The sequence below is a fragment of the Empidonax traillii genome, unplaced genomic scaffold (genome assembly GCF_003031625.1).
Source record: "Empidonax traillii isolate 1590-97213 ecotype Southwest subspecies unplaced genomic scaffold, ASM303162v1 scaffold505:size591145, whole genome shotgun sequence".
Classification (NCBI taxonomy): Eukaryota; Metazoa; Chordata; class Aves; order Passeriformes; family Tyrannidae; genus Empidonax; species Empidonax traillii.
This window is the reverse complement of record NW_020955698.1, coordinates 17,119-86,582: the sequence shown is the minus strand read 5'-3', so window position 1 is coordinate 86,582 and position 69,464 is coordinate 17,119. Positions and strand designations below refer to the sequence as shown.

Sequence of the window (69,464 nt, the reverse complement as noted above, 5' to 3'; positions counted from 1 at the left end):
TACGATTTTGCTACAATACACATGTACTCCCCATTTTGCTGATTGCTCCCAGTTTGTGAACCACCCCTACCTATATTTGGTCAAGAAAACATTTCTTTACTGCCAATCCTCCCAAATTCACTTTGGAAGGGGTGAAGGTGGGCTTGGCAGGTTCAGTCCATGCCAGGCTGTTAAACCAGCTACTGTGAGACCTTTCTGTTTTCAACAGCAGAGGAAGGAACATCGTTTGTGAAAGCTCAGACACTTCCAAAAACCTCATCTGGGATCAAGCAGAGAGAGGAATCACTCAGCTGTGACTTGTCCTTCGCTGCCCTGGTCAGTGAGTGGCACAAGGAAATGGCCTCAGATGGTTTAATTTGATGGTCACAGTCTGGGTACAGACCCCAAATGTTTTTCTGTTTCTCAAACAGTCACCACCACAGAAGCACCAACACCATAGTGTTAAGGAACTCAGTGAGCATTCTCAATACACAATACAAGCTACCAGCGACCTGCTGCTCAACACCATCTCAGATGGCTCATGGGCCAGCGAGAACAGCTGACACACCCTTGCAACTCAGGGAAATTCTGAATACCTGCTGTTTCCAACCTCCAGGCACTCCTGACTGCAGGTCTGCAGAGCCTGGGCACTCACAGAGCCCCCTGACGACCTCAAACCAGCTCAAACACTGGTTTCAGACGCTGCTGGTGACCTTGACTGAAGGCATCCATGGCACGGCACTGGTTGGGAAGCAATGCCACGTTCCGCAGCACGGAACCCAAGCCAGGCCTGTCACACACCCACCCAGGCACAACATGCCACTCCCTGCCAAGCCCTGAGCCACTTCCCTCTTTTCTACAACTAAAGGGAAGCACCACGGCCTCCTTCCTCAAATCTGCTCGTTGGCAGCAGAAAGAGAGCGTTTCTGAGGCAAATCTTTGTTAAGCCATGTTACTACTGCCAATGATGATGATCCAAAGGAATTCAGCATTACTAATTCATTAATACTGAGAAAATACTTACTTCTAAACATTCCTACCAGAGTTTATTAGCAAAAATACAACCATAACCATTCTGCAGACACAACATTTGAAAATAATGATACAATGCCTCTCAGCAGTCTCAGATAAGAGCACTTGGTTGCTAGAAAGGCATGACTTCTATTACTACCACTATTTCTAATATAAACAGGACATACAATTCCTAATACAAGTGCAAATATTCACTCCACAATGAACAGGACGGACTGGCATTTTTTATTTTATTGTGATTATTTACCTGCACTGTGCAGACAGTTCAGGATCTCAGGGACTACACATTTACCTGCTCTGTATGTGCACAGGGCACCTCAGCCAGGCATCAAGACAAAGCTCGGCGCCCCTTCATGCAAAAAGCTGACAAAGATTGACACAAACAAACTGGTTTGATACATTCCCTAATCCAGCTGCTCTTGAGGTTGATTGGAGTTTAACACACACACTGGAGAGCTCTAAACCCAAATTCTACCAGCAGAGACATTAACAGAGCTCTGAGGTAAGGCCTCAACTCTTCCTGTCCCTTCCAAAACTATCCCCCATGTCAGGCACAGTTCATGAGTAACCAGCGCAGACACACAAAGGAAAGCCTGCAAATTCCCTCGGGATAAATTAAAAAAAGCTGGAAGGGCAGGTCATACAAACTGTCCAGGGGATGCAGACACAAAGCTCAAGCAGAAGAGTCCGGTCTTCTCATCACTGCACCCCTGAAGAGTTCTGCTGGACCAGTTTGCAAATGTTACAAGCACAAATGGGAAAAGCATTCCTAAAATGCTGCACACAGGACATCTTGCATGAATAAAACACAACCAGCTTGCAAAGATTCGTTAATTCAGAGGAAACATCAGCGCTCAAAATGCGATTAACGTCGTGCATGAGCCCACGTGTATGCACAAGCACGTTCCCACACAGCCACATCTTACTCCCCTTCCACCACAAATGGAGAAACAGCAATTCATAAATTACAGGTAAAAGAGAGCAAGTATCTCAAATGACATAATGGGAAGAATGAAGAGCGTGTGCAAGATCTGTTTGTATGGATATCCCAGGTACTGCTGTAGGTGTGTGAATTGAGATCCTGCCAGTAGTGTTAACAAAAATATCTGCCTTCTTATTGGTTACTTTATAAATAGTCCTCCCTCTAAATTTTGGAATAAAATATGAGAAATCAATTTCTGTTAGTGCTATAATCTACCTAAGTTCTCAATTTTAGCAGTAGCTACGGGAAAGCAGCTGACACAGCAGCTTTTCAAGGATAATCCTTAGAAGGGCCCACTGGCAGGGAATTTCCCACAATTTAAAAACAAAACTCTTTAAATTATTTGAGGGTTTAGGGTATTTCTTAGCTCACTGAGGGATAATCTGCTTCCACGTGTCCCACGCGGTTGCTTTCTTGGCGAGTCAGTGAAGGTTCCTGTATCAACCCTGTCACAAGGTATTTCCTTAAAAAAGGAACACCTGGAACACCTGATTGCAACCGAGCAACTGCACCCACCGATGCATCCTGTGCCTACAGAAAACAAGGAGTTTGATGGGAACTAATCTTAGCTTTCACTGCTGCATTGCAGAGGCAGCAATGGAGGCTAATTTCTGTCACTCAGCATCCTTAATGAACAAAAAGCCAGAAGAGTGGAGGTATTTTCAGGATAATTCATCAGAAATAGGAACAATTTTTTTCGATGTACCAAATGTGGTCGGTAAGCAACAATTTAAACCCGTTTGAATAGATGTTTTAAGTCGTATTTACCTCCACGCTTTTTGGGAACTTCAGGTTTCATTTTAACGGTATTTCTGCTTCTAAATTCAGGCCCTTTAAAATCATCTTTGTCTTCATTCAGCACTGGCTCAGGCTGTACAACCACTGTACCTAGAATAATTTTATTTAGAAATTGGAAACCATTACACATCCAGATGAAGCGCAAAAAGTTCTGTTTAAATAAAGCCAACAACAAAAAAAAAAATGCAATCTGTCGCCTAAAACTCGACAAAGTTTTTGAACGCACAGATGTTCACAGAAAAAAAAAAAAAAAAAAAAGAAAACAAACCAAAAGAAAACCCAAAACCAAACCACCACACACTTCAAAGTACATCTGTGTTGCATCTGCAGGACAAAAAGCTGAGGACTGGATGGGCTGAGGAGCAAATTGTGCTCCCTCTGCCCTGATGTGGCACGTGCAGGACAGGACTGTCACACTGTGGGGGTGTGGACAGGTATCTGCAGTGCAATCTGCAAATGAAGGACTTGGGTTACAGCACTCAGACCCCTCCAAGCCCCTACAGTAACTGTGCATTGCTCTCTCTTTGCCCCCTTCTATCCGGTTTCCCCTCGCCTGCATTTATTTCAGCGTGAAAGCAAATGGAAAAGCAATGCAATAAAAGCTGCTTTGTCTTGAAGAAAATTCAGGAACTCACATTTTCAGTTCAATGAAAGGAACTACTCAAAATCGTGTGGATGAAAAAACACATCTTTCCTACTTAAGAGCCCAGTTTTTTATACTTTTGTTGTGAGGACACTGAAAATAATCTCATACTCTGAAAAAAGTAATTTTAAAGTGACTGCTCTTAAATTCTGCTGCTCATGCAGTAAAGAGCAGCAATTTTTCCTGTAACTCCCCTAGGTGAGAAATGGAGGAGATAATCAAACTCACACCATAGTTAAGAGCAGAGGGATGTAAAATTTATAGAATTAACTGTTCCTAAAAGGTGCTTAAAAATACATTGAATAATGACACCTCCCTCCCAGAGTTGGGTTTGCTTTTTTTTTTTTTTGATCTAATTGCTAATAAATAACCTCAGGGAGAACTGTAAAATAAGACCACCAGGTGATAGAGCTTGAGACTCCCACAGAACAACAGAAGGAATGGTTTTCTGTGTTCTGGGATGGTTTGGCACAGATGGCTGCACAAAAAGCCACCAGCACATCCTGGTGCACCCATGGACTGACCCTGCTAGGTCCCAACACAAAGGTGCTTGGGTTCCTCTGTGCTCACACCCACGGGTGCGTCCAGCCCAACAGCACCTCAGCCAGGCACTTTAAACATCTGCATTCCCGGGAATTATTTACTCTGCCTCATCACCTTGGCTAATTTCCCGAATTCAGCAGCGAAAAAAGACACGACCTACCTTTAGGCAAGCTTTTCATATCTACATCGTTCTCTGAGTTCTCGTTTGAAACATCTTCATTTACAGTTTCATCTACAACTTGTTCCTCGTCTGACCCAACGTATTTTGTTACAACTGTAGGTTTCCTGCAAAGACAGAAAAGAAAAACATGCTCTGACCAACAGTACACACAGCAATTCAGGTAAGCCTGGAGCTTTGCAAATATGGTATTAATGGGGAAAACTACATTATTTCTAAATTCATTTAAGACTTTATGAGGTGGGAAACTTCAAATTATCACTATATATAAACTGTAGGTTAATTTTCTTGTTAGGAACAGGAATTCTCCCCCTCTATGTGAAATAAAAATATATACTAATATTTTGTTTCAGGGGCTTGCTGCATTTCTTTGTAAAATCAAGGTCTGATGTGGTTTTAAGGAAGCCTATGAGAAAAACCCCTAAATGAAACACAAGTGAACGCCTGCTCAGAAATTTTATCCATCATTCCAGGTTTAACAGGCAGCACAAAGAGAGCACACAGATATTACCAAATTACAAAAAGCAGCTTGGCTGAAGAGATGTTTGCAAGGAAATAAAGGAAATGAGGAGAGAAATGAAAAGGCTGACTGTTGAATAAAAGGAACAGCTGCCAGAATTCCACACAAACATGATTTCAAACTGAATCCACGAAAATTAATTAATTTACTATGTCAGGATAGGGAAAAGAAAATACTGAATATGGAGCATAATTTTCACCGTCTGAAGGCAACACATGAACTACTGCAGGATACTGGTTGTGTATCAGGCACAGGATGTCACATGTGCAAGTGAAAACACCTTTACTGAAAAGACAGGATGCAAAAAAACCAGGACTAAAAGCAATATAAATGAAAGAGTTCAGCAGGACACTGTCTTCAGAAGATGAGGGAGAAATCAAAGCCAAATATAAAACCACACTTGCAAATATGGCATCAAGACCAACAAGGAGGAGACTGAAGAATATTAATGCCAGCAGACGTGACAGAACAAACTCAACTTGGATACAAAGGAGAGAGAAAAGAGACACAGGCTTGTAAAGAGCAGTTCTAAGGCAGCTGATGAAAGTGGGCATGGAAAATCACGAATGACAGAACTTGAACGAGCATCAGCAGCACAGTTTGATGCTACAGCCTCCCAGCAGTAAGGTACATAAAGCCCTTTTTTCCACACAACCCAATTTACATTTTTCGGAAGAATCCTACATGTAGAAATAGCAAGAGTGAAGGAGCTCTTGTACAAACTCCTTTGCCCTGAAGATGTGGGATAATCTTGTCTTTGTTTATAAAAATCAGGCTTTGTGATCTTTACCTTCGACCCTGAGAAACGGTTCCAATTTTAAGTGTATTATTTGTTTTACCAGCACTCTGCTACTTTATGGATTTACACGGGTGTATACCAAAAATATTTGGCATAGTGCATCGACTTTTCTGTAGTTTCACGTACCAAAAAGTAATTTATTTGTTTTTATCTTCCAAACTAACCTTTTGGAACGGGATAATCCTAAGGATTTGGTTCTTTCTGAAGAACTACTGCCCTGAAAACAAAACAAAACAAAATGTAAAGGTCAACACATTTGTATCCAAGGGACCTGACAAAAAAACCCGAGTTTCTTGCTTTAACTAGAACACATCTCAGAAGTCACCAGTGCTCTTATTAAAAATAAATAAATAAATAAAAATTTTAAAAAGCAGCAGGGAAAGCATTAACAAGTGACACACAATTGACACACGATTTCAACAGTCACGCCAGTTCAGTTCAGCCAAATCTCTGGAGTTTCAGATCCGAAGGAAGCAGTTTCCTGTGGATGCCCCCGGGGATGCTCTTCAGGCTGCACGAAGGAACCACGGCCTCTTCCAACATTCCAAAACCCAGAGGGTCCTGCAGGGCTGGCACTGGGCACTCTTGGCCAGTTCCACCCAGGAGCTGCCAGCAGAACATCGGGAATTGTTACCTGGCTCACGGGCCAGAAAGCACCGGCTGCCTTTACGGGAAAATTGATTTGTCTGAGGTTTTGGCATTCAAATCATAACCAGGGCTGGGCAGTTGAAAACATCTGAGTTTGCAGCAGGAAAGGCAAATTAAGGCAGGATTTGTTCTGGCACTTGTGTTCTCTACATATGAAGGTGCTGTCAAGCAGAATGTTTCCAGCAGGAGAACAGTTAGCAGTAGCATGGACCACATGAAAAATCTCTCTGATGTGCATGACACATCATACAGAAGAAATCTGCTCATGTTTAACAGAGATCCTGTGTGTCCATACCTCTTTCTGTTTTAAAAAAGGAAGCGTATTTGCCTCAAAGGACAATTAAATACCTACTCTTATCTGAGTATCACACTGTAAGTGTAAATAGAGATCGATTTTTTTAAACCAAAAACAGTAAGAGCCTGGTAACCTATAATCCAAAGAACAGAATAAGGATTAAAGAATATTAATCAAATTTCTTTTTATAAAGAAAACCTCACTCTGCAGTATTCTCAATATGAATCAATTAACAGCACTCATTTCTTAACAAAAATGCAACTGCACACCTCAGGTAAGCAAAGCCTAACTCTGTTAGAGACATCATTCTCAGGAATTATTGTGCACCAGAAAGACAGTGAAGCTGCCCAAGTAAATTCATGTATTTCAGTAATTTAGAAATAAAAAAGAAGCAACTGCTTGCACGTGCCTAAATCTAAGTGAGTTTAAGTCAAACTATAAGTTTTAATTTTATATTTCTTTTTCTATATTTTACAGCAATGCTTCTATTCAGCAGACACGATGACGTTTACTGGGTGGTTCTGACAGGATTATTGAAGTATTTATTGTCAAAGCAACACAGTGAGCTCAGCCATTCTGCACTGGACATGCAACTGGAATTCAGAAGTGCTTTTTATTCCTACCTCATCTCTATTGTTCTCCATTGAAGCTGGAGTTCCTTTAGGTTCTCTTCTTTTACCTACGGAGAGAAATTAAAGGAATCCACTGAACTGCAAGAAACACTCCAAGTTCTTCACATTGCACATCACATCGTTTCTGTTTCACCGGCCTGAATAAAGGTGACTGTGTGGCTTTCGGAGACAAACTGCTGCACGATGAAACACACTCCACTGTAAGGCATAAATTATACAGAAATAATCTGGGAATCCCTTTCAGTCCAGTCCCACACAGGCTGAGGAACAGCCTTCCTGTTGGTGCAGAAATCCTGAGGCAATGCAAGTGCAGCTGCACGCAGAGATAAGACAGCAGTGCATTTCTGTTGATCTCTAAGCAGTCACTTCAAGTTTTTTCTCTTACACATCTTGACATCAGAAATAAAGTATTAAATGCGGGATCACAAAACCAAAGGTAAAAAACCTCTTTGATACAGGATATGACTGTGAATTCCCATCTCTCTGGCTCAGGAACTGTGGAATATAAAGCCTAAAGACCTGCAATATATTAGCACCTGTTCCCATCCACCAGTCCTGGGAATGGAAGGGAATGTTTCAAGTTCAGTGATTCAACAACACCTGGAAGAAGATGCTCCAAAGGCTTAGGAACAGCAGGATTTCAACAGACGCACTACAGAGAAGGGAGTATAATTACAATCCTGGATTATCCTGTAAATATCAGGATCATTTGTGATTTTAGCATAAGGCTACTAGCACTGCAACTTATTCAGTTTTGGGAAAACCAAACAATTTTCTTCTACACTTTAAAATAGTTAAATGACTTTGATTTGAAAACTCAATGCTGGGTATTCGACCTGGGCAGAATTGCTTCAGTAAATTGCAGCAAGAATTATCCAGTCATTTCTGCATGTGAAGGAGGGAATAACAAAAAATGGAAGCAAATGGTTTTGGCTCTTTTAAATACCTAAAATTTCTTCTCTAGAATATTACAGGTATTTCTGCATTCTGAGGAAAAAAACCTGAGATTTAGAAGGAGGGTGACATTTCCTCTGGAGATTACATGCTGCCCACCTTCTACTCTTGACCAACTGATAAATCCATGGAAAATGCCAGCTTGTACATCTTGGCAGAGCTTCCTCTGCTCTGGCAGCTCCAATCCCTGCAGACTCTGCACTTGGAGCTGGTGCACACAGGCTGTTCCAAAAGCAGCTGGATGTGCTGACTGTGTGTTCCCACAGAACCATCATCCTCACAGCTCCCAGTGCTGACCCATCGCTCCTGCTCCAGCCCTGCAGGCTCTCCAGGGCAGGGGCTGCACTCACAGCAGGGACAGCAGGGACACCTCCAGTTCCAGCACAGAGGGGAGAAGGGAACATCAGAAAGGCTGGAAAATCAAGGATTGCTTCCTATTTTAATTGACTCTGTGTGGGGCAGGGACGTGTTCCAACTCTCCCGAGCCACACGAAACCTTCACCATCATCTCCCTCCTCACAACACTCGACCCAATAACTCACATATCTCCCAAAAGCTGCAACAACCCAAGATCCACTACTGCATAAACCTGATTTGGCCCAAATCACATCCATAACTTGAGCTTGTCACGAGCATCCTGCGCAGTACAACAAAAGCAAGCACAGTTGCTAAAGACACTCATTATCCACACACTGGGAGGGGAAGGAAATCTGCACAGTTAATTCTGTCATTTTCTAACATTTAAGTGTTTAGTCTTGACTTTTCTACTTCAATACATTCTTTTAGGTCTCAAAACCAACACTGAAACACGCCTGCTATGAATTTGCAAGTGTATCCATTTCAAAGACAATCTGTATTTTCCAGCAAGGAACCAAATTCTACCTTTTAAATACACAGGATAAAGGAAAAGATTTCTTTTTCCCAGTGTGCTCCCTCAGCAAAATTTCACTCTGAGGTGCACCTACAGCACAGTTTATTTTACTATTCTGCTGAGGTATCACAGGAGTAATTTCTTTTTCCTATGTTAGCAGTTCAGTTTGATGCTGGTGAGCATCAAAGTTGAGACTCCCTCAAAACAAATCATTAAAAGAGAAAAACAGCATGCCAGAAAACCCATGGAAGACACTACTGAGGACAAGAGGAGTTTGAAAATAAACTCCAGCACACTCTCGCTCTCCTGGACTCCACCACTTCAGCACAACTTTTAGTTCATTAAACAGCAGAGACTGAAAGGGTTTGCACCTGTCTCCAGTCCAAGCTGAACTAAGAAAAGAGTTTAATCAGTTAAATTTGGAAACTGATTTTATTCAGGACTGATGTGAAGTTATTTCACTTTTAATCACTGTAATCAAAGCAGTGTTTGAAATTTGTTACCTATTTCTAACTTGCATGTAAAAATTCTAATAACCCATTCTGACCTAGTGTAGGACTCAAGGTTTTTCAGAAAACTTACTTCCTTTTCAAATGTTTCCAGATTACATGTAGAAATCTTTTTCAAATAACTATAAAAGCATAATCTCCAGAACCTCTTCCACAAGTACAAGGACTGCAAAAGCTTTACTTCAGCAGAAGAACCAAGAAACTGCATTTATAAATTCAGGAACACTGAACAAGGAATTCTTAGCACAGCAAATACATGTGTGTTTGCCATCTCCTGTTCCACAGCAGGTGAATTACCAGAAGGTCAGATTTTTTTTCCCATTTACAAAGATTCAGAACTGAAATAAATATTTCATCAAAGGTCTATTGTGCCTTTTTAAGATGTCACCACTTGACCCACATTAGGACTTTGTGTAATTGCTCCAGCCAAGCGTGATAAAATGAAATAATAACAGCAAGTTAGTTGACTTTAGAATCATATACACACTGAAAGTAAAAAAAAAACCAACCCAGAAGGTGTGGTTTTACCTATGCTTTTGTTTATAGACAATGCTGGAGGAGAGTTTGCGTCCTCAGATTCTTCTGACGAGTGAGCCAAGAAGTCATGGAGTTTCTGCACCAATGTGTTCAACTTGCTTTCACTGTCAAAACACAAGTAAAGCTTCAAATTACTTACATGTCTCACTCTAATTTACCAAGCTGGAAGGAAATTGTCTTAAATCTCAATTAATACACGCCTACAAGAGATTTAAACATTTGTTTCTGCAGAAGTATAATGAAGTAAATAAAATAGAAATACAACACGTATGAGTTTTTTAAAGCCTGAGCAAAGTGGTAGGTGCACCCTTACTGACAAAAAAACACTAAGGACTTTGTTAATAATAACAAGGCTATTTGAAGTCATTTTTACTGTTTACACTTACTGGAAGAATTCAAGAAAATCTGGGTGGTGATGCTGCTATGCCATGAAGACAGCGAAAAATTAATTTAGGATTCTACTTTGCCAGAGATCAGACAGGTAAAAACAATAAAATCATGATTTTATTACCACAAACGTAACCTCTGGGGATATAAAACACTGGAACTGGCAGCAGTTTCACATACAAAACCAGGTATGTTGAATGTGGCAGATGAACACGCTCATGCCAAACTTTCCTTAAAAACCAACCATCTACACAAACCTGCTGCGTCACGTGTTCATTCTGTCAAAAAAAACCCCCAACCCTGCAGGACCAGAGCATTCCTTGATCTGTTTGTACGAGCACTGGTAACTCGTTTGTAGAGTTGGGAACCTTCCCTTGGCATTCCCAGAGCCCAGGAGTTGTGTCAGTCTGGGGTGTACCTGCCCTCATCCCAAGCTCTCCTGCCAGAGCTGCCCCCGTCATAACCCACAGGTTATTTCCCTTTGGTGCAGATCTCCTCCTCCCAAAGCTTCTGCAGTTCCCTGGGACAAGACTTTTCCAGCTGCAGGTGCAGTGGCTGAGGCCAAGGGCTTTGGGACCCCCCGAGGGAAGTTGCCACTCAGCTGTTTGCCCACTATCAGCGCTCTGGAATCTGCCAGCCCTGTGTGTCTGACTCATCCTGCCTTATCAGCTGCTCCACACGGCTTTTCCAACCGCTGCCCTGCCCTGCCCCCTGCAGAAGGGAGCCCGTGAATTCCAAAATAGTCTTCTAATAGCAAGAAGAAATAACCTTTTCTGTGCCTGCTTTACAGGTCATAGGAACTTGGATTTCTCAGGGGCTCAATCCACTCACCTTTCCCATCTCCACTGTTCCTCTGAACGCATCAATTTATTAACTTCTGCCTTTCAATTTAACTGTTATTGCTGCAGCAATCCCCTTTCAGAAGAAGGACGGGCAGGTGAAGGATGAGTGAAAGGGCAGCATCACATCAATGCAAATGACTATTTCAACCAATGAAGAGAGTCACACGTGAAACAGCATAAAACATCCATTTAAAAGAGTAATGCTCAATTTCTTTACATCTTCTAAAGTACTCAAAATAAAACAAAATAGCACCTTGCAATACAAAGATCTGCATGAGCGAAGGGCACTTTTCTTTCAGGACTACATGGGTGCCATCAATCACTCAAGTGACTTCGAAAGACTGTAACAAAGCTGTTTAACTCCCCACTGTATCTTCAAATTTTCCTCTCAATCTGTCCACAAGTCTTTCCCTCTCATTACTGGGCTCACGCTGCTACACAACTGCCAGTCCCCAAATTTGGGCTTCCCCTTTTTCTCAAGGATGGAGGGCACACTCGGAAAACATTATGGGAGATGATAATGATACACTGCAGTTTTAACAGCTTGCATGCTCTCCTTTAGAAAGGAGATTTAATGACAATTTACTCACATTAGGTTAGGAAAAAAACTAGGGTTGTTCAGAATTATTTGATAGTAAAAGGATATAAAGAGATTTTATATCCACTCCAGATGGTCTGAAGAAATAAAGCACATTTAGAAAGGCCACAAGAAAGTACATTTTTGGTAGTAAAAACAAAAAAAACCAAACAACAAAAAAGGACCACATGTGGAATTCTGTTCATTTAGTTTATAAATAACTTGTTTTGGTAACAGCATTTCAGAAAGAAAATGGGAACTACAGATGAGTTTAGTATTATTGTTCTCAATACAAAACAAATTCAGTATAGTAGGCACATGTCTTTGCGACTAACACTTGGAACATTATCTACTATCCTTTATCAACTCTTACCCCAACTAGACTAAAATTATCGCTTTCAGGGCAAAACGTTCTTGCTGACAAACAAGCAAAAAAGAAAATATATAAAATAATACTAAAAAGTTTTCTTAAACTTGCTTTTCCTCTCGATTAATCATCATTTTGTACCATAAGCCTGTACTAAGGAATACCAGGTCAACCCTAAGAAAAGGTGTTACACTTACCATACTTCACCAGAGAGAAACGTTAATTTAGGGCAATGCTGTACTCAGTTTTGTACAGAAGTGATTTCTATGTCACGCATTTATACTTGAGAATAATAATCTATCTTTTTTAAAGCTTCTACTGCAAAATCCTTATTCTTTGCAATACAGACCCATTCACTACTAAATTGATCACAACCTGTAAATGTGTATTTAAAAAAAAAAAAAACAAAACCAGAGAAACCTAAAAATGTCAAAGCATCTCAGAAGCACCACTGAGGCAAGCGGGCTCCTCGACGTGGAACAACTCTCACTCCTGTTTTCAGACCTGTGTGCACCAAGTAAATGGCTTCACCACCAGTCCAGAGCTATTTCAACACTGCTCAGCCTAATTAAACCAGCAATGAAAGGGAAGGTGCCCTGCTATTATTGGCTTGGCCATGAACCTGATTTGTGACCTTGGGAAACTTATCTTGTAAGAATAGCATTTCTTCCCCACCTTCAGAGCAAGCACTGCAAAAATCAAACAATAAACTCCCGGCCTTTAACAGGGGGACAGAAAGGTCCCAGAGCAGGCAAATCACCTCCGAGGTGAGCCCACAAATATTTAGAATAAACAAAGAACTAGACGGGCGGTTTCCTAATCTAGACACAACATAATTCAGTCAGTCTGGCTGTGATCACTGTCCCCTTGGATGTTCTTACCTATGCTGGGTTTGTGTGGCAGAACCCAGGGGTGACAAACCTTGGGTTTTGGCGACAGAACGGGGGTGACAAACTTCTGTGGCTGGGACTCCATAGGAAGCTCGTGCTGGAGCAGGTGGTTCCTGAACCCCCACCACGAGGCTCCGTGAACCTCTCCCGGGTGGGTTCTTCCCATGGGCTGCAGTTCTGGGACAGAACTGCAGCCCATGGGAAGAACCCACCCGGGAGAGGTTCTCGGAGCGCTGTCTCCCGTGGGATGAGCCCCACGCTGGAGGTGAGGAGGAAGGGAGGGGTGGAAGGGAAGGTGTTTGAACATTAGGGGTTTATTTCTCATTACCCTACCCTGATTTGATTGGTAATGAATTCAGCTGATTTCCCCCACACGTGGGGTCTGTTCTGCCTGCGATGGTAATTGCTGAGTGGTCTCCCCGTCCTTATTTCCAAACGAGCTTTCCAGAGGATTTCCTCTCCCCTGCCCAGCAGAGGAGGGGCAGTGTTGGAGTGGCTCTGGTGGGCACCCAGCGCCCAGCACATCACCTCTGTTAGCTGTTGATCCTGCCTCCCCCCCCGCCAAAGCAAGTCACATCACCTTGGACAAACGCAATTTTAAGGAACAGTTTTCATCTGGATCCAACTTGCCACATGTTCACATGGTCACTGCCTGTGGAGGCAGCTGAAAATTCACAGCCAGGAAGAAACAGGATTGGCCACTTCAGCAGCAAACTCAGAGCCATTGGATTTTAACATGAAACTGCACTAAAAACCTTGTTGTTGCAATCAGTCTCTATCTACTTCCTTCAAAAATGTATGTGGAGAACGTCAGTTACTGTCAAACACCTGGAAGAACAGTTGGAAAACCACCTTTTCTGTAAACAAACAAATCTGTCACTCTTCCACAGGATCCTACCAACTTTTAGTCTAAACAAGTGCCCCTCGTCTGAACTTCAAGTGGCTCCTGGGAGTCAGTGAAACAGCAGTGCTTTCCAGCTTTTATCCCAGTGCTGACAAGGCTTTTCTTAAGTACCTGCCTTCCTTACGTCCAATATTTGTCTAAAACTTCAGGCTGTTCAAACTTTTAAAGTAGTTCAAGGGCACAAGTTTTATAAATTCATGTTTACAGTTACTGCAAGTTAAACCCCAGCCATTTTTCACTTTTGAAGTTGAATTGAAATACTGCAGAATAACTGTTAAGCAGGCACAATTAAACAATCCTTAGGAAAAATAATTAAAGAAAAATAAAAGCAGATGTGCTTTTCAACTGCTGGACTGCCATCCTCTGCTTCAGTTTGTATCCCTGGGTGAACAGCACAAGTCTAACAACCCACAGCAAAAGTCTGACTATTTCAATTAATATGCTGGGAAGGCATAATATCTGTGCCTTCATATAATCAGTACTGTGACACCTGAAAATCTTCATAAATGTTTTCCTGGTGAGAAGGAAATTCAAAGATTTCAGTTATGAGGGCAGAGCCTCCATAGTACAGTTGTTTCATATAAAACATGTCAATGTTGTGGCTGAACACACATGAATGAAATAGCTTAAAGATACTGGAAAGAGTGACAGAGGATAAAATCTACAACAGAAATTGTTTATTTTCTCATCCCAATAAAAAACCAGGAGTGAACACACCTGCAATATCCGAAGAAGCCTACTTGTCTCAGAATAAATACAAAAGCAGAAAATAAAATCAGTCTACCGTTGCATCAGTTGAAAAAGCGAAATATGGTTTTATGAAGGTGGGGAAACAGAGCACTTGATCCCAGTGGTTGCTTTTTAACTCAGTAATAGTTTTCCAAGGGCAAAGCAACATGATGCTGTAAAGCCCAGATCAAATTCAAATTTTGGACTAAATTACACCAAAACAAGTGAGGTTTTACAATCAGGATTCACACAACCTGTGTTGGCATCAACCAGCTCTACTGCCAAAGGACACAAACCCTTATGCCTCGCTCACACCTGATGCCCCCACACCCTCAGTTCTCTCCCTTCTCCTCCTCTCCATAAAAGTGTTTGCTTTGATTTATGCACAGAAGCTGATCCACACGGGAAGCAGCCATTTCTTCTCCTGAATCTGGGAATTTCCCCAATGCAGGTCCCTGTGTAGGAATTTCCCTAACACAGCTCCCAGCTCACTGCTGTGAATGTTCCTGCAAGCACAGGCAGAGTCAGCCCGGGCTGGGCAGGAAGGGACTGGACCTTCAGCAGCAGCCAAGTTAGAGATGGTCAAGAAGAGACACTGAGAATCACAGAATCCTTCAGGCTGGAAGGGACCCCTGGGGATCTCAGTCCAACACCCCAGCACAAGCAGACAGGAAAATGTCCAGGCAGTTTCTGAGCGCCTCCACAGACAGAGGTTCCACCATCTCCCTGCTCCAGTGTTTGACCATTGCCACAGTAAAACACTTCTCTGGTGTTTAGAGGGAATTGTACCACACTGAACTTACTAAATCAGGTTCATCAGCAAACACCTGAATGTCAAACCCCTGACTGGAAAGAGATGGAGGCATCCAGCACTTCATCAGAGACTCTGTGCTAAGGACTTTGTTAACACACACTCACTCTTTTGCTTTGTTTAGAACTGACCCCAAATCCACAGGGGCTTAATCAAGAGATACCTGGTACAGTTGGAGACACTCAGTGATGTGGATGAAGTAACTTTGGAGCTTAAATACAGCACAGCAGGTTCAGACAAGTAAACAGAACGATCTTCCTCCAGACACACAAGGGGAATGAGAAAGCAGCGGTTCAAAGCCACTAAGAGACCCTTTATCCTGCTCAAGGAAGATTACACAATTCCTGTCTGTTGACAGGGTAGGAGTTGTTGTGCTTCACTAAGAAGTGAGAATAAACTTTCACTTTTAACCTGCTTCTTTAATGGGATCTTCAACCCAGACAAACAGCATCATCACAAACACAAAACCAAGACCAACAGTCTCACTGTTAGGCTGGCTTTGATGCCACGCAGAAGTGTAACTTCAGCAGAGAAATAATCTGCAAGCTGAAAAAGACTGAAGTCACCACTTGAAAATCTATATTTTCACCCTTACAAAATCATGACAAACTGCACACCTGACCATATTAATCCATGAAAGGAAGCTGAAACTAGCATATATAACATACAAACCAGACAGCTGCGTTTAAAATGCTTAAAACACTCTGTGGAAAGGGAATGTCCAACAGCATCAGGCCCCTCAACCCTGAAACTGCCTTTTGCTTCATTTGCCTTCTGCTCCTGGAGTTGATCACAGGTTGTCAACGAGGCATCCTTCAGCACAAACTCTCCCTGAGAATTAAAGCCTGTCCCTTCAGCTCTCCCAGATATTCCCAACCACGCTTGCCACAGGCTTGAAGGGTTGCAGCCCACCTGAAGCTTAGTTTTTTATTTTACAAGATAAAAGCCATCTCAGTTTGCCCCACTGTCAGTCCTGAATTTATTGCCTATTTTTCAGTTCTGCTTTACATGATAGATGTGTTTGCCCAACGAGGCCTCTGGGCTAAACCTATTAAAAAAACCTCCAGTTGGACCTACTCAGACAGAAATTTCTACAACTGTGCAGCTTTCAGATTTGCAAATAAACTGCTTGAACAGCACTAAAGCTGACAGTGGTTAGCAACCTGTGTGATCAAGTTCTTGATTTTTTTCAAGGTTTCACTCCTTTTCTAGAGAAAAAAAATCACCAATCAATCCATTGTCCATCTTGAATGATAACTAGATTTTATCATAGAATATGAAAGTTTTATTCTTCTCCCTTAGTAAATCAAGGCACTTTACCTCTTTTAAAGTCATTATAAAACCTTCCATTATATTTGCCTCTGAATTTCTACCACTTCTTCTTTCTCCTCTTGCCACACCACTGGAACAACCTGTCAGTGACCTGTCACTGACCTAACTCACATTTCCAAATCACCTGCAGGCATAAGCTGAGCTCCAATGATACCATAAGTGATTCCATGAGGTTCAGCACTATCCTCAGGCTCTTCCTTTATAAAAGACACCCCTAGTGATCCAATTTAAGAGACACAGACCACAGACATTTGTTTCATGGTGAACACAGCACATTTTAGCATTGTTTTGACTTCCTCTTTTGGTGAGGTATAGCCATGTTAAAAAGCATTCCCTTTTCCATCCTTTAAGCAGAGGGTGCAAGAATTCATCTATAAGAGAACTGGGAATTTCAAGCTTCCACGATGTTAAGGTCACCTTGTTGCAGAATTTGTATTATACGTCCCTCTGTTACGTTGAATTAATTCACAGAAAATAAAGATACCTTCAGTGAAGCCCTCCAGAAATCCTGACACAAAGCTTACAAAGCCCTAACAAACAGCACTGTACAAAGCCAGGAATAACAAAGTCACTGCAGTAAGATCCTCTCAGAGAGTTTAAGAAGTGCAAACATCAATTCTGGGGCACATCTGGCACAGAAGATGACCCAGATTTGCTCTTCTTGGGGGAAGAGTCAAAGAATCCACCTATGCCCGTTCTGGGACAGCGTGAAAGATGGGAACTTGTGCTGTCCCTGCAGGGAATGTGGAAGATTGGTATTGATTTACTTCCAATTATATTGTTGTGGCATCACATAACACGCCTCAGACAACCCTGTAATATCACTCAGAACAGTCAACTGACTGAAAAATGCAGACAATTTAACTAAAACCTTAGAACCAAATGGGCAATGTCACACTGAGTGTTGAAAAGTCTGGACAAAAAAAAAAAAAAGAAAAAAGCGCCAAGTTTATTTTGCCAGCTTAAAAAAATCTGCCCTGATTACCAGAAGGTTCAGGTAAGATTCCAAAGTTGTCGTCTTTTTCTATGGCCATGCTTATTCTGTACAATGTATGAACTTGCAGGAATGAGGTAAGTCACTATGACAAACCTTCCTCCACTTAAAAAAAAAAAAAAAAAAAAGTAGTATTTTGGGACAAAAGTTGGAGAGAAATCTTTATAAACATTAACAGGGGCAGCATTATTTTTTAAAGTTTCTTAGTAAATTAGTCCACTTTTCATCATTCTAAACCTCTCACCCTGGACACAAGAGACTCCTAAGATCTTAACATTATATAAAAGTACTCCTTATAACCAAAGCTTAAAACTTCATCCACAGCACACCCATTACTGACTGATCATTCTTCTTTTAAACACTGTAAGTTTATCTTCCACAAGTACTGGGAACAGATTTCTCCATCCAAATCTGATTTTCTGCACACCTTCCAAGAGAATGGTAACAACAATCCCCTGGCATTTTATTTTTGCACACCTGTGACTGGAGCAGGGGATGTAGTGACCATGTGGGGGACAGAAGTGCAGGCAGCTGACAGCCAAAGGACTTGTGGGAAATGGGAATTAGAGAGAGAGAGAGAGTGCCTGATTCGCTTTTTCACCTTGCTCTCTCCAACTTTTAGGACAACTTAAATGGACAGAAATAAGGAAAAGCAACATGTTCATCATAACCCTGAAATCCTGGGACCCTGCAGCCCATCCCAGCTCCTGGCACGGATCTGTTCCGGTAAAACACAGACAAACTGTTCAGGATGAGCTCTGGGAGGGATGAGAATTATAACAAACACTTAGACTCAATGAGAACTGAGGTCATGAACACAGGGAAAGCCTGGGGCGCAAAAAATATTATCCTATCCATCTTAAAAGCAGTTTGTCACAGGGCTGCTTATTCTGTGGACAGATCCCCCCCCCCAAAGACTACATACAACTTCAGATCTGTTTCTGATCTTCCAGATTACAAATAACCTGAAATAATCCAATTCTGTCTACAGGTAATCTAAAAACAGCATGGAAAATGTATGACTTCTGCATCTCCTTCCTCTGAAGCACCAACTAAAGCAGCCCCTTGGTAGAAAGAATAATTGCTGCAATAATGACAACATAAGAAAGTGGAACTGGTTAAGTGTAAACCCCTCATCCTCTAGACCAGGAACAAGTAGTTAAAAAAAAAGACAAAGCAGGATATAGGAGAACAGGGAACAAAATACAACCATCACAATAAAATAAAAAGCAAAGTGGTCCAAATGGAAGAGCATATGTAATGATGACTGTATACCAGGCCATAAATATTGATAACCTAGATCTTTGTGTTATACACAAATCAAACTCTACCCTTGGTTTTCAAGGACTGGAGAAGAAAAAAAAAAAAAGAGAAAGCCCCTTAATTAGTATTTCAGTTTACACCCAAAACAATCAATCCAACAAAAAAGTTGTTTTAAGCTCTCAAAGTACTTTAAGAACACAGAGAGGAGAAAGTGGGAGCGAAGAGAAAGAAGGAAAGATGGACAATCCCTGTCTTACAAAGTTACACATGCAGAAGACACTGCTGGGAAGTCATGCACCAAATAATGTGCATTTGCAATACCCATGACCTACATCAGCATGTGATCAACATCAACAACCATGACCATCTTCGAAAATCTGATTTTTGCAGACTCTTCCTCAGAAGCATCAAGGCTTTAAAACCAAGAAACACGCAAGAGGAGAAACCCCCCCCCGTCCCTTTAACTTTTGGCCAAAACGACACAGCAGTTACGAACTACTGGAAATAAGTGTAAAAGGCGGGAGGTGAAGACACTTAGACATGACCACAGGAAGAACTTGGCCCAAGGCTCAGCGCTAGAGACAGAGCGATGCCTGCCCCTCAGGACACTCTGATCCTGAAGATCCGTGCAGCGCTTGCGAGGGTCAAGCGCCAGCCCCTGGAGGCTCGCACAGTGCCCGGGGCACGCGTGGCGCCCGCGGGTGACGGGCTGGGGGGCCAGCGCCGCCGAAAACCCGAGAGCACACAAAGACAACTATTTGCGAGCAGCTGAACATGGCGCCTCGCTCAGCCCCGGCCCCGCCGGGCTCTGCCCGTGCCCCGCTCCCCGTGCCCGGCGGGACGGCCCGGCCCGCTGTCCGCGCCCGGCGGGGCTCGGCGCGGCTTCCCCGCCGCGCTCGCACGTGGGGCGGGGGCGGCCCCGGGGCCTTCCCGCGGCCCCGCGCGGCCCCTCCTGGTCCCTCCCGCGCCCGGCTCGGCCCGGCCCCGCCGCCCCGCGGCTTCGAGCGCGGCGCTGCCCTCCCGCCTCCCGCCCTCGGCCCGCCCGGGCCGCGCCGGGCCCGGCCCCGCCCCACCCCGCGGCCGCCGCGGCGCCGCCCGGCCCGGCCGTACCTCACGGGCTCTGCGGTCATGACTCCGCCGCCGCTGCTCGGAGCGGAGCGGCCGCCCGGGCCGGGGCCGCGCTCAGGCGCTGGGCGCAGACAAAGCCGCGGCCGCCGCCATCGCCAGCGCCGCCGCCATCTTATCGGAGCGAGCCTCGCGGGCCGGCCTCCGCCGCCGGCCTCCGCCGACAGCGCCCATTGGCTCACGGCCGCCCACTGCTATTTTCTGATTGGGTGGCGCCGCGCCGACTGTTGCTAGGGTAGTTCACGTCACCGTCCCAACCTTTCCTGCGCTGATTGGCTGGGATAATGCTGACGTCACGCTGGCGTCACGCACCTGTGCCCGTGACGTCATTTCGCACCAAAGTGCATTGCCCTCTGTGCCCAGCAGGGGGCCCGGCCCGGCCCTGGATGGGATGGACACACGGACGGAGCTGCTGGCACCACCTGGCCAGGATGGACACAGGGACGGAGCTGCTGGCACCGCCTGGCCAGGATGGACATGGGTACAGAGCTGCTGGCACTGCCCAGCCCTAGATGGGATGGACACACGGGGACAGAGCTGGTGACATCAGGAGTCACTGCAGCACAGGGGCCACCGCCTGGGCCACTCTGCGACACCAACTCAGCTGCAGCAAGTGGAGCACAGCGGTTAAATACAGCACCCTCGCAAAGAGTGACACAGTTACTCAAGGTTAGAGCCTCCACTCCAGTAACAGCCCCAGAGCCACCCTCCTCCTCCACAGGGATCACCCTCAGCCCTTCAGGGATCAGCTGAATGACCCGCAGCTTCTACACCCCTGTCAGGTGTTCCGTGGGAAAGGAGGGGGACTGGAATACAGCCCTGTTCCAAGGGAAAGCAGTCACAGACTTTTGTGACAAGGTGACCAGACTCCACTGCTGAGGTTTTGTGCAAACTTCCATCTCCCCACGAGACCAAAACAGAACCGACCACCAGAGCCACGTCCAGTATCCCACAGAATCTCAAAGAGGTGACGAGTGTTATTCACTTATTATAAAGAAAACCAGTTTTGAAAATTGTGGTTTTTTTCAGAAACGAAAGAAAAAATAAAATGCACCCACTCACCTGTGTTCGTAAAGCAATGTATGAAACATGAGAAAACATCCAAGCAAACCATCCTTAAACACCCTTTCCATTTGCAGAGGCAACAATATCAGAATCAATAGCACCTTCACACCTCAGCACGTACAAGCTCACACATCCCAGGGAGATTCTTCTACAAGTGGGTCTAAACACAATTTCTTTTAGAAATGTAACGTTTTACCCAAGAGCTGCATCCTGTAATTGCTGAATTTAGTAATACCAGAGGTTTAACTGCAGCTTTTTACCAGATTTATCTCGTGGCCAATGCCAGACCTGGAGAAGACCAAAGGTTACCTGCATTCTCGCTCCATTTCAGAAGGGAAAAACTGAATCCCTCTTAACTCACTGCTACAGATTCCATAAAAAACTGCAAAAAGCCGTTCAGCGTTTTTGCCACCAGTCAGATGAAGGAAACCAGAAGCATTACCTGCTCTTAGCTCTGCATTAGGATTCCAACTGTGTGATTAAAGTAAGAACACACAACATTCATTTTCCTCCTCAAGGGATTTAGTCCTTAATGCTGACAAATATCTGACTGATTTAGCATAACAACACAGCTTCATTACTATTACTCTGGGATATTTTATTCTTCTATCATTATTTCCTTGGGAGAGGGAAGAAGGTATTTGAAAGCAGTTTAAAACTCCAATTTAATTGTCTCCAATTCATACCTTCCATCCGAAGTCACACGTGAAAAAGGGATCCTAACACGAGAAAAGGTCTGAGATAGAAGTGGAAATGCTTCCATCTCCCAGCAATTACTCCAGGAGACAAACCCTGACATTATCACGAGGTTGTCAGAAACCAGATGGTGGGAGCACACTGAAATCTGTGTGACAGATACCAAGAGCATCTACAGGGAAACACTTCGCCCACCCACCAGCCCTCCACCCAGCAAAGCTTGCCCAGACCCCCCTCCCCCAGCACTGCCACACCCCTGCCTGCCCCAGCACACCTTGGACAAGCAGGATTCACAGCTCAGCTCGCAGGACAAACCAAGGGCCACTGGAAAGTCTCATCACACCGATCATTTCTTTTCATAATGACAGTAATTAGTTTGCTTAAGTACATTTTAGCCTACTTTTAAGGAAAATGGCTGAAAGACGTGTAGCTATAACCTGACAAAAGAATATTTTAATAACTTCATGTGCTTCTGACCTAGAAATGCAAACTACATATATACCTTTTTCACATTGTGATAAAAGCAGCACAATTAATCCGGACCAATAAAACAACATGCCCAAAGTAATTCTGTGGGAATGGACAAGATCTGAGCTGTTAAATGGAACAGGTTATGTGCAATGAAACTCCTTCTCTATTCATCAGGCGAAAAGCATGACAAAGCTGAAAGCAGATGATGCTCCCTCTTTGTTTTGCTGTTGCTCTATTCCCCTTGGTGAAGTTCAAAGTGATGTCATGGAATCACCTGAGCACTGGGTTGTAGGTGAGAACTGAACCTTTTCAGCACAAGAAAGCAGCAAACATCAAGGCCCAGCACAGAAACCAAGTGCCAGTGCTTTTCCAAATCCTCTGTGGCAATTGTTTCTTGCAGTAGATGAAAGCACTTGTAAATTTTTACTTCTTAAAAAACCTGATTTAAGCCTAAGTGGTTTTCTGTTATCAAGTGGTTATTTTTAAAACCAGACTACCACGAGCCACTGCCAGTGAACCTTGAGGGAATGCTACAGATCATTCTCTCCTCCCAACAAAGTTTAGCTACAAAATGCCACGAGATTTGGCATAAGCTGATGTCCTGGGCAGCACATCCAAACAAGCACAAGCCATTCAGGCATCTGATTTTCTTTGCACGTTCCAAATGCTTAGAAAGTCTACCAGTTGACTTTCTTCAGTACTTCTAAAACTCCTACTTGGATTTGCCAGCAATACAGACTAGGAATCAAAAAAAATCCCTGCTACACTTACTTTTACACATTTTTCATGAGGCTCAGATAAAGCTTTGCTGTAAAATCATTGACTAGTTGTGACCATAAAAGCACCTCCTGAAGCCTCCAGCCAGCCATCATCTCCCCAAGACATGGATGGGCCTCCCAAAAAGCATAACTTGCTCTTGCCCTCATGGCTGGCTGTGAATGTGAATGCAGTGACTGTGTCTGTACCCTCGGCCACAGACACCACCAGCCAGGCGGGTAATTAAGGTTAATTGCCCGAGCACCAAGAAGGCACCGACGCAGAGCTGAGCACATCGTCCATCTTGCTGCAGGACTAAGCAGTTCTGCCCCTCAAGAGCTCAAGGAGCACGTTCAAGGCTTAAACGCAGCAGTGACCACCGGGCACCACCATCATGGAATCATGGGATGGTTTGGCTGCAAGGGAACTGAAAGCCCATCATGTTCCAGCCCCTGCCGTGGGCAGGGACACCTCCCACTGGTCCAGGTTGCTCCAAGCCCCGTCCAACCTGGCCTTGGACACTGCCAGGGATGGGGCAGCCACAGCTTCTCTGGGCAACCTGTGCCAGGGCTCATGAAGCAGCACATTCTGTGCTGAACACTGGAATGGTCTGAGGACAGGAGCTTACAGCAAATTGTACATAATGCAAACCATTACACAGATTAATCCAATTAAATTTACTACCTTTCCTTGCACTTAGTTCAGAGAACTCCCTGAATTATTTCTAGCCAGTATTCCAAAATGTCTTGTGAGTACACCACAGTTCCACCTCAAAAGCAGAAGAAAGCAGCAATTTCTGGGGCCAACCACATTAACAAAACCACACAGTCCATTTTCAGCTACAGAATACACCATTTCCTCCCTTAAAGTGTTCTCTCTCAAGGAGAGCTTTTAGGGCACTTCTGAGCTGTTTAATGACTCACCCTGGGAGGAGATGGCCTCAGCAATACCCAGCTTCCCCCCACCAGATCTCAGATTCATCCCCTCATCCACCTTTGTTCTGCTGGTCCAGGCTGTGTCCCACCAACCAGTGAGCTGTGCCAGTGTCCCAGAGAGTCCCTCTGGTCAGTTAGAGCTGCCCATTACCTGTCAACTGCTGCACAAGTCAAATTTTTTTAGAATTCATCCTCTCTAAACCTGCTACAGGTCCTGCACTTGGATCTTCTGCTCCACTACCACCCTTGTTCCTTCCTCCACGCACTTCAGTTCCGGCCTAGAGAGCAGAAAAATTGTTGGGAAAAGGAAACATTATTTTCATCTCCTATGTCAGCATGGAAAAAGAGGAAAATCCCAAACACTCAGTGTCTTGACCACCTTTAAGTGGAAGGCCAACATGACTTCACCACCCACCTGCATGATGTCAATCAGATGGTTTTGGAGGGAGGGAATAAATTACGCACCTTGTCAGAAGAATTAGAAACAATTCTGAAAGTTTTAGAGAAACTATTACTTCCTTAGAAAGAGACTGTAAACCACTTTCACCTGTACTGCTCCTGACTGCAGCACCACCAACCTAAAGGTTCATTGGGAACATTTTACCATCAGGGCAGGAAAATAAGCCACAGGCACAGCAGTGCCAAGTTGTCCCAGGCCAGTTTACAGCACTGGTGAGATTCCACCTCCAGAAACACTGTTAGCTGACCTGTCTAGGACTCCAGCAAGCCAAGACTTTCACCACAGCTGCCAAAGACCAGTCACAACCATGCAATCTTTCTGCTATTATTTGGCTACATGAGCAGCTCCCTGGTGTTGGGATCCTGGGCTGTAATTTCCCACCCCAACACATCCATCCACTCGCACACACTCAGCCATCCTGGGGGTGCTTACCCTATCGCTAACACGTGGAAGCAATACAGAAGAAAAGAGGTTGGTTTGGTTTGCTCTGTGTCAAAAGTTCAAAAGACATAGGAACGTGGATTAGACTCAAAAATTTTATTGAAACTTGTCCAAAATCCAGCCAGGCACACAATTTATCCATTCCACTAAGGCTCGTCATTCTGTATGGCATAGAAAAATGCATCTCAACAAGCTGAAACATCAAACAACTAAATTAGTGAAGGTAAGGCACTTGAGATGTGTGTTAATTTAGTACAACTGCATAAGAATAACATTCTACTTGGAACGACACTGTCCTTTCTTGAGATTCAATCTAAAGCATCCAAATTCTGTAACCCCTTAAGACAGGGGAGAGGAAGAAGCAGGAGACAAAAGTCTCATATTTTTTAGTAACCTCCAAGGCCACCAGAAGGAAGTATTACTGAACCAGGCTGCCAAGATTTCCCGTAGCACACGTGAAGTTTGGGCTGAGGCACAAGGTCTTCCATTCAGGAATTCTTAAGGCAAAGTATCTTTTGGTAAGGTGAGAGAACAAAAGGAGAGAGCAAAAAGCACATGCATTCAATTGTAAGGCTAACAAATCTGTCCTGGGGGGAACAACAGTTATCCTGGGACACAGATATCTCTGCTCTCTCCCATGTCCTCCCCAAGGGTAAAAACTTGGGAGAAAATAAGTGGAAAATGTAAGAACTTACACAGACACCAGAAATCTGCTGTCTGTTGGTTTTTTGTCAGAGCTCTGAGCAATAACTTGAAAGCCAGTTAGCAATTTTAATTCGTGCCACACATAGCCAGTTACCTTTGCAGTTTTGGGTTGTATTTTTGAGTGTGTGTTGGTCAGTATAAGAACATTTTTTTCAGCTGAGACTCAGTTTACAACTTAAACGTTGCAGTTTCAGCATTTGGCAAAAAAAAGTTTTTAACGAATGACTGAATTATTAACTCAGTTCTACCTGTTGAAAATTCTCCCCCCACCTGTGGAACAACCTCTTGCATCACACAGCAGCTAAGAAGTCTTCTCAAAAGTGAGATACAGCTCTAGGATAGGCACATTCCACACTGGAGCCTGGAGTGTGCTCCAAGGGCTGCACACAGACTGAAGGAGAAGATTTCCAGGTATATGATGGTGTCTCCTCAACCATGAAAAGGCCTGACAGAGATGCTGCTGTCACCTGCTATGCACAAACAGGAAATAAAGTGAAAAATATTTGAGGGGAAAAGCACAGATTATACCAGTGAATTTAAAGTATTGTTTCTAGTTAGTCTATGGAAATGTAGTTTTAAGCATTACGTTTTGAATTTCACTAGAAGGAGAGTTGCTTAAGGAGATGTAAAGCTTGTGAAAGAGAGATTGCATCTTAATACTCTGCGTTCTTCAGAGCAAATTGCTTGTTTTCTTTAAGGCACTACACGTGGTCTTTGGTTCAGTGTTTCACTATCTCGGTCAGGGTAAGCAGAGGTAGCACGAACCACACATTCAGCTCTTCACTCCATTCCACCCGACTCCAGAGCCACCACCTTCCTGATGTCACGGACTCTGCAATCCTTTAACTCATCAGGAAACTGCAAGAACAAAATAACACACGTTCTTATTCATTTTGTAGGAAAACAAAAGGTGTGCAACGTTCCACTCAGCTGTCGGCTATGACAAGAAAACCAGAGTGAGAAACTGGGCCTGATGCAACTACAACAAAAACAGCTGTGCAGGTGCTCAAAAGTGTGTTTTCTAGTAACATCCACATCTTCCCTGCAACAAAGTTAGCAGGAGTACAAAAAAACCCACCACACGGACACCAGAATAAAAGCTGACCAGTTACTAAACAGGCAATAAGGTCAGCCCTTTTCTGGTCTTGAGAAACATCTTCATGAAATAACAAGTTTTATTGTTTGGATATTTTTTCAATAAAAACTGATTTCTCATAGAAAGGAGATGATATCTGCCTATGAGATTAGCCTTCCTGACAAATTGAACTCCTGGCAGAAGGTGAAATGATTAGAAGCTGGTCCCTCAGCATGTATTTATTCCTTCAAAATGCATAAAAGGTAGTAAGCACACTTAAGATATCTATTACTGATCATATATGTATATAAAGCAGCCAATTAATAGTAGTAGACTCCTTACAGAAGCAACCCAAAATGTAGGAAGCTTTAAAGCATCAGGGAACCTCCTTGTTCTCACAAACAAGGATTAATAATCAAGATGTATGATAATGGAGGAGAGAAAAGTGGAGGGAAAAAACCACTTGTTTTCAGGATAAACTGGCTGAGATATCATTATGAAAATAGAAATATTTTATTATATGCAATGGCACGAAAAAAAATCCCAGTATCCACCAAATTGTGGCATTTCTGGTGCCATACCTGTAGGGGTAGCCGTGGTACTTGGATCTGAAGACAGACAGCAACCAGCTGAAGAACAACACCACCAAGCCAATCCCAGCAATGCACATGACTGCAAGAGAGGCACAGGGACAGCCCATTTTCTTTCAAATGCCTTCTGTAAATCAATTTTATACAACTGCTTTAGGAAAACAGTCCCTTCTTTTCTCCCTTGCTGAGCAAAGTGTTGCAAAGCATCTTGAGATCTCCCCATCTGCCGAGCGGGCTCGGAGTTTACCTTGCAATTTGCTAAGCAACTCCAAACACTGTGGAAAACACAAAGGATTCTCTTTGGCTTAGGGGTGGAAAGTGTAGAAAACCCCACAGTGCAAAAGCATTTCTGTTAAATAGCATATCAAACAGCTTTACTGAACGTGCCTCCCCTTAGAGAGGAAAGCATCAGCACTTACTCTTTCTTTTCCCCACGTCCATGTCAGAAGTAGCAGCTTCATGGAGAAGGACCATTCCTAAAGTAACACCACCATCTACAAACACTGTTTAAGGATAAACCAACAAAGTTCAACAGACTCAAATCAAGACATTCCTAAATTCAGCTCCCACACCATACCAGGAGCATTAAAACTCACTGGAAAAATCAAAGACTTCCCAGCCAAACCAGGGGAAAAAAAAACAATGGGAAAGTATTCATGATGTCAACTTTTAAGGGAAGATAAATGCAAAGGTTAAAATATAAACTGGAAGGTCTTGAGGAAAAAATTAAAAACATGCACTTATTATCTCAGCTTGTAAAGAAGCAGCACTCCTTTCCAGAGAGCTCAGTCCACTCCTACTCCACTGGAAAATCCCTAAAGGAATTCAGCCCCTGCATTTTACTCAGCTAACAGAACAAATAAAACACATACAGTATTTAATCTAACAGACTATCTTTCAAGTAGCAAGATTCCTCATTCTTCCATCAAAAAAAAAATAATTAAAGCTTGTAAAATTAAGGAAGCACAGATAACACAAAAAAATCTGACATTTGCAAAGAATGAATCCTAGTAAAGCAAAATAGTGAATGCAGTGGAACAAAATAGCATTTTGTTGGTAAAGAAGGTTAGCAAATTGTTAGTAAAGAAGGTAAGCTAAGAAATAAAAGAAATAAAAGAGAAAGTTCAGTAACAGAGGAACAAACTCAACACCAAAGCAAGAAATTAGGGAGACTGGAGACATTCAGAGGAACTGGGGCTATCCTGAAGAATCTTCTGATTCCACAGAGATCATCACCTTTAAGGCTGTATTCAGTTCGGTAATTAAGCAAAAAGTGGTGAGAAAGCTGCAAACATTGTTCTATTCAACTGAAAGATCACAGGCACAGGAAAAGCAGAGCTGTCAATGCAGGAAGGCTCTACAAGCTCCTGCATCAGCAGTGGGTGCCAGTTACAGCCATCACAAAGTACCAGAGAAAAGGCAGCAGCGTAAGGGACCAAAAAATCATCCACCAGCTTCTGACAGGAAGGATACTGAACAGCAGGACAATGTGGGTCTCTGCCACAAACTGGGCTTGGCTGCTTCCATGGATATAATTCTGTAAGAGACACAATAACTGAATTTAGAAAAGACTGGGGTCGACTTTAACATATTAATAACACCTGCAGAGCCTGGAATTGGGTTCTTTCTGCAAGTTTCTTTCAGCAGACTGAGCACAAGTCAGAGCACAAGCGATTTGAACTGCTGACCACTGATTTGGGGGGGGAGTTGTGACAGCACCAAAAACCTTCCTTCTATTAACACGGACAACCAGCCCCAAGTACCACTTGGATTATGTGCAGGTGCTGCCTTCATGGTGCAGGTTATCTGTTCAGCTGGGCCAACATTATTACTGGGTGCACTCACAGTGATCCAAACCCCCTCCATTCCCTGACTCCATGCTCAGGTCACACACACACAGTCACTAAGCTGAGCAGCAGTTCCATGTGGCCCTGCCTCGCTGGGCTCCAGAACCAAGCACTTGAAAGCTTTTTTTATGGCATATCAAGGAAAGAAACATCACTACCAATGCCACCGGAGCTTCGTTCTTCAGTCTCAGGAAAGCTGAGGGATGATGTAAACAGAAGAAATAAGAGGAAGTGTTCTCAAGGAAACACTTGAAATGACAACTCCCATTTAGTAACTCGGCTCAGTTTTATTCACATTAATAGCTTTCTAACCAACTGGGTTAACAAACAGATTGAAATTTGTGAAGGAATACTGGTTTTGAATCCTTTATGGGAAGATCTACATTACTGTGTTTGTGATGATGCACCTAAGCAGGAAACAAAAGGTTTGATGAGCAGTTCCACTTTCCATGGAAGAATAAAGAGGGTCTGACCCATCTAAGCAGCCCCCAAAGGACATTTCACCCAATTAATTCCCTGAGTAAAAGCATCAGTAAAGCCAGTATGTGACATGCACCTGAGGAGATGCAGTGCTCTCAAAAGGTTCTGATTGCTTTTACAGAGCATCTCATTCTGTATTACAAACAGAGCAGGGCATTTCAAATTACATTAAAACACATTTTTCCCAAGAAAGAGATTCCACAATCCGAGGTCACTAAAAATTAATCTACCTCAAGAATCTCGAAGAAAGATGCTTTTATATGGAGGTCATTCAATGAGTCTATAGTTAACATGGCCAAGTTGAAGATAAAATTGCCAGGCTCAGCAATAGGGCTGTTTGTCACGTAAGACATGACACAAACACCTTTATTTTGCTGTTAGAACTAGAACTAGTTTATAACTATCACATCCCTTCATCGTGGGAGATGCATCATATGTACAAGACATGTTGATTTGCCTTGCTCACTGCAGCAGAGGTGAACCCGACTCACTCACAAAGAAGCCAAGCAGAGAATTTGCACTCTGATTTGTCTCTTAGTCTCAGCCTTATTCTGCAGAAATACAACAGAAATGCAGAAAAGAAAATAAAGCCCAGACTCACCACTTGTCCTGTATGGGGGTTCTTATGAGCATAGGGGGGGCCTCTAATGTGGTTCCACATCTGGCCTGATGTCATTGCTAACACAAAACACTGAAAAGGAAAGGAGAAACACTATTTCATAAGGAATTTCTTTCCTAAATTTAACCCAGTATTTTTTTATTTCTTACCAAAACACATGGTTTAGAACACAACCTTAGGCTAGACATCATCCTACCTTTTATTTGTACAAAAGGCATCTAATCAAACATTTATTGAGGTGAAAGGACCGAGATCAAATAATACTATCATTCTCCCACAAAGTAAAATGAACTGCACCTCATTTCCCTCTGTTAAGCATCTTTTAAATAGAGAAGCTCTTGAAGACCTGAATTGCTACAAACTCAGGACAAGGGGCAGGCAGGAGCTGTGGGGACTCACCAAAGCAGCGAAGGCCCAGCCAGTTTTGTTGTAGAGGAAGTCCAGGTTGCTGCCCCGCAGGTACACGAGGCCCCCGATGACAGCCAGCAGCAGCCCCAGCATCAGCGGCCCCGCGTAGTTGGGGGGCCTGATCACACGGATCTGAGCAGAGCACAGGGAAAGCATTTTCTCTCAGGAGGATTATACACTGCAGATGCACTCCTGCCAACAAGCCTCAGAACATACTGGAGTGGGAAACGTATCACGCACACAAATGTTTTTATGGAGTAAATCTGACCGAGGAAGTAAGTAAAGCTGCTTCTGCCACTACTGTAACTCCAGTTTTACACACCTTTACCCTGTTAGAAGAATGTTTTTCTTCCACAGGAACAGAAGAGTGAGGAAGGAGATGAGTTTTACCATCTCAAGTACAGACTGACACACAACATCGGAAGAGAACGCGAGGAAATTTAAAGACGCAGTCACGTGTCTGAACCAGGTATTGCTGACAAGAGCTCTTTTTAGAGCAGATGATCATCCACAGAACGCAAGGGACCCATTTCACAGTTGGCACTGCAGGGGAAGGCAGAGCTGCAGGGGGGTGTCTGTGTGTACTCACGTGGACGTCTGTCCTGTCAGCCACCCAGCGCGCCAGCTGCTCCGCCGCGAAGCCGCGCACCTGCAGCTCGTACGTGTCGCCCCGCTTGGGCTTGCCCTTGGCCGGGAAGTTGATGAAGGTGGGAGCAGAATTCATGTTGAGCTGCATGGAGGAAGGTCACAAGGGAACACAGCACCGTGAGAAGGTCTCTTGGTAACTCTATTCCATACCTATCTTGCTGCATTGGCACTCACTGAATCAGAAAAAGTCACTCCTCGATTTAACCGACAATGAGTTTTTTAAAAATAAAGCCAGCACACAGCTTGTATTTCTGTGTTTCATACACTGTTTTCATCTGTTTCCTCCCTAAATTCTGCTTTTAGTAAAGAAATCTGCAAAACAGGAATACATGATTCTAAAAGTCTATAAATGCCGTACCTTAATGAATGAGTTAATTTAATACTAAGGAAAAAATTAACAGGAATAAGAAAGAGACATCCCTGTTCAACTCTCCAGTCCAAAAGCTTCCATTTCATAAAATATCATTGCCTGAATTGTAGCTTTTAAATAGGCATTAGTATGTCTTACAGAAAAGAAGTTAACACCTACAAGACTAGAATGAACTATTAATTTGACTTACAATTCCAAGTGTACATGGAATGTTCTCACACCTTTATAAAAAATGTGGTAACATAATGTTAATACAAGAGAAAAATGACTGGGTACTTGAAAAGAGATTAGTTAAACCATACCAAAAGCCTTCTCTACTAAATTTAAAAACTGCAATAGCTGTTTTTAATGACATCACTGCTTTATATCCTGGCTCTTCATGTACCACAGGAGAATTCCATTAAGAATTACACAAGACAAACTCAGGGGAAAAAAAGAACAGTCAGAGAAACCAATCCATTCCTTGTGCCTATTCCAGATATGCCAGTTCTGCTAATTTTCCTGCCAATTCCAAGCTCCAGTCCTTTGCTCTCCTATTTTGAGAGTGGCAGCCTCTAACTTTTCATTCCTTTAATTACTGTAACACTCCATTTTGCATACATCTTTACCATCTTGCCCAAAACCCAACTTAAAAACAGCGTTAGAAGAGAAAGAGAAAAACATTACCATCTGAAACACATCTGAGCCTTCATCAAAATCTACCATAGCAAAAAAAATCTTGTTGGTAAATGCACTGGAGTATCTCCAGGAGTTTGCCAGAATCTGGTATTCCTCATCAGCTTGCCTGGAAAACACACCAAGCGAGACGCTGGATCATGGCTTTGTCCAGAACACGGGTTATAAAGCTGAGGTGGCTGTGCCCACCCACCCTATTCAGAGGTGCCTCCCACACCACCCCCCACACCTCATTTTCTACTGTTAAAAAGCGAGTTTTGGTTTCAGAATTAAAGAAAAAATTTTAGCTCATTCATCTACAGTCAGGTGAAGCATTTGGCACTGCTGCTTTTTTAAATGCAAGAGCACAAGCAGAGGTAATTTCCGACTGAAATGTGAAACAGAACCCAGCTGCTCCTGATTTGCTTGTCCACAGAGCACCAAAACACGGCCAGGTGTGCTCTCCTTTCCACGTCAGAGGATGGCAAACCAGTAATTTCATCTGACTAGGTATGCAAATCACCCTCACAGACCTCTGCCACCTCCAGATTAATACAGGAAAGCCATAATATGGTTGAAGATCCAGGAAATTATAACTGTAAATAAATAAGTGCCTAACAGGCTACGTGCTACGTGGCCACCAGTAATTCTACAAAATGTTTCTTCAGCAGCTCATGCCAGGAAAGCTGAGCTTTCACCCTGCTTGTCTCCAGAAGTTATCAGTGTAAATACTGTTTCTGCCAAGCAGGGATTATATTTTAAGAGGGAGATAAAACTAAGGATTATGCTGTTTTCTCACATACACATTTCACATGTATCCCCACACATTAAATTTCAAAGACAATCCTATCATAACTTGCCATTTATATTCCTCCTACGCACATGTGAAAGTTCAACCCTATTCTTAAATTTCACATCCTACAAAGCATCGGATGACTTTCAAGTTGTAAGTTAGGACTAAATGGAGCCCGTACTTGCACACAACACACTGTCTGTGAGGCTGAAGAGCAGTGAACATCACAATCACCGAGTAGTTTCTGGGTGGTGCCTTCACAAGGCGTCGAAATTTGTCTCCATTCATTCGGATAACTGATCTTTTACTGGCCCACTCCATCAGCTGGTTCACTTTTTCTGATAACACCATCTGAAAATGAAGTCAGAGGAACATCACTGTTTCTTTTTTCCACCCTCATCCTGAAGGGTTTTAGGTCTGATGTAACGAATATGTGCGCTGTATTTCCTAATAACACCATCCAGACCATGGGATACTTCATTAAGACCCTGGAAGGCATTCACAGATGATTTTGGCAAAGAATCAACACCAAAGACTGAAGCTCTACAGTAGTGAGCTCAACATCTCGTTTTCAACATTGCTGGAACGAAAATATGATTCAGAACGTATTTGAAGAACTCAGGAGTTCTCAACACCAAAACATTCCTTAAAAAGGAGCAAACCAATTCTATAACATTATGCAAAGATGTATTAGACTGATAGATTCCCAAATGTTACACTTACCATAAAGCACTCTTTACTAAAATCCTTCTCGAGATAAATACTTTAGGGTAAACAATCACAGAATATCCTCGGTTGGAGAGACCCAGTAGGATCATCAAAGTACAACCCCTGGCCCTGCACAGCCCCAAGGATCCCACCATGATAACAATAAAAATAATAAACTACCCTTCTTTGACTCACAACTGACACAAGCATAAATAGATTTAGACATATATAAATAAAACTGACACAAGTACAAACACTTATACAGAGGGATCTTTCCAAACTCTAGGAGTTAAAAGTGCGGAAATAAGTTGCACCTTCACGATTACAACCAAAGATCACCCACCCTCCCCGCCCAAAATCCCGTGCAGGAGGAAGACAACACTCGAACAGTGCTCCTAAAGAGAACTGAAGAACCCGGAATTAAAGACACTCGGTCGCAGCCGCGCCCGCAGGTTCCCCTCAGAGCCGGCCGCGCCTGAGGGCGAGGAGCCGCTGTGAGGCCGGACCGCCCCGCCGGGCCCTGCCCTGAGCCCCCGCGGCCCGCCGGGAACCCGCCCCAGCAGCCGCCCAGGAGGCTCCCAGCGGGCTCTCACCTCCTTCCGCCGCTGGCCCTCGGCGCCGGGCCCGCGGCAGCCCAAGAGCAGCAGCACCGCCCCGAGCAGCACCGGCACCGACAGCGCCGCCATGGCCGCCCCGCTCCGCCCTGCCCCGCTCCGCCCCGCCCCTCCGGCCCGCGCCGGCCTCCCATTGGCTGAGCCTACGGGCGCGCGCCGAGCTGGAGCCGCGCCATTGGCGGAGCCCTGAGGGGAGGGCGCGCGCGCCCTGAGAGGGAGGGGAGCGATGGCGGCGCCGCCCCCGAGGCCGCCCCGCCCGGTGCCCCTCACACGGCACGGACCGGACCGGCCCGGCCCGGCACGGCCGGGACTGCAGGGCAGCGCTACACATCGTCCGGTACAGCCCCCCGCCGGCTTGTCCTGAACAGGCGACACGGTGTTGTCCACAAAAATCGGATTCGTTGCCCGCTCTGCAACGAGCCAGTAATGACACGCGCGGGAGAGGCACTGACTCTTCGTTTCGGAGTTGTGCAGGCATGAGTACCAGCTATCAAAACTTTTTACTATTTATACATTTTAGCAAACAAATGAATTCTTGTTCAGAGCCTACAAGTCACGTAGTCTCTTATGAATTAATATTCTATTAGTTAATGATTCTCTCCTCACGTTAATTAGTCCATATGCTCAGTTTTTCTCTTCTTTTGGGTTGGTGGGTTTCTTAGCTCGGTGGTCTGTGAGTCGTGGCCATGATCTGCCCCTGACAGAATCACCTTTCACCCAGTCGGAGCTGATGCAGCATGGTTGCTGAGTTGGATTTATTAGTTTCTTTCTTTTTCTTGGGAATTCTGCCAGATGTCCTTGTGTCCTCGTGTAAATTCTGTATTCTTTGTGCCCACTATCTGTGGTACATCTGTCTTCAGAAGCTTTGTCAACCTCCTCATTAGGTGTGAGGTCACTGAAGCATGTGGAGCCCTAAACCTTAACAACGCAATTCCACCAACAAGTAATTTGTTTTTCTAACACCTGGACATCACTTACAGTAGCTTGTTGACTACTCCCTGTTTCACTGATTAAATCTCCATTCTTGAAAGTATCCAAAGATCAAACATCAAAGAACATCCTTGCTTAAGAAACTTTACATATTCCACATTTCCAACAACAGGAACTGTCCAGGTGAGTTTTGAATGTCTCCAGAGGGGGACAATCTTTGCCCTCCCTGGGCAGCCTGTTCCAGTGCTGTGCCACTGTCAGTGTAAAGTTCTTCCTCACGTTGAGGTGGAACTTACTGTGTTTCATTTTATGGCCATTGCTCCTCATCCTTCCAAAAGGAGTCCAGTACCATCCTCTTGGCATCCACCTTGGAGATATTTATATGGATTAATGAAATCCCCTCTTAGTCTTCTCTGGACTACCCAAACCCAGCTCCCACAGTCTCTCCTCATCAGGGAGATGATCCAGACCCTCATTATCTTTGTGGTCTTTGCAGGTCTACTGCCAGTAGCTCCTGCTCTGAGGAGTTCCCTTACCAGGAGAGTACAGCCCGGCTTTCCTCAGCAGCCCCCGTGGCTCTTTAAACACACAAACTGCTGCTCAGGCTGCCCGGGGCCCCAGCACTGTGGTGAGGGGCTGGAGGGCACACTCCAAAAAAAAAAAAAAAAAAAACCAAGACCAGAAAAGAAATATTGAATAAAACTCAAAAAAACTTAATTAGTAGCTCCCCCAAAGGCATGCGCTTCCTTAATCTTATAGGTGCATGTATTTGCTGGGTTGTGTGACAAATATTGTTAAAATTGTAACCGGGCTAGGGTATTCCTCAGCTGGTATGTGGTGGGTTATGGCTCTGAAACAAAATCGCCACAGACAGATGGCGATTTACTCACGCTTCGGGTTTTATTCGTCTGTTCGAGCACAGTCTGAAAACGATTTCTGATTTCTGTTCGCACTAAAATCCTTGGCGCTAGCAGCTCAGCCCTTTCGCGCGTTTAAATTCACTCATTCTAAAAAACGGGGAAAATGAAAAAGTGGTGTCAGAAGTGGGATTCGAACCCACGCCTCCATACGGAGACCAGAACACCCAAACCCGCGGCGGGAAGGCGCGGCACGCCTTGAGTCTGGCGCCTTAGACCACTCGGCCATCCTGACACTGCGGCAGCACCGCCGGCTGGGACACCCTTACCCGCCTTGTCAGGGCCGCGCCTGCTGCTGCATCCTCTGAGCTCTCACGGAGGGCCCGTCCGTGCCGGGGAGGTGCCGGGGAGCCGCCGGGTGACCCCGCTCTGTGCCGCGGCCGCGGAGCGGCGGCCGCAGCGAGGAGGAGCTCGGCGTTACCCACAGGCCCCCGCCCGCCGCCACTTCCGCCGCGACCATTTTGTTCTTGAGCGCCGTGAAGGGTACGCGCTCCGCTCGCACCATGCTCCCCGTGGCCAGGGCCGCGCTCAACCTCGCCGGTAAGGACGGGGATGGCTCTGGGGGGGCGGGGGGTCCTGCAGGGGGGTTTCTCCCGGATCTGTGCCCTTCCCAGTCAGGTCTGTGCCCTTCCCTGTCAGGTCTGTCCCTCACAGCCCCCGGCTCGCTGCGCTCCCGGGAGGGTCGTGAGGGCATCCCAGGCGCTCGGGCGGCTCTGGCGTCCTTCGCCTCCTGCCTTTATTTTTTTTCTTTTCTGACTCTTTAATCTCCTAATTGCTTTTTGACCTTGGATTCCCTTTCTCGGCTCTTATTTTTTTTTTTTTCCTTGTAACTGAAGGCACATCCGATCTTGTAACCTGAGGTGACATAGTCAATGCCTATACCTTAAACTCAAGGTTAAAGTTACTTCTTCGATAATGGAGATTCCCCAGTGCTTAACCTGGTCCTCTAAAATCTGGGCCTGGTTCGTGATGTGCTTAGCCCGAGGTGCTTGCACTTAAAGTAAACGTGTCTCGGTAGATATTCAAGCTTTTTTATGTTTTAAAAAACCCTTGTGCAGCCTCGCAGAGGGCTGTAATAACATAACGAGTATTGCCATCATCTCCTTTGTTCGTGGCTGGGTCAATGCAGACCACTGACCTGGAACTAAAAGATTATAGTTTGTAAAGTCTGTATTTACGCACATCACTCTCATCAGAGGCCTTGTACTCAATTATAAACAATCTCTCTGTTTTGTTGCTGGTTTGATTCTTCACTGTTGTCTTCTCCTTAATAAATGTAGCCTTTATAGTGTACATTTATAATATACATCATCTGAAGATGCCTTTTTGTATTTTATTCTCTGTTACTTATTTCATGTCCGCAGTTATTTCCCCTTCTTTCTTTACCTCCCTCCCCTACTTTAAAAAATCCTGAAAGAATGAGGAAGGTGTTACCCATACCTGCTATCTTCAACCCCCTAATTTGATGGTGAACTTCATGCTGAAAATGCTTACATTAGTACCCCTACTGACAGGATAAATGTATATATATATGGAAATCTGAAAACGCTATATACTAAGCAAAATATTTTATGAGAGAAACGGTAATATTTAAAAGGGTACTTCCACACGGAAGGCCCAAACAGAACTCATCGATGAAAAAGATAACTCACGGGATTTTATTTTTTTACTGGAATTAGTCTTAAAGAATAACTTTCTAGTGAGAAATTGAGAGAGTTAAAAAAAAAAAAAAAAGGATTTGCGCATATCCTTTGTTTTGGAGCCATTCCACAGTTCTAAGTCCAAAAGATTAAATTTTTTTCAGCTTTTTTTAGTCTTTTAATGCTAATGCTTTTTTCTCTGTTGGTGGAAAACAAGGACTGTGAATAGTTTGAGCGTGTGTTTCAGTTGGTTCCTGTGCCTGTCTTTAACATTCCCTAGCTCGTGGCATCCAGCACACTGCAGTCAGACAAGCTCATCGCAAGCACGAGCCGAACTTCCATGATAAATATGGCAACTTGGTCCTCCTTGGTGGAGCTGCCGTTTTCACCACTGTCTGGGGATATGTAAGTTGGTTTTTTCACTGGTCAGTTGTCACTCCAGCTGGGAACTTTAAAGGTGTCAAGCGTCACGAAGGCTTGCTTGTTTGAAAAACTTAAGTGGTCAGAATTCAGGAGCTGCTTCTGTAAGTGAATAGGGATGTGATAGAGGTGAAAGTTGTCTTAGTTCATGTCTTGATTTTGAGTTGTTACACGAATTTCTGTGTCAGTCTACTGCCTGATTTGAAAATGTCTGAGAAACACAAGTGATCTCTGTTCTACTTGGGATATCTAACCCATACAGGTACGGGTTTTAGCAGAAAAATTTCTAGATTAACATGCCCGTATGGTGATTTTAAATTCCACATTCTTTGTTCTAAAAGTGGGTATTTAGAAATAGAAAGCTGAAATATTTAAATACTGTTTAATATAAATATATTCCACATGCTTTATTAGAAAATTGAGATGTCATGTTCTAATAGAAGAAATCTAAACTGAAAACAATAGAAATAGCCCTCTATTGGAAGGTTTCCTTGACTTCAGAGTTAGTAATCTTGGGTTTTATGCTCTTACAGGTGCTAACACAGCTTGGAATTGAGTGGGGCTTGTCACCTGTTGGCAAAATCACTCCAAGAGAATGGAGGGAGTAACAGCCTCTGCTTCTAATGAACTGGTCTGAACTTTCACTGAGAAAACGGTCCTGTAATGGCATTTGTTCCCTGATTACCACTTGTGCAGTGGCATTCCTGGTCTAATAAACATACCTAGAAATGTGTCTGGCTCTTCTGGGTTTCCTCTGTGCTCAGAGTCTGCTGAAGTATAAGAAACAGTGTAAAAATTGGAAGTACTTTAGGTAGTCCCAGTCGTGCCTGTAAAGTTCACTGGTGGATTAAGAACAAATCCAGAACTTTGCTGAGGTGGCCCCGTGGCCAGATGTGTGTGTAAATCAACCTCACTGCACTCCTCCTGCAGAGTGCACATCCTTTTACCTCTGACTTGTAATGACAAAGCTGAGACCCCCTTTTTTTCCACAAAAGAGTTCTTATGTCTTCAATCACTCTGCCAATAATTGCATTTCTCTGCGGCCTCTGAGTTGTGAAGAAACTAAATTCAAGTGTGAGTCAGGCTCCTCAGAAAGAGGCAGTTGGGAGAAACGTGACTTTCCTGGTGAACGCTTAATGGAATCACAGACTGGCTTGGGGTGGAAGGGACCTGGAAGCCCATCTTGTTCCAGCCCCCTGCCTCTGCATTTAACTTATGTGTAGGGTCAAAGTTATTAGAGAAACGAGGTGGAAAAACAACAGTTACTGGTTCATGCTGGTATTTGATTGTCAGAGAATCACAGGATGGTTTGGGTTGGAAGGCACCCGAGAGACCATCCAGTCCCACCCCCTGCCTTGGGCAGGGACACCTTCCACTATGCCAGGTTGCTCCAAGCCCCGTCCAGCCTGGCCTTGGGCACTTCCCGGGAATTCCAGGGCACTCAAGATTTGTTAGGAAATTTGACGTGTATGCAAACTCTAAACCTCCGACTCAGCCTGAATCCCTGAAGAGCAGCGGGGTGCTGGTTTCCATCCCGCAGGGATGTGTGGAACGGCGGCGTTCGCTCCTCGGAGACTCTAACGGGGGCGCCTCGCCGAGCGCTGCCGCCCCTGCTGAGCCCTCCTGGCCGGGGCCCCGTCAGGGCTGTGAGCAGCAGCGGCACGCGTTTGTCCCGCGGGGCCTGTCGCGATAGAGCAACAGCTATCGCTGTCGCGGCTGCGGCGGCGCCGCCCCGCCCTCCGCCGTCACGTGGCCCGCGCCTCACGTGAGCGGGGCGGGGCGAGGGCCCGGCGGGGCCCGGGCCGGGAGCGGCGAGCGGGGCTGGGGAGAGAGGAAGAGAGATCCCGGTGAGTGCGGACCATGGGGTGAAATCCCGCTGCCCTGGGGAGTACGGACCGTGCGGTGATAGCCCAGTGTCCCAGGGAGTATGGGCCGGCCCGGGGGAATATCCCGCTGTCCCGGGGAGGTTCTCCCGGCGCTCCCGCGGGCAGGACGCAGTGCCGGGATAGGGGGTGGGGGGGAGGGAGATGGTCCCGGGGAGGGTCCGGGCCCCAAAAGCCCTTGGCTCGGGCAGGGTCTGTCCAGCCCCGCGGAGGGGCCGTGGGCGGTGTGAGGGTCTCGGGTGACCCCATCCCGGAGCGGAGTGTCCTGCTCAGCCCGGTGTTCCCGGCGGGCTCTGCTTGGCAGGGAGCACCCACCTTCCCTTCTCCTTGGGACGAAAGAATGTGCTCTCTGGAGCTTCGGAAAGGGCCCCGTTGTCAGTCTGCAGAGAAAGCCTGGTCGGGAATGCGGAGGCACACGGAGCCTTTTTACCGCTTCCGAGCTGCTCAGCTCGTCCCTCTGACACATCTGACTTAGCGTCTTGCCTCGTGTCGCCTTGTGCCACCTTATGATGGCAGCGCTCTGTGCACAAGTCCCTCCTTTCCAGCGTTTTCGTTACAAACACAGTATAAATGTTCTGGGAAAGGGCAGAAAGTTGTCTGTGATGCTTTGGGGTAAAATCTTGAGAAAACGAGCAAGAGCAAAACAGCTTTAACTGGTGCTTCTCTGTGTGCATATTCTGGAAATTGCACGTAATTAGTGGAAGGTTGCTTAAAATCTTTCATGCAGTCAGCAAAGATTGTATTTCTGTACTTAAATACTTGTCAAACTGCGTTTCTGGATGTAAATAGGCCAAGATTTGGTAACGTGGGAGGTAGTTGTGTGTATTACAATGCACTACTGTGTGAGTGCAAGCACAATTTGAATAGAAATTAATTATATTATAGTGTATTTCCTTATAGAGGAAAGTCATGAAGGCCTTTTACTTCCAAGGTGGCAAATCAGGGAAGCAGAAGTCAGCATTGCATGTCATTTGCTGTTTTATTCTTATTTTCACTTGTATAATGCATTTCACGTTGTTCTGCCAAGTAATTTGAGACCAAGCTGAAGAGTGAGGAGCCCTAGTTGGCCTTGGTATGTTCACATAATAATAGCTTGTACATTATATTCTGTTCCTAATACTTCCCAGGGAACATTCATGTTCTCCAAAAATCTGACTTGAAGAGGTAGTGGAAGCTCACAAAAAAGTAAAAGGATTTGCAAAGGATTTGTCTCAAGTCCTATAATACTCCTGTTAGAAATGAAGCAGAATGCTTTCAATATGTACTTTTTTTTTCCCCGTGCAGTTTGTATAGAAATAAATCCCGAGAGCAATTTCCATCGTCTGCTGACCAAGCAAGGCTCGTTAAGAGTCTTGAGCAACGTGAATTGCAGCCTGTTTAGAGTGTCACGTAGCTCTGACATTCATTGCAGATGCACAGTTTCTCTCTCAATGATTAAACCTCGTATATCCACGAGATTTTCCAGTATATCTCCTATCTGGCTGTGCTTTAAGTGGCTCTGTTTGCCCATGAACCCTATAAAAGCTCCTTCTGTGCTGGGTGCTGTCTTCTGAAGCGCTTTTTAAGCCCAAAGGTGAGGTGATGCAGCTTTTTCCTTTCTTGCTGCCCTTTGCTCTTTTCCCCAGGTCCCTGCACACCTCTGGGGACAGGCACCTTTTTCCATCTACTGTAATTAGTGATTTAGCTTTCTGCTGCCGTTAATGCAGCCAGCTGATAGCACCTGGCCATTTGGAAATTTAATAAAATCCAAAGGCTGTCATTAAACCTGGCAGCTTCTGTTTCTGGTGTTTGTGTCGTATTTACCTCTTTAAGTTTCAGCAGCTATAAATTACATCTGAAACCATAAAATATAATGTCAGGCAGAGAACCTTGGTGAAGGCTGGCTGTGGACCCTCAACCTTCCGTGTCCCTGCTGATCCCAGAACAGAACACTAACTTAAAAGGATATATCCATGATAACTTTATTTAAATTTATTTATTGGCAGTCATTTGCCATGAAGTCAGTGGTAATTGCTGAGATCTTTGGTCAACTTTTAAAATATTTCTCAGCACCTGCAGAGCTTTTTGGGTGTTGCAGAAGTTTGTTGGCTGTTTCAGCTGCATCTGCCAGAACCATAACTGGACTTTGTAGGATGGGGTTCTCTTTTGAGATAATTAATATATATATATATCTGTGTGTATTTATATGTATAACAAATGGAGTGAGGAATCACACAGATGGAGTGATGGATGACAAGAGAAAAAAGAAAACCAGGATTAAATTGTTATTCATACACCTCTTGTGTGCATCTAGTCCTAATTTATTGGTGCAACAGAGATTTTTCAGCCTGCTTAGTTTTGAATTTTCTTCATTTCATGCTGTCAGGAGGAGGAAATATGACACAAAATATTTCTTTCAAGTTACAGCTGAAGTATTTTTACCAGGAAGCACTTGTGAGGGAGGCAGAGCGTTAGAATTGGAATGGAACATGACAAGGTACTGTCTGAGCTGTGTAAATGTGTATTTAACTGCCTGTCCTGGGCATTCTGTAAGGGGAGGAAAAAGGATTGTGTGTTCTCAGAGTCGCCGTGTAAACCCTGTGCTTTGTTCTGAGAACAAGATTTCTTTGAAGCATCAGGAGCACTGGAAATTCAGACAATGAATTCAGAAATGTCAGTGAGGCTGTACAGAAAATTGAGACTGTTAACGAGCTGGTTCTTAATTCAGAGTTAATAATATAATGTGACTGATGTGAAGAGGCAGTAATGCTCTCAAATGGCTTATTTACGCTTGGACACATCTCATTTTTTAAGAGAACAGCCTGTTTTTAAAATTATATAAAAACTGTTAGCAACTTGCAAGCATGTAAATAAAAGTCCTTGTTGGTTGTATTCCCCAGCAGCAGAGAGCTGTGAGTGATGCTCATGTCACAGAGGTCCAGGGTGTTTCCTAACTGAGAGCCAGACAACAAAAAGAAGAGACAGTTTGGTCCAACTGATGAATTCTGTTGATGGAAGCTCTGAATTCAGTCCTAGTATTCTGGGGCCTTGAGGGGCAAAAAAGAAAAAAGAAATTTGCCTTTTTTTTTTTTTTTCTTTCTCTTTCCTTATGTCTTTATGCTTTTTGCATGTTTGAATTACAGTCTCTTCCAGGACAGGATATTCTCTGCTGTGTTTATGAACGAGCAGCAGAAGGGCAAGGAAGCAGATTGAGAAAATGGAGGAAATACTTTATGCATACAAACCATAATAATAATAGATAGGAAAGAAGCCTAATGTTATTTTCACATATATAAGCAATTGGGGTTTTAATGCATCGGTGGGCATTTGGTAGCAGTGCTGATGGTTAATGCAGTCCCTTCAACAGTGCTGGTTCACTGGCCACAGTTTCACAGGCTGCTGTTTCTTTAACACATATCCTAGTTTCTGTAAAAATGGATATTTCTGTACTGTAGTTTGCCTAAGAACAGGCAAGTCAGCACGCTCTGACTTAGAGCTGTTTCCCACTTCTAAGGCAGCATGTTGCCAACCTTTGATTGTTTTAGATGGCAGCTCACAGCTAAAGCATTTCCTTATTTTTGTTTTCCAGATACAGCGGTTGTGCAGGTTGTCAGGGCAGTACAGGTTGATGCTGTCCCTGAAATGCTTTCAAACTCCTGTCTGTCCAGACCTGACTGGAGGACAGGTGGTCTCTGTCTGTGATTGTCTGTTGTGGCCCATTTTAATCAGTTCTGGGTGCCTGGTTGTGCTCACAGAGTGCACTGTAAGTCAAGGACTTCTTGTGACTTTATTTGCACTTCAGGCCTGGGGGAATATCGGGCTGCTCCCAGACTGTGGGGTTACAACAACGTCTTTGTTTGCTCTGTGAGGACTGAGCATTCCTTAGGGAAGAGCTGAGGTCATCAGGGAGGATCCCATTGCACCGGGACACAAAGCAGGTGTTTCCTTGGGTGACTTACAGAGTTGTTTAAGGTACCTCCAAGCGTGCAGACGAGTCTGAGAAAGAACCTGCTATATCAAGCTTGCTTAAAATACACACTTCTGCTGATTGATAATTCCTGTGTCAGGTGACAGTTCTGGGTGCCTGTAATGTGTGAATATTTGCATACAAACACTTGTGTGTGTGAGAGGTGAGATCTGTAATAACTCTTCAGGTGTGCTTGTCTTATTTCTGTTCTTGGCAGGGTTGAGATGGATTTCATCTGTTGGAAAAGTCACTAATTCCCAGTTTTATACTGTCTTTGCTTCTTGTTAATTAAGTTTCAACATTTAGTTTTGTGCATCAGGGAGGTAAAACCTGTTCCTATGATGAAACTTCTCGTGTTCTTACATGGTTTGTAACAACTCGAAGTGAAACCAGAAACTTCCAGACCTTCTGTAACAGGGAACAGCTTGGAAATGTCTCCAAGAAGCAAGAAAACTAATTTTACCCAACGTTGTTAATGTAATTTAGTTTTCCAAGATAGGCCTTCAGGATAAGCAAAATGAGTTAAGCAGGTCTTAACTTCAGCTCTTCAGTTAGTCATCACATTTTGCTGCTTCCACTGCAGCCAGACATTAAGTGGGATCATTTTCCTGGTCACTAACCTCTCTGTCATTGGAAAAATAATGCAGATTTTCGAAATGTTAAGAAAAAAATCTGAAAATCACTTCTTTTGCCCTCTTTTCCCCTCAGTCACTAAAGGGTTTATTCATTTAGCAAAAGGAATCCTTTGCAATGGCTGTTATCTCTCCAAATTAATTTCACTTAGGTTCAGTAATTTTTTCTGGGCATGTTTTTATGACTGACATTATAATGATACTCTTCAGAGTATCTCCCTGTACAGCTTTGCTCATATTTTAATATCTACTCGAGTTCCTTGTGGCTCAGTGTGACATTTGTTAAATCACAGACTCGTGGAGTGGTTTGGGTTGGAAGGGACCTTAAAACTCATTCCAGTCCCTGCCATGGGCACGCCTTCCACTACATCCCTGTTTTCATTTCAGTCCTTGTGAGGTGATTTAAGAACCAGAGTCTTCCTTGTTTTTAAGCCACCAGCAATGAGAAGACTTGAGTAGGAATTGACAATGGAGGCCCAATCCGTGGTCATTGGCGTGGAGGGGATGACCTGCAGTTCCTGTGTTCAGACCATCGAGCAGCACGTGGGGAAGATGGATGGAATCCATAACATTAAAGTAAGTAATGATGTCACTGTTTCTTACAAAGCTTTGTCCTTGTATGGGAAACCACGATAAATTTTGCACCAAGGGAGGAAAATAATGTGGGAAGAGTGTATTCTGAATGTTTCAGGGGAAGCTGGTGTTGGAGATCCATTAGTGGAGTTCTGGTAATATAACAAAAAAACAAGTGCTTACTTACCTGCAGTGGGAGCTAAGTCATTATCTGCTGCTCTTAATTAATTTTCTGCTTTACAGTTAATTCAGTATTGTGGAGTAAAGTGAAAAAAAAAAAGGTAAGAGGCAAGAACAATAAACTTTAAAATAAAATAAAGCAAAAGCCTAAGAACTTGCACTGGTGAAAAAAGGGAGCTGTCCTTGTCCCTTGTGCTGCACAAATGTCAGTATTTGCTCAGAAGCCTTTTCTGTCCAGCTGATGGGGCACTGAGGTCACTTGCACAGGTTCAAAAGTGTTTGTGGGCTTGAGGTGTCCAGGTAATTGTGGGGTAGTTGACTCACCATGAAAAAAACCCTCTTCTGTTGTGATCCATGAAATAGGAGTGGCAGGAAATCCAGGTAACATAGGAAAGTCTTGACAGGTCTTTCAAGCATCAGAAGTTTCCTTTCCTTTGTACTGTCCTTGAGGAAATGAGAGAAAGGGCAGCAGAACTGTAATCCTGAACTGCTCACAAAATCCAGGTTTCCTTGGCCTGCCTTGATTATAACTTTTTCTCTTAGCTGGGAGGAGAGATCAGTATTTTGTTAGTGTTGTTTCGGTCTTGGGCAAAACAGTGAACTGTAGAGTGTTCCAGGGTGAGCTGATCATCCCTGTACAGTACATAATTTCATAGTAGATTTATTAATGGAAACAATTGAAAAACTGGGAGACTGCTATTAATTTTGTGACCCAGTCTGTGGTAGAAAGAACAGTCTTTTCAATATCAGCAACAGAAAACTGCGAAGTTTAATTATTGAGTAGCTGTGTTCTGAAATCGTGCTGTACTAGTGGTGGATTTTACTCCAAAGAAAGCAGTACCTTCCTGGTTTCATCAAAAGTTAATTTCTATTTTAGTAGAAATGCCTTTAACAAACACTTTCCTTCTCAGAACTGGGCCCATTGTCCTTATTTGGGGTGCATGTGATCATCACCTGTAGCTGGTTTTGAAGGGCTCATTGTTGGTGCACTTTCCCTGCAGAGGCAGGAGGTGCAGTGGTTCAGTGAAATTCCTTTTGCCTGACGCAGATGTTGCTGTGCACACGTGGGAATGTTGGTGAAGAGCAGCAATATTGACAGGACACATAATTTCCCATCTTCCTTCCACTGCAGTGGAGCTTTGATGGGAGTCTGTGCTCTGACACCAGGACCTTGGGGCACTGAACTGTGCGTGGTGAGACTGGTCACTGGAGTCAGATGGAGGCCAAAAGCAGCCTGTAAAATAACCCCAGATAACTGGATTTCAGAATCCTCCCTTTCTCATTTTTCTAGCAAAAAATGTCATCTCGTCAGCCTTGTGTTTTCTCAGCTATTTCTGAGAATGTACAGTTGACTTCAGGTAGAAGAGGGAGGAGAGATTTCTAATTTACTTAATTCAAGACAATGTGCATCCCATACTGTCTTTTACATGAGGAATGAGGCAGATTTTTAAAAGGACAATATTAAGAGTTTTGTATTTAGGTTTTAAGGTAAATTCCCAAAGCTGAATACTGTTTCAAAAACTGTATTACAGAAATGTAGCCTGAGTAGAACAGGACTCTGAGAAACGTTAAGAGGACATATTTAGTAATGATCCTTTTTACAGCATCAGAGCTACGGTTCAGTCATCATTTGACTCAGAAAATTCTCTGAGAACACTAAAACAGGGTTTTGTTTAGTGATTATGAGTCAGGTCAGCAAGGGGTGGGAATGTTAGATGGCTAATACAGACAAACAGCTGCTCAGATTATTTCGCCTCCAACTGCAATGGAACCAATAAATGTCCACGTTGCTAATCCTGCAAGGGCCCATAATTGGGACAGAAATGAGGAGAGGTGGTTCTTAAAAGTATTTAACTGATTTAATTTCATCATGACTGTGATCTTTAGGTTGTAGCTCTGCCCAGAGGAAGGACAGAATTGAATTGGCAATGTGTTGGGCCTCTGGCAGGCTTCGTTTTTTTCCTTTTGGAAACTGCAATTATTATATTTGATTTATCATCCCTTGGGAGAAAATTAAATTGAGGATATTTGTACCATCTACTGGGAAAGGTTAATACCAAATCAGGATGTCCCTGGATCACCAAAATGTACAGAGAGAGGAAAAAAAGCTTCGTCTATCAGGCTTCCAAATCGAATTTTGTTCAGTGAAGTCTGGTGCAGGTTTTTGCTCACAGCAAGTTACCAGCCTGTGCCTCCCATGCCTGGAAATGCTGGGCTCCTTGCACTGCCACTTAGAGCTGTGGTTTTTTTTCCAGGAGTGTTTGCTTCCATCCTCGTAGCCTGAGGGTAATTACTGCTAACTGCATTAGAATTGCTGCAAACTGATTTGAATTTTTTCTGTGGGCTCTTTTGGGTTAATCATCATCATTCAGGAGGATTTGGCTCTGGAAGTTTCATTAAATGCGTTGGGGCTGTCTGGATGTCGTAAGTGAAAGTGGCCAGACGGACTTGGAGAGGATTGTGAAACAGGGGGTAAGGGCTGGCATCTCTTCCTTCCAGCCCGGCTGTTGCACAGAAGTCACTCAGTGGCTGCTGGTGTGGCTTTGCTCCTCCAGGTGGGGAGTGAGGAGTAAAGCTATGCTGGACAAGTGCTGCTAATTTTTGCAAGTAAAAAGTCTCATGCAGTCGTAGTGATTCTCTGTCTTGCAGTTTGGTCAATTGTTGTGTCTGTTGCCTCCCAAGGTCTCCCTGGAGGATAAGAATGCCGTCGTCATTTACGACTCCAAGCTCCAGACTCCAGCGAGCCTGCAGGAAGCCATCTATGACATGGGATTTGATGCTGCACTGGCTGACCCAAACCCACAGCCTGTCTTAACTGACACTGTTTTCCTCAGCATCCCTCCCCGGTCGGCCCTGACTCCCAGGCAGATCTGTGCCACGCTGCTGAACAACAAAGGCATCCTGGACGTGAAAGTCTCCTCTGACCAAAAAACCGCCGTGGTGACTTTCATTTCTTCCATCATAAACGGCAGGCAGATTATCCAGATGGTGCCAGGAGCAGATTTAAACATCTCTGCAGCAGAGGGGAGCCCTGGAACTCGGGAGGACTCCGGCTGGTCTCAGGCCAGCAGTGCTGTGCTGCGCCTGAAGGTGGATGGGATGACCTGTCACTCCTGCACCAGCACCATCGAGGGCAGGCTCGGAAAACTGCAAGGAATTCAGCGGGTTAGAGGTAAAACCTTGGTGTGCCTTCATGTAATTTGGCCATGCTGTCCTTCAGTGGCATTGTGGAGATGTGGGAGAGCTGAGTGCGTGAGTGTTTGTGGTGCTGGGTATTTCATCACGTTTGATTTGAACTAGAAGTGAGGAAACGGGCCCAAATTGTGGGGAGGCCGTTGCTGTTACATGTGTGACAGACAGTATCCAGTGGTTGCTTTGTATCTTGGTTGGGAGCCTGGAATAGTTGTGCTCCATAACTTCATTACCAGTTATAGAAACCTCTAACACAGGATGTTGTTTTTATGTTTTAATTGATGTTAGTTTATCTTTTCTGTTAAACTAAAAATTTTTATTGTCATGTATATAATTGTATCTAAAATGCAAGATCAATTTATCTGTATAATTAGCTTTGGCATTAACATATTGCCACAGGACCTAATAAAAGGATAAATTTAATAAGAAGTACTGATGCCATTTGTGGAAGTCCTTGGGAAAGAGCAAAAAACTGAGGAAAAGAGGAGTTGAAAATTGTTGTAGTACTAGACAAAAAATGGTTGAAGAACTAAGCTGTTTGATATTTACCAAACCAATGGAATCTCCTTTGTTGCATTTGCTTCTCTGACCATTTCAAGTGTTCTTGGAAAGCCTTGCCAAGACCTGTTGGTGTGCTTGTTATGTTTAGAGCAGTAACACACACTTCTGTTCATTTATTTCTTCAATTCCAGTGTCTCTGGACAATCAGGAAGCTGTTGTTATCTACCAGCCTCACCTGATCACAGCAGAAGAAATAAAACAGCAGATTGAAGCAGCGGGTTTCACGGCATCCTTCAAGAAGCAGCCCAGAGCCCTGAAGCTCAGCACAGCTGACCTGGAGAGGCTGAGGAACGCCCAGCCCAAAGGCCCTGAGGCAGCACAGAGGGAACCCTGCAGTGGCACTGGGACCACGACAGTTGTGTTCAGGGTCGATGGGATGCACAGCAATTCCTGTGTCCTCAACATCCAGGGCGCCGTCTCAGCACTCCCGGCGGTAACAGGTGTCGTCGTTTCATTGGAGAAGAAATCTGCTGTTATCAACTATAACCCAAACCTAATCAGCGTAGACAGGCTGAGGGAAGCCATAGAGGCCGTGTCTCCTGAGAGGTTCAAAGTCAGCCTTCCCGAGGAGCACGACAGTCTGACACTTATCCCCACGCTGGCGTCTCCCCTGAAACCTCAGCCGGCTCTGAAGGATCCCAGCCAGCCACTCACTCAGGTCGTGGTGGTCAATATTGAGGGGATGACCTGCAGCTCTTGTGTGCAGTCCATCGAGGGAGTCATATCCCAAAAGCCAGGTGTGAAATGTGTCCGTGTGTCCCTCTCCGATGGCAGTGGGACCATAGAATATGACCCCCTGCAGACAAGCCCGGAGGAGCTGCGGTCCTCGATAGAGGACATGGGATTCGATGCATCTCTGCCAGGTAATGACATATTAAACTTGGAAATTCAAAAGGCTTGTCTGGATTTTTTTCAGCCTTGGGTACAACTTAAGATGAAATTCAGCAGCTGACACACACTTTGTGCTTGCCAAGTGAAGCTTTCTGTCTTTTCTGCCAATGAGATAATTAGAGATCCATGCACAGCCTTTAATACATCAGATTAATTAAAATGATTGAGATGCCTGGAAGTATAAATGTCAGATAAATATTTGTGTTCAAATACAGTTCCTGTTTGCTGCTCTACAATATTCATGGCATGAATATGGAATTGTAGCTTTGCTAGCTGTGAAGAATAATTTGGATTGCTGTGCTGAAGTTTCTTTAATATTGAATTATTTAAGTCTTGGCTCCTGTGGACTAACTAGTGAAGGGAAATTTAACCAGGCTCAGGCATGACTGAGGAGTCTGAAGAGAGTGGTCATCAGTGAGAATGTTAAAATGATGATGCTGTGGGAGAACCCTGGTCAGCAGCTCAGCACCAACCACCCATGAGGGGAGGGGGAAGAGAAGGGTATAAGAGGAAAACGTTATGGATTAGATAAATATAAGTTTACCAGGTAAAGCAAAAGTTACCCCTGCAAGCAAAGCAAGGAATTAGTTAACTCCTTCCCGTGGGCAGGCAGGTGTTTGTCCATCTGTGTGGGTTGGCTGTCCTAGGTGTGCCCAACCCAAATTCTCACCCCCACCTCCAGCAAACACGAATGGGAAGAGAGGCTTCCCGAGGGAACAGGGAAGCTCCACTTGTTGATCCAGTAAGATTAAATATCAATAAATACAGTACATGAGCTGTTCTATGGCAGTAGCTGAAGAAGTGGTTGGGTGCTCCCATTTAATTCCTTTTGCCCTGCTCCTGCACAGACACAGCATTCCCTGAATTCTGTAAGGAACAGATGTCTGGAGTTCCAGAGGTCAAAATCACCGACTTTGCTTATGAAACATGCACTTGCTTACAGATTCAGCTTTGTGCTCCAGGTAAACTCAATAAAATTGTGGGTAAAACTAAGGTTGCAGTGCAGACATTCCACTGACAGCCTAGAGAAGAGGACAAAGGATGTGTAACAGAACAGAGACGATGAAGAAAGGCAAGAGGAAAAACAGTAACAAAACAATGAGTTAATCAGTGGCCCAACCCTTTGTCTTGATTTCTGTTGCTGACTCTCCACTGACAGACAGGTGGATGGATCTGATTGACAAGGCACTGCAGTTTCCATTTTCAGTGTAAATGCAGAGCAGTCTGTAGTTGCAGCTCACACCTCACTGCGGTGGCTGCTCACGTGGTCATGACCTGCAATCTCCTTTCCAGCGAAGGCAGAAGTGCCTGTGGCCAGAGCTCAGCCCTCACCTGAAGCACAGCTGGACTCTCACAGACCTGACCCCTCCTCCAAAGTGCCCCCAGCCCAGCTCGGGAGGCAGGACACGAAGACCCTCTCCAAGTGCTACGTGCAGGTGACAGGAATGACGTGTGCTTCGTGCGTGGCCAACATCGAGAGGAACCTGAGGAGGGAAGATGGTAAGATGTGTGTCAGTGCCAGCTGTTACACTTCTGTTTGTTTGGGAGAATCCATCTGGCTTTTGCACAGCACTTTTGGTGGCTGGGCTGTCAGGAGAAGGGCACTGCAGGTGTTCCAGGAGGGAGAACTGCTCACCTCCAGCCCACAGGATGGGAACAGGGTCGTTCCTGCTGCTTTATGGACATGCTGGCCAGGGAGTGCCCTCCCAAAAACAGCACCTGAGCGCTCCAGAGAGGGTAGGGATCAAATACAGATCCTTTGGAAAGGAAAACAAATCTTTCCTACTGGAGGGAGGTGCCCAGGTGTGCGTTCCAGCTCTGTGTGTGCTGGGGAGGGAGTTATTAGAGAGGGACAGTATTAGTGTGGATTAAAGAGACACAAGTTAATTTTAGCTCTGGCAGTCAGGACATGCCTGTCTGATTAAACAAACGGCTGCATGACTGTGATGTAGCAAACAGTCATTAATGCAGACTGTGTTTAATTATTGTAATGAAGGTGGATGTATTCCAGGTTGACCTGGATTTTAATTATTTCAGTATACGATAGGACTGACTGTTAGCCCTGCCCTTTCTCCTGCTTGTTCTGCCTTGAAGAAAAGGCTTCTAGAAATAGTAAATGCAGATCAGGAAAAGATACAGCGCTGTATTTTAGAAGAACTTCTTTGCAGTAAAAATAGATCATCTTTTTTTCATATAGCATGGACAGAATGTTTGTAATTAGACTGTTAGAAACATGCCTTTCATGCTTTTATCTGTCACACCTACACTGAGGTGCTCTGGTTGTGTTGTTGGTTTATCTTCCAAAAATCAGCATGTTTTGCTTTATTTACAACACGGTACCTTTCCCAGTTTCATCTTGTGTCGTGCCCTCATGTTACCATAAGCGCAGGATTTTTCTTGAGCCTGATCTGTTGCTCACACATTTTTGTTGCCCAGGAATCCACTCGATCCTTGTGGCCCTGATGGCAGGGAAGGCAGAGGTGAGGTACAACCCTGCTGTCACACACCCGTCAGCCATCGCAGAGCTCATCCGGGAGCTGGGCTTTGGAGCCACCGTGATGGAAAACTGCGGGGAAGGAGATGGAGTTCTGGAGCTCGTTGTAAGTTAGTGATTAAAACCCCACACCCTCGGCTTCTGTCGCTTTTATCTATTGTGCAAGTGTTCCACTTGCTGAAGTTTAATCACGTAATAGAGCTTAATTCAGGAAAAGAATATCAGAGTACCTCAGGTCTGTCTCACAAATACTGTCTGGTCCTGCAGACTCTGCTGGCTCACTGCTGCTACACTGAAGGCAGAGAAATAGTCCTGTATTTTTCTGATTACTCTTCTTATTGCCACAATTTACTTTTTGAAGTTGAGTCTGGACCCAGGTCTGAGCTTGAAGAGCCAGCAGAGCCTTAGCAGGGCTTAGCACTCTGGTCTCTTTGCTCTGCTTCCTCTAGGAGGGCTGGATGGGCCCCCGAGCAACACGATTTTTGGGAGGCATCCCTGCCCATGGCAGGGGCTTGGAACTAAATGGTCTTTAAGATCCCCTCCAACCCAAACCGTTCTCTGATTCTGAAGCTCATCCTTCACTAGAGCTCCATCTCAGCTCTTCAAACCCCAGAACAAAGCAATAAATAAGGCAGGACGGTCACAAGGACTTTTCCTGCTTTTTAAGATGCATTTACCAGATAAGCTGAGGTTTTGATAACAGGAAGGAACCTTTGTTTTTCAGGTGAGAGGCATGACATGTGCCTCTTGTGTGCACAAGATAGAATCCACCCTCATGAAGACCAGTGGTGTTTTGTACTGCTCGGTAGCTCTTGCAACCAACAAAGCACACATCAAATATGACCCTGAGGCTGTTGGTCCTCGAGATGTTATACAAGTGATCAAGGTGAGATTCATTTAGGCTCCAAGCCTTGTAAAATATCCACTATCCTATCTAAGTTACACACCCCAGAAACAGAAGGGAAGGCTGTTAAAGTGAAAAAGTAGATCTGTCTTCTTCCATCTGCTTTCTTCTCAGTGTAGGTGTTTGTAACTAATACTGTGTTCTGGCTCAGAAATGCTCTGTTACAACTTGGCCTAAAGCTTTTAAACAGAAATACTATAAAAACCAGGCTGTGGTAGAGTTGGAGATAGCAGCTATGGGTTTGTAGAAAAATAGATCACATTTAAAAATTAAGTGCTGTAGCAGGTGAGAGGTGAAATATGTTTCTCAGCTTTCTGCCTCGATTTCTCTTATGTCTGTGCTTCAGGAAAAACCATTTTGGAAAGCCACATTTTAGAAAAGCATTTTGTTCTAGAAAGGTTGATTTTTACAACAGATTGCTTCTCTCTCTTTGCAAGGTAACTAAACAATAGTAACTATCGTATCAGAAATGTTAATAAAGTAAACAAGGGTAAGGCTGGCAGCATATCAGTAATCTGGCAATAACTGACCACAAAGTGTATGTTAAAACTGACTGTTCTCTTTTCTGTTACGCTTTTTTTTCCTTAGGATTTAGGTTTCACTACGTCCTTAGTCAAAAAGGATAGATCTGCTAGTCATCTGGATCACAAACAGGAAATCAGGCAGTAAGTATTCCTGAACATATTTAGATTCTGTAAATATCTTTGATTCTTCTTTTTTAGTCAACCATAAATTTGTGGAGTTTTTTGTGGCTGTCCAGAGTTGCTGGTTGAAAAGTTCTCCAGCACTTGACTGCAATACAAGTTGTTTTTTCTTTCTTTCTCCTTTTCAATCCAAGGTGGAAAAGGTCTTTTGTCGTGAGCTTCGTTTTCTGCATCCCTGTCATGGGGCTGATGATTTACATGATGGTGATGAACAATCATCCTTCGGATGCTCACGCACATCAGAACATGAGCAGTGAGGAGAGGGAGGCCCCTCACCCCTCCATGGTCCTGGATTACCAGCTCCTGCCAGGATTGTCTGTTATGAATTTCCTGTCCTTTTTGCTCTGTGTCCCTGTACAGGTAAGTGGGGTTATGACAACTCCTGGTTTGTTGGGCTTAAACACTTAACCTGGAAGGCTGGGAAGGAAGTAAATTTGAAAAGTGAGTCCAATGCTGATGCCAAATGCCTTTGAGGTCGTTACCTGCTTTTGCTGTTGCCAAAATAATTGGTGCCAGAGACTGTGGTGGGCAGGGCAGTCAGTGCCCAGGGGCTGGGCACCCGAAAAGCACCTGAGGCAGCTGCTGAGCCACCCCAGTGGCCACGGGGAGGAGGTGGGAGTTTGCTCAGGAAGAGGTGGTGAAGGCAAAGAACACAAATCACTCCTGTGTCTCCCTCTCTGGTGGAAATGCTGTGTGTGTTTTACAAGTCGTGTAAAACACCCTCCGTTGCAGGTGTTTGGAGGATGGCACTTCTACATCCAGGCCTACAGGGCACTGAAACACAGCACTGCCAACATGGATGTGCTCGTGGTGTTGGCCACCTCCATTGCCTTCCTCTACTCCTTCATTATTCTGCTGGTGGCGATGGCTGAGAAAGCAAAAGTGAACCCTGTGACGTTCTTTGACACCCCCCCAATGCTGTTCGTGTTCATCTCGCTGGGCCGGTGGCTGGAGCACGTGGCAAAGGTGAGGAAGATGAAAATCCACCAGATGTCGTGTCTGTTTAAAACAATGTCCCATGAGAAAGCTTTGTTGGGTTCTTTGAACCTTCTGTGCTGTATAAATCATCTTAAGTAACTGAACCGGTAAAAACCTGAAGTGACTTGTTATCCATCTGTGTTTTCTTACTAGGGTAAATTGCAACACGTGCAGTTGTCATTTACCCAGCTTTTTTTTTTTTTTTTTCAATAGTATAGTCAGCAAAATATGAAAATTATTATTCTAGGGTAAAACCTCAGAAGCCCTGGCAAGACTAATTTCATTACAAGCTACTGAAGCTACTATTGTTACCTTGGGCCCTGATAACGTTCTTTTAAGGTATCTTGCTTTGGCATTTGCTTTTTCTGTTGTTCCTTTTTTGCTGTTAATATGCTTAATTCGCAGACAAATGTTACCATTTGATAGAGCCATGAAGCAAATAACTTCAAATTTGCTGGCAGATAAAAATGCTAAAATGCAGAAGAATTAACATTGCTCTGATGTGGTTTATTGACTTACTGCTGATTTTTGCTGTGATAAGACAATTAGTGGGTTTCCTTAACTGGAAAGTAAATAAAATTATGATAAAATAGTCATAGTCCTCTTTAAAATGGCCTTTTTTTCTGTTAATTTTTGTATGCATTAAGTGTGTCGAGCAGTGGGATTGTGCTTTGTGAGTAGTGGCAGCTCCTTTGGCACTGGGTCACTTCGGTTACACCTCTTACTAAACCACATTTCCATCATTCCAGTGAAGAGCAGGTCGATGTGGAGCTGGTTCAGCGGGGTGACATCGTCAAAGTGGTCCCAGGAGGCAAATTCCCAGTGGATGGTCGTGTTATTGAGGGACACTCCATGGTAGATGAATCTCTCATCACAGGTGAGCATTTGCTTTCTGCAGATGTAAAAAACGTTTTCCTTCCGACAAACCTGAGGAAGGGAAGGTGAAGCTCACGTTCTCCCTCCCATGAGGAGTTGGGGGCTGTTACAAAGGTCCATTTTTCAGCAGTCTGCTGTTGCCCCTCCCTCAGGTGAGGCGATGCCTGTGACCAAGAAGCCTGGCAACACAGTTATTGCAGGTTCCATCAACCAGAACGGGTCCCTGCTGATCACAGCGACCCACGTGGGAGCGGACACCACCCTGTCCCAGATTGTGAAACTCGTGGAGGAGGCCCAGACCTCAAAGGTAGAGTATCAACAAACTCACATCAGGGATCAGCACACCACATCACCTGGGGAGTGGCTGAGTTTGCTTAGATCTGAATTGCAGCTGCATAAGGAAGATTCTTGCTGAGGAAGGATTTGATGGAGGCTCCTGTGCCAATCCTCATCCTCTCATGAAGGCATCTCTAATTATAATTAAACTGTGGCAAGCCAAGTGTGCTGCAGCAGCTGTGAGTGTGTCTGGCACACAGGGGAGTCACTATGATGCTGCTGAGTCACCTGTCTCTCCTTCCCAGGCTCCCATCCAGCAATTTGCAGACAAACTTAGTGGCTACTTTGTTCCCTTTATTGTGGCTATCTCTGTGGTTACCCTCCTTGCCTGGATTATAATTGGGTTTGTGGATTTTGGAATAGTGGAAAAGTACTTTCTGGTGAGTAAATCTCCTTAAACACCTTCTGAAATATTTCAAAAACAGCCTTGCAATTCTGTTAGACCGCAGTGGTTCCCTTTCTGAATTGTCCTTGCAGGCAGTTGCTGACTATTATTGTTCTTGTTATTACAGTTTTACATTATGTATTTTTTTAATGCTGTATCACTCCTATATTTATACTTAAAGAAAGAATCCACAGTAATTAATCAACTCCTGGAAGTTAGTATTTAAAAAAAAAAAAAAGTTAATTAAAAAAATGTAGATACTAACATCAAAAATTACCCACCATCCATCCCTTCTCTCTGGAGAAAAGAATTCCCTTGTGTCACAAGCTCCAGGTCTGCATCCAGCTCTGTTAGCAGAGCTCTGTGTGAATTCATCTTCATTCCAGATGCCAGAGGAGGGTCAGGATCCCAGCCTGGACTTTAGGGTTGCTTAGATCACAGGTCTCTTGGTTCAGGAGTACTTCTGATTAGAATTTATTACTTTCAGGAAACCAGTCTTCATGTCATACCTGGTTGTGTTTTTTCTTCCTTACTGTATTGATACAGTATCTTCTATTACATCAGGAGGTGAAAGTTATGGCATGGGGTGCCTTGTTTAGGAAAATGTCCTGTAAATAAAACAGTCGTGGGTATATGCAGTATAGAACAGAACTTGGTTAATTAGTCATGGATTTACTCATTACTCCGAGCTTTTGTATAATTTGTCCACGCTTCAGTTTTAATAGTAATAGTTTAGCTGATAGATGTGCAGGTTTTCCCCACCCCCACGGCAGTGTGCAGTTGAATGTGTTGTTTTTATGGCTCAGCCTGTCCCTGACCGCCCCCTGTGCCCTCTGCAGGGTTACAGTGCCAGCATCTCCCCGGCAGAGGTGATCATCCGCTTCGCCTTCCAGGCCTCCATCACCGTGCTGTGCATCGCCTGTCCCTGCTCCCTGGGCCTGGCCACCCCCACGGCCGTCATGGTGGGCACGGGCGTGGGGGCCCAGAACGGCATCCTCATCAAGGGGGGGGAGCCCCTGGAGATGGCACACAAGGTGAGGGGTGGGGGCATCGCTGCAGGGGCTGCCCAGCCCGCTCCGGGGGGGTTTGCCAACTGCTGTGGGAGCAGACAGTGGAATATCCTGAGGTGGGCCCGGCAGGGTCGCTCTGTGTGTGTCAGGGGTGTCGGTCACCGGTCTGTGTCGATAAGGTCCTTTAAAAGCTGCACCTTAAAGTTTGTTTCACTGAATCAGATCTCCCCGTTGCGCTGCAGGTGAAGGTGGTTGTGTTTGACAAAACAGGGACCATCACCCACGGGACTCCAGAGGTGATGCAGGTGAAGTTTCTGGTGGAGGGTAACCAACTGCCTCGTCATAAACTGCTGGCAATAGTGGGGACTGCAGAGAGTAACAGTGAGCACCCTCTGGGAGCAGCAATAACCAAATACTGCAAAAAGGTGAGTTAGTCGTACAGGGGAGCAGTTTGTGTTCCAGAAGAGCCTCTCTTGCAGCACTTGATAAATCACTCAAGGCTATTCTTGCATATGGAGCATTTACTGTATTTATTTGGGAAAGCTGAAAATTGTGGGGCCACATAAAGTGCTTCCTACCATATTAGGTGGGTGCTCAAAGTTAGATTTTGATGATTGATTAGTTCCCTCTTCCTGTTCGTTTGAGTGCACTTTATTTTGTGGGCTTTGTAAATACAATGTGCTTTTGTAATATATTTAAAAACTTCCTCCCTTTCCATCCTTTCTCTCTAGGAACTGGACTTGGAAACCCTTGGGACATGTACAGATTTTCAGGTAGTTCCAGGCTGTGGCATTAGTTGTAAAGTCACCAATATTGAAGCATTACTCCACACGAAAAATAGAATGGTTGAAGAAAACAATATTAAAAACGCAACTCTCGTGAAAATTGAGGAAAATGCAGATGAATCAGTGCAGCCTGCTTTGATTATTGATGCTGAGCTACCAAGTAAGTTAATTCTCCTTTAGAGGATAAAAGGAAGAATTTTTGCTTTTGTGCCTTTAGGATCCTCCAGAGTAAGGTCACTTATTTTTGTCCCAAGGAACTGGGCTGGCATCAAGGCACACATTATTTAGTTGGTCGTTAGTTTATTTTGTGCTCACACATCACTCAGAGCATTTAAATTAAACACAATTTCAAGTTACATATTGAATATGGGGCTGGAAAATCATACAGGAGTTGTCTGTCAGCTCTCTCTGGTTTTACTATACTTTATCCCAAGTTACCACATGCTTGCCAAAATTAGGTATATTTGCACAACTGGGTGGTTTTCACTCACAAACAGCTCGTTGTTAGATCTCTTTCAGCTGCATTGGGCTGTTACATTAGAAGGGCTAAGAAGGGGACTTGGTCCTTTAGTGTTGTTTGACTTGGGATTTTTGGTCCTCTGACACGGTAACTACCCAGCACTGATAAAATATTGGTGTCTCTCCCATCCAGAACACACGAGGAGTTCAGCAGGGCAGGAGGGATTAGGAAAACCATCTCTGTTTGAATTCTCTGCGATGCTCTTTCGCTGCATGCTGAGAGAACCTGGGTGGGATTATCTGAAAGGAAGCTCCTTAGTTAATCCACGTGATGGTAGGATTGTGGTTTTTCTTCTTTCAGCCACTGTGACTGCTCAGAAATACTCTGTTCTCATTGGGAACCGGGAGTGGATGACCAGGAACGGGCTCCTGGTGAGGAGCGAGGTTGATAAGGCCATGATGGAGCACGAGCGGAGGGGCCGCACGGCCGTCCTGGCAGCTGTGGATGGTGAGTGAGTTCAGCGCTGCTGCTTTGTTCTGAGCTTCATTTGTCACTGAATGCCACGGAAAATATCGCATAAATAGGAATTATTAACTGGGGATGTCATAGCAGTTATACCTGAAGCAGAATAGTGGGATGAAAAGAGGTCATTAACCAGTTTTGCAGCACTTTGCTGTGAGAAAGACCTTGTCTTGCCTTTCTTGGCTGACAGGAGAGTTGGACACGAGCAAAGAGTTCAAAGAGAGCAAAGGGGAAGAGAGGAGAGAAAAGGTATTCTTTTTATTCTGGTTGGATAGTCCATGGTCTGTATTGCTTTAAACCTTGCTGCCCTGATACCTGTTCTCATTCTTTTTGCTGTCAATATTACTGGGTTTGGAACTGGTCTTACTGGGGGGGAAAAAAGTTACTTTTTTGTTTCCTTCTAAAGGAGTAAACATCTTCATTACAAACACTTTCCTTCTGTGTTTTTAGGAGTGCTGTGTGGCTTGATAGCTATTGCTGATACTGTGAAGCCAGAGGCTGAGCTGGCAGTCTACACTTTGAAGAGCATGGGGTTAGAAGTTGTCCTCATGACTGGTGACAACAGCAAAACAGCCCGATCCATTGCCTCTCAGGTGAGCTGGTGCTCCTGTGTCTGGCTTTGAAGCTGGGCTTGTTGTGGCACGTTGATAATTCTGGTGGCTGGCATAGAACTGGTCTGTTGTGAAAGATGGCAATGTAAAAAAATTTGGAATGAGGAGGGAGGGAGAATGCAAGAAGCCTGTCGCATTATTCTGGGCGGAAGCTTTAACAGGGCCTAGAAAAGCTGCAACACAGTCGCGTCCTTTCTCTCTCCTCAGGTTGGCATCACCAAAGTGTTCGCTGAGGTTCTTCCCTCCCACAAAGTGGCCAAAGTGAAGCAGCTGCAGGACGAAGGGAAGCGGGTGGCGATGGTGGGGGACGGCATCAACGACTCGCCGGCCCTTGCCATGGCCAACGTGGGCATTGCTATTGGCACGGGCACTGACGTGGCCATTGAGGCAGCTGACGTGGTGCTCATTAGGGTAAGAACTGAAAGTGAGCTGGAAAGAGGGGTTAGAGTGCTCAGGAGGTGCTGAATGATGCACATCTCCATAAACCAGGAGGACTGGAGCAGAGATTGTTTTCATCCTGTTTGTTTAGTGTAGTGCTGGTTATTCTATGAAGGGAACTTCCCAGTCTTCTGGGAACTGCAGGTTTTGGGGTAATTAAAGCTTGAGAGGGGGCAAAGCAGGAAAAATGACCTGATCCTTGGCAAACACAAATTGTATTTGTCCCACGGCACCTCCGGGTTTACAGTCACGAGGTTACACATCAACACCTGACAGACTGTGGTCAGTGCTTGGAGCTGTGCTGTGAGGTGCTGTGTACATCACTGGGGTTATGATGACACCCAGAATAAGGTTGGCACTGACTGACTGGGCTCTGCAAACAGACCAGAGCAGCCTACAAAGAGTACTTACTACACAGTGACACCTGGTGTGGGGTACTTGGCTTTAAAACAAGGGTATAAAGACACTGCACGGGGGCCTTTCTTTCCCTCTGACTTCTCCAACAAACATAACTTGCAGGATGACTTGATGGATGTGGTAGCAAGCATAGATTTATCAAGGAAAACTGTGAAGAGGATCCGGATTAACTTTGTCTTTGCTCTGATTTACAATCTCATTGGAGTTCCCATCGCTGCAGGTACGTGAGTGTCTCCCTGCACTAAGATTGGGCCCAGTGAGTAGAAGGTTGCAGTGATTTACTGCTGTGTGGGAGAGTTTCCATTTTCTTTACTTCTGGCTGTTGGTAAGGGCAGAGGTCTCTGCCTGGGCATGTTGCAGTGGGATATTTGTGAGCTGTCCTCCTCCCACACTATGGATATGCTCAACACATCAAAATAACTTCAAGATAAAAGGTTTGTTGAAGGAGCCTGACCCTGTGAACAAGCAGCTTTACTGCAGGGTGGGCAGGACATTCCTCCTCTGAGTTTCAGAGTGTGCAGGTGGCACACCCAGGTGTGGATTCAGCTGAAGTTCCAGCTGAGGCAGAACACAAATCTTTATGTATTAAATATTTGTCGTTTAAATTAAAATCCTCTTTGTTAACACATTGAAATACAACTAAAACTGGACAGTCTGTGGGAAACTGTAGGTGTTAACACATGAATAATGGAGTGTTCCTGCTCTGAACTTTCTGTTGTTTGTTTTTTCTAGGTGTCTTCCTGCCCATTGGGTTGGTTTTGCAGCCCTGGATGGGATCTGCAGCGATGGCTGCCTCCTCTGTCTCTGTGGTTCTTTCTTCTTTGCTGTTAAAGATGTGAGTAGGGACAGGTTTGAAGTTTGGGTCTTTCACTTAGAGTGGCAGAAGATAAGGGTGGGACTACAAGAGATTTCAAAGCCTTTTGAAGAACAGTTCAGGCAGGTCTGTTTAGCAGGCAGCAGTGCTTAAAAATGTCGTTTCTAACTTGCAGAGGGATGTACAAATCAGCAGTGTGTTCAGAATGGAAAATTCCTTTATGGTCTTTGTGGATTTGGGAGAAACCTTGTCAATCAAATTATAAATGGCTCTGGCTTGTGCACAGTCACAGCACATGGGCAGGTTTTATCCATATCTCAGTGTACTTCACTTCAACCTGAGAGGTGTTATGTTTTGTTTTTTCCTTCCTTAGGTACCAGAAACCAAGACCTGAGAAACTGGAGTTGAGGGCCCGTGGGCAGATGAGGCACAAGAGCCCGTCGGAAATCAGCGTCCACGTGGGCATCGATGAGGCTGGGCCTGGCTCTCCCAAACTGAGCCTGATGGATCGAATCCTGCACTACAGCAGAGCCTCTATAAACTCCCTCTTCTCAGACAAGCGCTCGGTGAACAGCATCGTCCTCAGTGAGCCGGACAAGCATTCACTTCTGGTGGGGGATTTTGGAGAGGACGATGACACGGCGCTGTGAGAGCCTTGAACTCTCTCCTCCCACCCCCACCAAGGCAAAACAGAACACCTGAAACAAAATGGAAACACAACCAAAAGCTGTCTGAGGTCTGTGCATGTACTGATCCCTCTGGAGGTCTTTCTTCTTCAGTGTAGAGGTAGTTTTTGCAGTGACTTTCCAGAGTATTTTTTTGGGTTTTAATCTAGACTTACCAAAAAAATCTGGTGCGTAGCTGTTGATGCTGACAAACAGGGCTGTGTTCCCATTCCGTGAAGCTTGCAGTAGAGCATTTATTTTGGCAAATTGTCAAAATACAACTAAGGAAACCAAGGAAGCAGAACAATATTTCCCAGCCTTATACCAGGCTACTTTATGCATGGCCGAGTTCGGGGCTGTGTTGAACAAGTGTGAATTACTGCATCTGCAAAATCTGGAGGTTCTGTCTGCAGAGAGATGTGCCTTACTTCAGAACTTCCTGAACCCCTCTCGTTTCCATAGCCTGCCTTCTGCCAGAAATGGTTCCTCTCAAATGCCTTTTAATTTTATAAACATCTGGTTTCAGCTTTTCACACGCTGAGCTTCAGATGATCTCCCTGTGTGCTCCTGCACGGCAGAGACAGACAGGTTTGGGGTCACCCCCACGCTGAGCTCTGCACATCGTGCCCTGGGACACTCCTGCTACTGGCACAGCCTGAAGGTTGGCTGGGTTGGGAGGTTTGTTCATTCCCAGCCTCTCCTAAGCCAAAAACTTCTGCAACATCGGAATGCAATATCAGTGTGATGTGGTATTATAGCCAAAGTGTTCAGATTTAGGAAGGCAGTGTAGTTACTGCTCGCCACCAGTGTCTGCTGGCACTCCTGAAATGAATCAGGAGAGATTGTCACACAGACTGCCTTTAAAATCTTTGCAGTTCAGTCTTTTCCTCCTAAAGATAAGTGTCTGTTTACCAGGAATGGTGTGGAGTCCCTCCGTGGGTTGGTGCAAAGCCCCTTTGCTTGGACTGTTCAGATCCAGCCTTTGTGAACTGAGACACTCCTCATTTGCCACTGAACTGCAATATCAAAATGCAGGTTTTGATCATGAAATCATCAATACTAAAAGTACTCTCAGTGAAAAGAGGTGTTCATCACCCAGTAGCTGGTTACTCTGAGCCCACTCCCCACCTCCACTGCCTGGTGGCAGCTCTGCCGGGGCCCAGTCAGGTTGGATTTCACCAGGAAGTTCAGCCCATGGAGGGTAAACACGTACCAGCTGTGCTTGTGGAGGAGAAACACTCAGTTCAGTTTGGCATCTGACACAGAGATCTCTTCTGGTTTTTAACTTGAAGCCTGATGTCAGGGCATAGATTGTGGCTGTAAAAAGTCGTGAGTAAACAGCTTTTGCATTTTATCTGACAACTACCAGACGAGTCCTGCGGTGTGAGAGCAGAATTGTGCTGTGGCTGTTGTCAGTAAATCAGTGTACTCGCATTGCAGTGAGAGCAGCATCGTGTGTTGCTACTGCTGGTTTAAGAAACAAACTATTTCTGTTGCAGGATTTTGGATTTTTAATACCTCTAATGAAAATAGAGTATTTTTAAGAATTAGATTATAGCTGCATGTAATGGGTGATGGTGTTACATGCTGAGGTACATCACTGCAAAGCCATTCCATGGGGTGTTCCCACTTCGCAGCAGCAGGGCTGTTCTTACAAAGCAGATTGTTACCTGAAAGCTGTTTGATCATGTTGTGATGGGTTTTCGTGCTTCACAGTCGTGCAGATTGTTTCCAAGGATTTCAGTTTCCTTGTTTATCCACCCTCGTTCCTGGTGTCGTCCTTGGCACAGTTCTGCAGGTGAAAGTGGATTATTTGGCTGGCTTGGATTGTGCTGTGGGTGGTCTCGCTGCTGCTGACGGGGGTTTCACGGCTGCAGGTGCTGGCTGTGGAGTGGAAGGCATGGAAATGACACCTCAGGCTCCTCCTGCAGGAAACGGGGAGATGGGTCAGGGCTAAATTCCTGGTTGGCAGATAAAGCAGCACGAAGAACTTGTTAAACTATTTCCAAGTCTATTTTTAGAGCACTTTGCCTTTTGTTGTCCAAATTGTATGTAGGTGAATGTTTACAGCAGACTGCTGCCTTTATCTCCAACTTTTCCCAACACAGATGTTTTTCCATGTTTACCATTTTCTGTGAAACTCAGTGTTTGATCCTGTTACAACAAAACAATGTTCCTTTTCCAAATAATACTCCTTTTCCAAACCAGGTACTTAATGATGTGCAGAGATGATTGTCAGGGAATAAGGAACAGGAAATACTGGCTGGGAGGGATGTGGGAGCAGCTTTTGGGACAGCCAGAGGACCAGAGAGGGGAGAGGAAATAACTGAGCCCAAGGATGGACTGAGGACAAGGTGGTTGTGGTAAATTCAACCCAGATCTCTGAAAGCAGGTTGTCTGTCCAACACTCCCCAAAGGTGTGCTAACGACTTCCACAATGTTTATCTTGTGATTAAAATATTACATAAGGTGCTTTATGTTGAAAAACCAAAATGTCTTTCAGTTTGAATGTACAGTGCAGGTGGAATAATGTGGAAGCTAAATGTTTTCCCAAATGTAAATGTTTTAATATGTAAATAGGTTTATTGGTGTTGGAGACAGGTGGGATTCAGAAATTTAAAATATCACTTGGAAACACTCAGTTACAAACAAAATTGTATTACTCCTTTGTCTATTTTATTGTTTTCTGTGTCTATTTATAAAACCTGTTCTCTATTTAATAAAAAAGTATATTTGCTCCAGGTTTCAAAAGTTGCTCTTTGAATCTTATCGAACTTACTTAAACTTTTAAGAGTTCAAAACAGTTGAAATTTTATCAAAAAAAAAAAAAGAAAAAGGTGAAGTTGACAACACAATCGAAGCAAGCAAACATTTTTATTTATTAAAAACTATGCCTATTTTTTTGCTTAGAACTTCCAACAAAATGTTTTAAACTTGAGAATTTTGTTTTAATTCAATTTTGCTATGAAGAATGGAGAAGTGAATGCTGGTGTGGGATGCTGATGCAGGGCTGCTGCAGTTCCTTGCATCTAGAAAGGTTTTGTCTCATGCTTTCTATTCTTTTAAGACTATGCCTCCATCATTATAGTGGCAATTACAAGTCACGTAATAAAAATGTAAACTGAAGGCTGTTTTAAATCACGTTCTGTGATCTCTTTGAAGTATTTTTTGCTTGGTCAGCACAAGGCCAAGGATTGGGGTTTATGTGTGTTACCAGCCAGGCTAAATAACAGCCTTGAGCAGACACTGAGCCTGCAGGAACTGCAGGGCTGGGAGTGAGGGTTAGTGAAAGTTGGGAAATGGGGGAATCATCCTGGGGGAGCATCGCTGTGTTCCAGAATGGGGGAGCAGCAGAAGAGGCTGCTGGAGGTCACGGAGTCAAAACCTGTCACAGCAGGTGCCCCAGCGCTGCTTGCCCAGGATTGGGGTTTTCAGCTTCTCCACAGCCTTTGGACAGGCTTTTCCAGGGGTCAGTCACACTCACAGTGGGAAAGGGGATGAAATTCCCCATGTTTTGGTCCGTGCCCCCTGCCTTGTTCTCTCAGTGGGTGTCACGGAGCAGTCAGGCTGAGGTACAGATTAATTTTACTCTCTCTTAAGACACAACCCTGTAATTTATTCCTCTCTTTGGTCTAGCGTGCCCCAAAAGGTGTGGAAACCTGCAGGTTTAGCACTTGTGTTTTGGAAGATACATGTTTGTTGCACAGAAATAGTAACCAAAACATTTGGGTTTGTTTAATTTAGGCCTTGAGTCATTTTGGGTTAAGAAAGGGTGTGAACCTTCTTGTTCCAAACTGAATGGTTCTGTTTTATCTCTGACTGAATTAAAACCCAAAGCAACAGAAATTAGCTAGAATTTTTTTTTTTTTTTAAACTTATATATCCATCCACAGTTTTGCAGCAGATTGTTTAGGGCGTTGGATCTAAAGCATCTTGGTTTGCAGCCTTGGGCTTCTGTCACTGCAGGACAGACACGATACCTGCCACCTACCAAACTACCCTGCTATGAAGCTGCACCACTGCTCTGAGCAGAAAACTCCCCAAATTAACATATCTGCATCTTGAGATTATCTCAGCTGAAGGTTCCCTAGTTTCAGGGAAGATAAATCTGCAGGACTCTGATCTGGATTCATTGAAACATCTTATTTATGCAACCTGTACCTTGTTGTTAAAACCAACCAACAAAAAAAAACCCAAAAACTCACATGTTCTTCAAGTAGCGAGACAGCCCCAAATACTGGGTCAGATGTTCTTAGAAACAAGGTATGATGCATAAATCCCTTCATTCACCTGGCCAATGTACATCACCTGTGATTCAAGATCAATACAGAATTAGAAATCATTCTAAAATTAGAAATCATTCCATTATATGGAATTTGACAATGCCTCTCCTTTCCTGAAATCTGACAAGACAATGATATTTCCAAAGTGAAAGCTCTGAGTTACCCCAGAGTAAATTCTGTTGCAAGTTTCAGTTTTACTTTAGCTCAGACAGGTGTTTAGTGCAGCAGCCTCTCACCTGCCTCACCTCCCTTGGTGGCTGCAGGCACCTTGTGAGTGGTGAGCAGAGCTCTGCCATTCCATGTCACTGTTCTGTTGGGGGGAAAAAAGAGAAAGGTTAAATTATTTGGATGTTTTGAGGCTTGACAGGATCCCTTTTACCAGCACACAGCTCCTGCATGGATTTTTTAGCTACTCCCTAGATGCTTTCATCTCAGTATGGCTGCATCATCTTTGAAGGTGCTCTTAATATTTTTGCTTAATTTGTCCTTAAATTCTTATGCTCCCAGCCTGGCAATGTTCACAGTGCCTACAATCACACGTGGAGCAGTTAACTCCAGCGCTTATTTAGGATTAAAAGGTGGAAGTTGACCTTGTGCATGCACACTGCCACAAGTCCTTGTAATTCCTCCCAGCTGACCCCACGAGCCACAGCTGGGTGATCATTTACAGGGCACGTACCCAGAGCCCCCTCCTGTAAAATGCCGGCGTTCCAAGCGGGTGTGGTCACAGAACAGCCTGATTAATGACAGCTCCTCTCTCTGAAAGCCCTGACCCGCAGGAGCACCTGAGGAGCCTCTTCCCACGGGCAGTTTCAGGAGACAAAAGCCAGGCAGAACTGGCTGGTTCTTCCTCCTGTGTTCTCTTTCTCGGGTTGCTGGGATGGCTTTCCACTGGTAATCCTCCCAGCCTGCCCTGGAGCACCCAAACTGGCCCGTGCTGTGAGAAACTGCCCTGTTAAGGAGGTAAGAGGAGAAAAAGACACAATCTGCTTGTTTCTTCAGTGCTTGGTGGTTTGGGAACCCAGTGAACGACCAATTTGCAAAGCAGACATGTAAGTACCAGAGTTTAAAGTAAGCACAATTAAATATTTGATAAAATAAAGCAAATCAGGTAACTTGAAACAGGGAAAGGGCAGAGAAGGAGCACCTGGAAGAGTTATGAGGAGGAATTTGGGGGGGCAGAAAAAGCCTTCCCTTGTACTTTGAGGCGCTGGGAAACCACTATGAAATACTGGCAGAGCATTAAAGTTTCCCAGTGAGTCCTTGCCCACCTTCCCTTGAAGGGCCCTGCTTCTTAAAAGCTCCAGAAACGGCATCTCTTCAGAAATTCCCGAGTCCCAGGAGTGCTGTGACTGTGCTGGAGCTCCATCCAGTGGGGAGCAGGCAGGGGGCAGGTGCCCCAAACCACTCTCCCGTGGGTTATTCTGCTCACTGAAAGCAAAGGTCAATGGCAAATCTACCAGAGGGTCTAACTGGGGATTTGGCCTTTTACTAGCTGGTGATCAGTGTTAATTTGTTACCCATTTTTAAGTAGCCATCTCTGCAGGGCTAAACCAAAGGACAGGAGCTGATGCATTAGAGTGGATAAATGTGCAGTTAAGACTGATGAGGGGAGTATGATAGTTATACTGAATATCAAAATACATGCCCCAAACAGACTCAGCTTTGACTATCCAAGAAAATCTCTACTACAAATCAATTCAAGAGGTCTTAAATAATAGGTTTTAAAAAACAGTTTTTTTAAAAACTGTGATATTAAATCTCCATAGTTAAATATGTGGTATGTGTGTAAAAGCCTTTTAAAATATCTGGTCTTGCTCCAGACTCCTTCAGTGATACTCTGTTTCTGGAATCTGGGTGCAGAGGGCTGAGAGCCAGTATTTAGGGGGGAAAAAAGTGTGCTATTTCTCAGCCTCCCTCCTGAACTTTTGCCATCTCTCTCTCTCTAGAATGTTCTTACCCTTCCTACAAGATCCCTGTGTTTGAAAATTAGGCTGCTGCGACGAAAAAACACGGCTTAGACCTTGTGCTGCAGCGTGGTTTGGAGTGGAGGCTTCGACTGCGGTGGGTGGTTCTCAAAGCAGGAAGTTCCTGCGGCCCAGATCACGGGACACAGATGCTGATTACTGGTCTCCAAACCACAGCTCTCCAGTTTGTCTCACATAAACAGGCGCCCCCATGCCCCATCTGTCTAAACTTGCCCCAGTGCCGTTCCTTTTGGCTAAACAGAGCTGGCACTGTGGTGCAGGTGAGGGCTATGCCAGTCTAAAGTACAGCTGCTGCTTGGTATTCCTAGGAATGACTTCCCAGGATGGTCACAGGTCTAAGCCCAGACCTTTGTCATTACCATGGGTTTTTCATTACCAGCCCTTTGCCCCCCTGGCCTTGCTGCACTGGTTAATTTAAAAGTGCAGGGTTTGAACTGTTTGCATGGGCCTTTTTCTTTAAATATTTGCGGTATATTCTAAATATTTCACAACAGGAGGGAAGGACAGAGAGGTGACTCAAGCCTGGAAATGAGCTTTGTGTCTCAAATGTGTG

At 44.5% G+C, this 69,464-nt stretch overlaps 4 protein-coding genes, 1 long non-coding RNA gene and 1 other non-coding gene across 9 annotated transcripts in view; 2 read left to right on the top strand and 4 right to left on the bottom strand.

Annotated features, from left to right (window-relative positions):
• The window catches only part of ATRX (ATRX chromatin remodeler), a 66,301-nt gene extending 46,066 nt beyond the window's left edge, over positions 1–20,235 (bottom strand). For 2 of the 4 annotated variants that reach the window (XM_027896632.1, XM_027896634.1), the window contains exons 1-6: positions 20,127–20,235; positions 9,912–10,024; positions 7,041–7,096; positions 5,639–5,691; positions 4,138–4,262; positions 2,762–2,881 (exon numbers count right to left, since the gene is read on the bottom strand). In XM_027896632.1, the coding sequence (XP_027752433.1) occupies positions 2,762–2,881; positions 4,138–4,262; positions 5,639–5,691; positions 7,041–7,096; positions 9,912–10,024; positions 20,127–20,146 (487 nt within the window). In that variant the 5' untranslated portion in view covers positions 20,147–20,235. Of the gene's footprint in view, positions 1–2,761; positions 2,882–4,137; positions 4,263–5,638; positions 5,692–7,040; positions 7,097–9,911; positions 10,025–20,126 lie in introns of those variants that run through there. The other 2 variants (XM_027896633.1, XM_027896635.1) reach the window with 2 other exon arrangements.
• Positions 20,236–25,046: 4,811 nt separating this feature from the next.
• Positions 25,047–34,551, bottom strand: MAGT1 (magnesium transporter 1). The gene is made up of 10 exons (XM_027896629.1): positions 34,456–34,551; positions 33,336–33,505; positions 32,374–32,491; positions 31,279–31,419; positions 30,681–30,821; positions 30,264–30,353; positions 28,809–28,872; positions 27,755–27,829; positions 27,327–27,417; positions 25,047–26,528 (listed from the first exon to the last, which is right to left on the bottom strand). The coding sequence occupies exons 1-10, from the start codon at positions 34,546–34,548 to the stop codon at positions 26,513–26,515; spliced, it is 999 nt and encodes a 332-aa protein (XP_027752430.1). The 5' UTR covers positions 34,549–34,551; the 3' UTR covers positions 25,047–26,512.
• Positions 34,552–36,441: 1,890 nt separating this feature from the next.
• On the bottom strand, positions 36,442–36,558 carry TRNAL-CAA. Its single transcript has 2 exons — positions 36,521–36,558; positions 36,442–36,487 (listed from the first exon to the last, which is right to left on the bottom strand). It is a non-coding gene; the product is annotated as a tRNA-Leu (tRNA).
• A 52-nt stretch (positions 36,559–36,610) lies between these two features.
• Positions 36,611–39,112, top strand: LOC114063989 (cytochrome c oxidase subunit 7B, mitochondrial). The gene is made up of 3 exons (XM_027896631.1): positions 36,611–36,863; positions 38,244–38,368; positions 38,917–39,112. Exons 1-3 carry the CDS (start codon positions 36,827–36,829, stop codon positions 38,989–38,991), a joined length of 237 nt encoding a protein of 78 aa, XP_027752432.1. The 5' UTR covers positions 36,611–36,826; the 3' UTR covers positions 38,992–39,112.
• Positions 39,113–40,169: 1,057 nt separating this feature from the next.
• ATP7A (ATPase copper transporting alpha) lies at positions 40,170–62,667 on the top strand. The gene is made up of 23 exons (XM_027896627.1): positions 40,170–40,258; positions 45,276–45,420; positions 48,280–48,769; positions 49,482–50,202; positions 51,524–51,741; positions 52,678–52,841; positions 53,460–53,621; positions 54,228–54,304; positions 54,478–54,703; positions 55,076–55,309; positions 55,569–55,660; positions 56,071–56,198; positions 56,350–56,504; positions 56,779–56,913; positions 57,758–57,952; positions 58,171–58,353; positions 58,660–58,873; positions 59,534–59,680; positions 60,146–60,288; positions 60,514–60,717; positions 61,264–61,381; positions 61,894–61,996; positions 62,349–62,667. Exons 2-23 carry the CDS (start codon positions 45,313–45,315, stop codon positions 62,623–62,625), a joined length of 4,494 nt encoding a protein of 1,497 aa, XP_027752428.1. The 5' UTR covers positions 40,170–40,258; positions 45,276–45,312; the 3' UTR covers positions 62,626–62,667.
• Positions 62,668–66,904: 4,237 nt separating this feature from the next.
• Positions 66,905–69,464, bottom strand: part of LOC114063990 — a 6,080-nt gene continuing 3,520 nt past the window's right edge. The window contains exon 2 of the long non-coding RNA XR_003572661.1: positions 66,905–67,233. This is a non-coding gene — a long non-coding RNA (uncharacterized LOC114063990). The remainder of the gene's footprint in view (positions 67,234–69,464) is intronic.

Coding starts and splice junctions, on each gene's coding strand:
- ATP7A (XM_027896627.1), top strand. CDS start 45,313: ATGGAGGCCCAATCCGTGGTCATTGGCGTGGAGGGGATGACCTGCAGT. Junction 45,421..48,279: donor ATGGAATCCATAACATTAAA/GTAAGTAATGAT, acceptor TTGCCTCCCAAG/GTCTCCCTGGAGGATAAGAA. Junction 61,997..62,348: donor TCTTCTTTGCTGTTAAAGAT/GTGAGTAGGGAC, acceptor TTCCTTCCTTAG/GTACCAGAAACCAAGACCTG.
- MAGT1 (XM_027896629.1), bottom strand. CDS start 34,548: ATGGCGGCGCTGTCGGTGCCGGTGCTGCTCGGGGCGGTGCTGCTGCTC. Junction 33,506..34,455: donor AGGGCCAGCGGCGGAAGGAG/GTGAGAGCCCGC, acceptor CTTCATTTTCAG/ATGGTGTTATCAGAAAAAGT. Junction 27,830..28,808: donor CCACATTGTCCTGCTGTTCA/GTATCCTTCCTG, acceptor CAGTGTTTGTAG/ATGGTGGTGTTACTTTAGGA.
- LOC114063989 (XM_027896631.1), top strand. CDS start 36,827: ATGCTCCCCGTGGCCAGGGCCGCGCTCAACCTCGCCG. Junction 36,864..38,243: donor GGCCGCGCTCAACCTCGCCG/GTAAGGACGGGG, acceptor AACATTCCCTAG/CTCGTGGCATCCAGCACACT. Junction 38,369..38,916: donor TCACCACTGTCTGGGGATAT/GTAAGTTGGTTT, acceptor ATGCTCTTACAG/GTGCTAACACAGCTTGGAAT.